Here is a 69,758-nt window from a genome sequence, read left to right on the forward strand (position 1 = left end):
GGGCCCTGTGAGGGGTGTGGGGTGGAGGGGGGCGCCTGTGAGGGGTGTGGGGTGGAGGGGGGCGCCTGTGAGGGGTGTGGGGGTGTGGGGGGGCCCTGTGAGGGGTGTGGGGTGGAGGGGGGCCCTGTGAGGGGTGTGGGGTGGAGGGGGGCGCCTGTGAGGGGTGTGGGGTGGAGGGGAGCCTGTGAGGGGTGTGGGGTGGAGGGGAGCCTGTGAGGGGTGTGGGGTGGAGGGGACCTGTGAGGGGTGTGGGGGGCTGTGAGGGGTGTGGGGGTGGAGGGGGGCGCCTGTGAGGGGTGTGGGGGTGGAGGGGAGCCTGTGAGGGGGTGTGGGGGTGGAGGGGGGCGCCTGTGAGGGGTGTGGGGTGGAGGGGAGCCTGTGAGGGGTGTGGGGGTGGAGGGGGGGCGCCTGTGAGGGGTGTGGGGTGGAGGGGCCCTGTGAGGGGTGTGGGATGGAGGGGCCCTGTGAGGGGTGTGGGGTGGAGGGACCCCTGTGAGGGGTGTGGGGTGGAGGGGACCTGTGAGGGGTGTGGGGGGGGGCCTGTGAGGGGTGTGGGGGTGGAGGGGCCCTGTGAGGGGTGTGGGGTGGAGGGGGCCCCTGTGAGGGGTGTGGGGTGGAGGGGGCCCCTGTGAGGGGTGTGGGGTGGAGGGGACCTGTGAGGGGTGTGGGGGGGGCCTGTGAGGGGTGTGGGGGTGGAGGGGCCCTGTGAGGGGTGTGGGGTGGAGGGGGCCCCTGTGAGGGGTGTGGGGTGGAGCCTCCCCACCCCACTGTCCTCCTTCCTGGTGTTATCCTTGGAGTTGGGTTCTGGGGTTCATCTCAGGGCCTGAGATGGGCAGGGTTGGGTACACAAACACCAGGCACACTGGAGGCTGGGAACAAGGCTTTCCCTTAGCAGTGTGCGAGGGCTTCCAAAAACAAGAGGGTGCATATTCCTGCCTCCTGCTGCAGCTGCTAATTTATGGTAATCAGATGCATGAAAACCCCAAGTCCCCAGTGGTACCTGGGCCTAGGGAGGACGGAGCTGGGTAAAGAGAGGATGAAGTGGCCCTGTGTTTCTGAGGTGGCTCTGCTGGCCTTTACCTGGGCCCTAGCTCAGTCCTGCTTCCCATAAACCTCTGCCATGTGAGGCCAGGGTAGGGGGCTCTTCCCTGGTGCCTGGATACTGAGGAAGACTGAGGGGCTGCTCTCTTGTCTGGTAGGAAAGGGCAAGGACTAGAGACCATGTCCTAGCCAGGTCATGGACCTGTGTGAATTCACAGACTCCTTCCACGGCGGGAGTCACTGTGGCCACCTCAGGGGCACAGAAAAGACAGAGAAGCAATGGGGGTGGGGGGGGCAGCTTCCATGTCGGGTAGCCGGGCCTGAGTTCCTGTGACGGTCACATAGCTGCTGTGGGACTAGACTAGTGGTTCAACCGCTGTACCTCAGTCTCCTCAAGTGAACTGGGGACTGCTTCCTGCCACAGGATTTGAGGCCCTGAAGGACAGGTCCCATGTGTCACATGCGGGGAAAGAGCGCTGTGGAGGAAGCTGGGGCCTGTTAGCAGCCCTGAGGCTCATCTGGAGTCTGGACTCATGTGTCAGGAAACCCTCCTTCTCTGGCTCCTTCCAACCTGACGGGATTCTCCAGGCCTTTCCCTCTGCGCCTTGGCCGGCTCTTCCCCTTCCAGCCAGGGGTCCTGGGATGGCTTTTCTGCTGTGAGTGTGTGTGTGCTGTGTGTGTATGGATGGTGTGGAGAGTGTGTGTGTTGTGTGTATGTGTGTGTGGCACACTCTGCATGGCGCTCTGGTTCCTGCTTCCTCAGTTTGTCTGGGTGGGCACGGCTACCAGAAGGGGCTTCTCTCTGCCCCTGCCTCTGGCCCACTCTGCATGTGTAAAGGCCTGGGGCCCAGGCCAGAGCAGTTCACTAATTGCCCAGGCCACTCCTTGACCTGTCTCAGCTGCTGGTGCTCATTCATTCAGGAACTGGTTTACTGGTCCCCCTACTCTTCACCTCCCTCTGGTCTTCCTCATCTCCTGGATCATGTTCCTCCCTCATCCCCTGGAGCACTCTCCCTCATTTCCTGGATCATTCTCTCTCCATCATCCATTGGAACATTCACTCTTTCCTAAATCCTGGAGCACTGTTCTCTCCCTCACTCCCTGGAGCACTTCTCCCTTCCTCATCCCCTGGAGCACTCCCCTCCCTCACCCCCTGGAGCACTCTCTCTCCCCCATCCCCTGGAGCACTCTCCTCCCTCACCCCCTGGAGCACTCTCCTCCCTCACCTCCTGGAGCACTCTCCCTCATCCCCTGGAGCACTCTCCCTCATCCCCTGGAGCACTCTCCCTCATCCCCTGGAGCACTCTCCCTTCCTCACTCCCTGGAGCATTCTTCCCCCCCTCATCCCTGGAGCACTTATCCCTCCCTCATCCCCTGGAGCACTTTCCCTCCCTCACCCCTGGAGCACTCTCCTTCACCCCTGGAGCACTCTCCCTTATCCCCTGGAGCACTCTTCCTCATGCCCTGGAGCACTCTCCCTCCCTCCCTCCCTCCCTGGAACGCTCTCCCTCCCTCATCCCCTGAGTACTCTCCCTCCCTCATCCCCTGGAGCACTCTCTCTCCCCATCTCCTGGAGCACTCTCCCTCATCCCCTGGAGCACTCTCCCTCATCCTCTGGAGCACTCTCTCTCCCTCCCTGAGCACCCCCCCCCAATCTTCTGCCCTCTTCATCACTAATTTGCAGCCTTGCCCAGTCAGAGGCCATTCAGGTGGCCACTGGGGTGGCAGCTGCGGTTCGTTTGTGTCGTTTCACAGGAAAAGACCACTAAGCCTCCTCCCTTGGCAGACATATCAGGAGAATGATAAAGATGTCCGGCTGTGAGGAGCTCAGGAAGGCTGAGGGAACAGTGTCATTCTTCAGAACTGGACCGGCCCTTACAGCATTGCTGAACCAAAGCCTGAGGCCTGAGGCTGGGTGTGTTTCCTCTTCTTGCTTATTATAACATCTGACTGCATGTGGGATCTCAGAGACAGGGGCATGGCTCCCTTGGGGTTCTGGTCACATCAGAGATGTCTTTGGGATTGGATCCCATACTCAGGAAGAATTAATTTAAATTTTCCACGGAGGACTGCTGTCAGCTCTGGTCTCTGAGTTATTTTAGGACACCCTGGCTAGGGCACTGTGCCCTCTACTAAATAAACCAACCTCACCAAGTAGTCTTAGAGCCCCCCTTCTCCTTATGGCCCCTGTGGCTGGCAGGGGTCCGGGTTCAGCATACTGCCTGTATTCCCTGGGCCCTCCGTGTGGAGCGAGCGACCCAGCTGGCTCTTGGCTTTGCGGTCTCTGGGCTGAGCAGGGCATTTGTAGTCAGCACAAAGAGCCCAGGTCACACTTGCGAGGCCTCCAGAGCAGTGCTGAACAGGACCTGTGACACCCCCTGAGACCAGGAAGAGAACCACTTTCCTGTCAGCTGATCACGCATACACATCCCTTGTGACCCAGCAAAACAGCTCTGAATTTTCCACTGAGCCACGCTTCAGACCCTGTAGGGCTGGGTTGTAGGGTTGGCGGCGGGGGGGGGGGAGGGGGGGGGACGGGGGGGGGGGACAGGGGGGGGCAGGGTCCAGGTTCCTGAGCACTCGCCCAAGTCTCTACTGCTTTGTGTACCCCACCCCGCCCCAGACTCAAGTCCATCTGCCCATGGCCTGGTGTTCTTGTCTTCATGTCCTCAGTGGACATGACCTGAGAGTGAAGCCCCATCCTGATAAGGTTTTTCTCAGAGTATAGGTGTGTCTGTGTGTGTGTGTGTGTGTGTGAGAGAGAGAGAGAGAGAGAGACAGAGACAGAGACAGAGACGGAGAGACAGAGTGGCTCTAATGACATACGGGGGCTAAAAGACACTCCCAACACACACACACACACACACACACACACACACACACACACACACACACACCCCAGCAGCAAGAGAGGCTGTGTCAGGAAGATGCAGGCATGCAAATTCTGCTCCTCGCACAGGTCGTGGGTACCGCCCAGGGGGCTGCTGCTTTTGGCTTTATCCCTTTCGAAGTGTAACCGGTGAGAACTCCAACTTGCAAACTTAGGCGGTGGGGGTGGGGTGGGGTGGGGGATGGCGCTCTGTGCTCAGCCCTGAACTCACCTTTCCAGGTTACCAGTGTGGCGTCAGTATGAAGCATCCAAGCCCAGAGGGGCCTGAACTTTTAGGATGACCATACCGCTGCTGTGCGTCTCCCGGAAGCAGGAAGGGCTGTGCCAGCTGATCTGGGAAGGAACCCACACTTGCTCTCTCTCTGCTTTGGGGTCCCCAGAGCCAGACATGAGGACTGTCAGCTCTAAGGGGCTTCCAACCTCCAACCCGGGGTCTCTCCTACCTCCTTGCAACCTTCTCTGGCATCCCTGGAAGCCGGGCTCTGCAGAGGACGGGGAACCTTGATGGCTGGTTATGTTAGCATCCAGATCTCTGCTGTGGCAGGGCAGGCTTGTTAGTTTCTGTTTCTTTTTGGGGGGGATTTAATTTGAACTCAGGGTCTCATGAATGCTAAGCAAATGCCTTGCCACTGAACTATATCCTAGACTTGTTTTTACATGCTTTTTTTTGAGACAGGGTTTCTCTGTGTAACAGCTCTGGCTGTCCTGGAACTCGCTTTGTAGACCAGGCTGGCCTCAAACTCACAGAGCTCCACCTGCCTTTGTCTCCCAAGGCTTGGGCTGATTTGATTTCCAAATGAGGCCTGCCATGCAGCCCATACATGCATGCTGGGTGTGAGTTACAAGAGCTGACTTATGAAATGCAGCATTTCATAAAGGAAAATGGAAAAAAAAAAAAAAGACAAAACCGGAAGTTCTATGAATGTGGTTGGTAGTTCTTTCTGTTTGAAAATAAACCAGACGCTTTCAGAGTGGCTGTGGCACAGGACTGTGCAGTCGCCCTCTGTGGGTCTCTCCCCTCCCCCAACCTATGAGGCACTGCCTGTCCCTGACCCTGTTGCCCACTTTGGTCACACAGCCCAGGAAGCACAGGCTGGGGACCCAGGGAGTAAACAGCAGAGTCACTGTTGCGTCCCAGGAGCTGGGGCTCACCCTAGGTCTCTGGAGGGAGGGGGTTCAGATGCTCCTCCTGAGTAGAGTGGACAGGGGACCTGACTTGATCACAGCTCAGAGGCTCTCTCTCTCTCTCTCTCTCTCTCTCTCTCTCTCTCTCTCTCTCTCTCTCTCCCCCTACACACACACACACACACACACACACACACACACACACACACACACACACACTTTCGTTTTCTTCACTCTTTCTTTGAGGCATTTCTTCTCCCACCCTGCCCCGCCCCCTGATCCTGGGGGCAGCATGGTGAGGCAGGGAACCCAGCATGGATCTTTTATCTCTCTGGTTCTGCTCTGGGGCTCTGAGAGGTTATGGATACCCCCTGGGGGGGCCCTTTTATTGCAAAGACCCCTGCAAGCTGCCCGCTTTGACTTTCTGTGAACCCGTTCTGGCTAAGTCAGGGCTACAGGCTCTAAGTTTTTGTAATAGTTCTTTGAGGCAGGGTCTCACTATGCAGCCCTAGCTGGCCTGGAACTTTCTATCCAGACTTAGGTTCACCTTGAACTTGTGGTGAGCCTGATTGTGCCTCCAAGTACTCAGATTACAGGTGTGCACTACCACAACTGGTACAAAATCAAAATTTTTTTGAGTTTGGGTATGGGCATGTGATGGGCCAGGTGTGAGACAATAATAGGGAGCGGCGGCAGTGGCGGCGGCGGCGGCGGCGGCGGCGGCGGCGGCGGCGTTCATAGTTAGACAGGGTTGAGATTAAAGTACTGTGTGGGTATGGGAAGCACAGTCCGAAGACCCTGTTGGCCTGCCTGCTGTCCCCCCTCCTGCCATACATGGCCCCCACACCTGTCGCTGGTGGACAGGCGGCCTGGCAGGGCCTGTGTGGCATGTGGTGCTGGGTCTGACTTCCTTGTTTCCCTTCTGAGACTGTGTCTACCTTCTGCATACCCCTTGCCACCAACTCCTGCCTCATTCCTGTCCCCACCCCCACCCTGTAACCCAACTCCTACTTCCCACTTTAAGGGAAAAAGGGGTTGGTTTCAGCTCACAGTTCCAGGGTACAGCTCATCAGGGCAGGGATGCTGAGGAGGAGGCAGGGGATTTGAAGCACCTGGCCACGTCACATTCCCAGTCAGGAAGCAGTGAGAGATGAACGCCTGTAGCTGCTCGGCTCCCTGTCTCCACACACAGTCCAGGATCCCAGCTAGGGAATGGTGCCGCCCAGAGTGGGTGGGTCTTCCCACCTGAACGAATGAGACAATCCTCACAGGCGTGCACAGAAGAGTGATTACGCACTCTGTCAAGTTCACGAACTAAATCAAACTTGACAGATACTCAAACTGGTAGGGGAGAAAATGCACATGCAGAGATGCTTTTTGCTTTAGTATTTTAAGTGCAAAAGATAGGAAGCAATCGCATTCCTACTATGGTTTGAATGTGTCCCCCAAACGTTGGAAAATTAACACCCAAAGTCTGTGCTAATGGTATTTAGAAGTGGGGGCTCTTGGAGGGTTGGAGCCCCATGGTACAGTTAGTGGCTTTGTAAAAAGACTCCAGCTAATGGCCTGTCTTCCTCACGAGATAGCCTGTTCTTCTTCTCATGCAGCCTGGAGGCATCCCAGATTCTGACTTTTGGACCGCCAAGTCAAGCCCGGAGCTAAATGATGGAGTGGTATTTGCTCCACCCATGACCTTGGGCTCTATGGCCCAGCGGAGGCGGTGCTTCTTGCCATTGTACATGACCTCTTATAAGGAGAGGGAGAGGGCTCACAGGCCCCTTCTCCCTGCTCCTGCCTGCGAGGCGGATTCGCTCCCGGTCAGATCAGAGGATGACTTCAGCTGTCTACTCCGTTCTGTAGTCATGAGGGTATTTCCTCAATTTACATCTTAAATTCTGTTACCCATTTATTAGACTCCCGTGGATTGGTCATAATAAAACAATCCTCTGTACCCATCTTTCTCCAGCCTCCCTTCTTCCCTTACAACAACAGAAGATGCACCAGCTCACTGGCTCAGGGGTGACACCCTGTGACACCGCGGCTTGAAAGAGCTTTGGCAGCCAGAACCAAGGGTGGCTCTGTCCCTTCTCATCACTGCTGACAAAATACATACGTGAGGGAGTCACCTTCTAGGACACAGTCTCAGCAGAGAGCAGCAGGGAGGAAGAGGATGGGACAAGGACTAGGATCCACAGTACCCGAGGGACCCCACAAAGCCCTGCTCCCTAGTGAGGCCTCTCCTGAATCCCACACTTCTCAGGAGCCCAGCAAATTTAGAATGCAGCTCTGGGTGAACCACTGATGAGGAAGAGCCCCCTCCCACAGCTGCCTCAGCACAGGGCCTTTGTGGGACATTTAAGTCCAAACCGTGAAAGATACTTAACATTTTCCCTCACATTTTAAGTACTTATTTATTTAATATGCATGTGTGTGCGTGTGTACGAGCACTCACGTGCGTGTGCACACACACATGCACATGCATGCCACAGTGTGTATGTGGAGATAAGAGGACAATTTGTAGGAGTCAGTTGTCTTCTATCATGATATGAAACTGGGGATTGAATTTAGGTAGTCAGGTTTTGTGACATGAATTTCTAAAGGTCTTTTAATAAAAAACCCAGAGCCAGAACATTGGGGTAGATGCTGAAAGATCAGAGAGACAAAGGAACAAGCCACTGCCATGTCTCACCTCTAGGACTCCTCAGCCTGAAAAGCCTCTAGCTGAAAGTCTTTAGTTCCTGTCTCCTCACGCCTTATATACCTTTCTCCACCCAGCCATCACTTCCTGGGATTAAAGGCGTGTGTGCTTCCCAGTGCTGGGATTAAAAGTGTGTGCCATCACTGCATGGCTCTGTTTTCTCTCCTAGACTGAGTCAATCTCATGAAGTCCAGAGTGGCTTTGAACTCACAGAGATCCAGATTAAAGGTGTGTGCCACCACTGCCTGGCCTCTATGTTTAACCTAGTGGCTTGTTCTGTTCTCTGATCTTCAGGCAAATTTTATTAGGGTACACAGTATATCACCACAAGGTTTGGCGACAAGGGCCTTTTCCTGCTGAGTTATCTCTCAGGCTCAAAGACACTGCCCCTCACCCCATGCTCTGGGCCAGGAATATGCTAGATAAATGCTTGCTTTCTTTTCTATTGCTGTGATAAAACACCATGACCAAAAGGAACCTGGGGAGGAAAAGGTTTATTTCAGCTCACACTTCCACATCACAGTCTATCACTGAGGGAAGTCAGGGCAGGAACCTGGAGGCAGAAACAAGCAGAATGTGAGGAGTGATGCTTACTGGCTTGCTCCTTGTGCCTTGCTCACCTGCTTCCTTATAGCACTCAGGACCACCAGCCCAGGGGTGACACTTCCCACAGGGATCAGGGCCTTCCATATTCCACAGGCCATTCTGGAGGGGCATTTTCCTAGTTGAGGTTCCCTCTTCCAAAACGACTCTGGCTTATGTCAAGTTCACGTAAAACTAGCCAGCCCAGAGCTCTACCACTGGATCTACAGCCCCAGACCTTTTATTCTTTTTTTAAAGATAGGGTTTAAGTTGCCCAGACTGAACTTGAACTCACTCTATAGCCCAGGCTAGCCTCCTGCCCCAGCTTCCTGAGGGCCTGGATCACCAGGTCTGGCTCAGCCCTACTCTTAATGTGGTTAAACGGAGCAATATGTTAATCTACTAAGCAAAGTCCTATGTATGAAGTACCCTGCCACTTGTGATCATGGTGTCAACAAGAACGTCCTTGTCTGTTCATAGAAATCTCCAGAAAGTAGCAGAGGAATCCACTTGAGAGTGTTGTCCCAGTGGTACCATCACCCGGTGGTACATTATCTTTGTGGTATCTGAGTTTGTGTTTCAGTCTGGTACCGTGCGCATCTGTAATTGATTCAGAAATCCATGTGGACCAACGCTGAGGTGTAACTGTGTGTGGGAGATGGGCGTCCAGATGTCACCTGGGGCCTGTGGGGAGGCAGGGAGGCCGAGAAAACCTGCACCCCACACAGGCCTCAGAATGCTTCCGTATTCAGCATCATGAGGCAGGCGAGTGGTGTAGTGGGGTGTCTGGGATTCCATGCCTGAACCCCCCATTCTCACATCTCTGCTGTGACGCTGTCTGCCACTGTGACACAGGGACAACCATCATCTCACAGGGCAATGGGAGATGATAAGTGTGAAAGGCCCACCGTCCCAGCGTCTCTTCGATGTGGTCCCTCCCCATCCCTGGACAGCATGTTTCCCTCTGTATGGAGACACTGTGTAGAGCAGGGCCGGTGCCCCCTTCCTGGGCAAAATGCCAGGCCGCAGATGCCATAGTCAGCTAGGGTGGGTGGAAAATGACAGCCTCAGATAGGCTGTCTGGGAAATGGCATGCCTCTCCAACCACAACCACCCCCGCGTTTCCCTCCAGTGCGAGGGAGGAGGCTTGGGGGCAGGGGTACTAATGTCATTTTTGGCCTGTACCCCAGGTCCTCTTGGGCATGATGCCCTGGAGGTGTGGACTGTGCCTAGGGAGAGGCCTGTGCCTGTGAGAGATTCACCAGGAGGCCGGACACCAGAAAACACTGGCTCTCGATGGTGCCAAATGGAGCCTGCAGACCATAGGGAGCCATTGAGAGCTCTTGAGGCAGAGAGGGCTTGTTCAGAACCGGCTTTCAGGAGCGCAACTGGCTGAGGGGATGACGGTGATGGGTGGGGGGAGGAGTAGGTCCTCACAGGCCACCTGCCCAGTCCAATTTCCCCAGCGTTTTTTCTTAGTCGTCACAGTAATTCCGTAAGCAGGACAGGGTCATTGTCACCCCCTTCTTACCACCGAGAAAACGGGGCCCCAGGGAGGTGCCGACAGACACCAGGCTTTGTCGTCCAGCTTGCCCGGGTAGAGATAGGGTAGGAAGCCAGGCTGTGCCCTCCCCAGGATCTGCACCTGATTCTTCTCCAGGGAGGTATTTTTAGCGGGCTGGCGTCATTTTGATTGTGCCTTTTACTAAGTGGAGGCCTTGGTACCTGTCTTGGGAACCATTACTAAAGCTGAGACTGTGGTCCCCACTTGTCCCTGAAGGGTTTCTGCTGGGTCCTGGGGCATGCCACCTGGGCCCTGCCAAAGCCCTGCTTGACCTCTGTCGGTGGGGCCGGGACCTTTGGGCAGCCTGCAGGTGGAACCTTGGGTGGGTCACTGCTGTGCATCTAGAGCCCAGCCCCGGGCACACAGTAGGTACTTAGTAAAGACTGAGTGAGCACCCCGTCACCTAGTGATGACAACACAGGCCAGAAGAGCACATTCACGATGCCATCCTGGGTGAGGGCAAGACCAAGGACCAAGTTCCCTTAACAACGAGGTGGCCCGTATCCAGCCAGGATCTTGATACATGCCTGTGGATGGGGCTGAGTTGATCTGGGGATGGTGTAGCCCCAGATGGGACACAGGCTCTTGTTGGTTTATTTGTCAAAAGTTCCTAATTGATCACGTGTATGGTTGTGGCATGGTGGCCTAGCTACTTGCTCTCTAGACACAGAAGTCCTTGGCCAGGGTCTAATAAGAGATCCCAACCCCTCAATTCCCTGAGCCTAGCTCCTTCCTTGTCTAGACAGTTGAATGTGGTGGCCAGGAGGCTGCCCAGGGTGAGGTCTCAGCCTCGCTGCACATTGAGGTACAGGGACAGTTGATGTGGCTGGACCCTGATGGTGGCATGTGAGAGGGACTTAGAAGCCACAGGGCTTGGGTGAATGGAGAGAGAAAGTTGGAGGTGAAGACAAAGGAGGCTGAGGGCCAGCAATGGAAGCAAAAGGCATCCATCCCTAGAAGGGTGAGTTTGAGGTGTATCAAGTGTGCCGTGGTTGCAGGGCTATGTATATGTGTGTATACGTGTGTGTGTGTGTGTGTGTGTGTGTATACGTGTGTGTGTGTGTGTGTGTGTGTGTGCGTGTGCGTGTGCGTGTGCGTGTGTGAGCATACACCCTGCAGGGAGGTGGAGGTCCAGCAATGGCCTAGCGGGGGCCAGCCATAACTGAGTACCCAGACTATAGAGCTGGCTTCCTCAAAGCCTAGACCTGCAACCTGCCCAGGGGCTGAGCAAGGCCCTGCCAGAGGGAGGCCTAGCCACAATGGGGCTCTTCAGTTCACGGCTTGCTGGCAGGAGCCGGGCTCTTCATCACCTGACGAGATTTATTGGCGTCTCCAGAGAGCTGCCGGCCAGAGGTCTGGCAGGCAGCAGGGCCTCCTGGCTGTTTACCCAGAGCCAAGAACTCAGAGGGCAGCATCAGCTCCATCCTGCTGGAGGGCAGCCAGCTGTTGGGCACAGATGTGCAGGAGGACCTCAGAGGATAAAGATTTGGGGGTGCTTGGCCCTCCCTGACGTTACAGATGGGGAAGCAGAGACGTGACGATCCCAAAGTCACACATCACTTCTGAGCTCTCGTCAAGATCAGAAGCCAGGCTTGGGGGCAGTGAATTCAGATTAAATAGCCACGTAGATGGACATCTTTGTGGACTGTCTCCCTGAGAGCAGTGACCTTGGGAATTACTTTTCTCATGGCTTAGACAAAGTCAAGCACCTGACAAAGGAACCCAAGGGAAGAAGAGTTTGTCTGGGCTCATGGCTTGGGAGTGTGGTCCATCGAGGTAGGGAAGATGTGGAGGCAGGACTGTGAGACGGCTGTCATCTGCCATCAGGAAGCAGAGAGAACCCAGTGCTCACTGCTCAGCTTGCTTCCTCCTTACTGTTTGGTCCAGGACTCCAGTACACACCCCGCCTCTATTAGCCTAATCTAGCTAATCTCTCACACAAATGCCAGAGCCTTCTCTCCTAGTCGGTCCTAGATTCTGTCACGCTAACTAGACTAACCACACACCCCGTGTGTCATGTGATGGCTCCGATGTGAGCAGCTAAAAGCAGGCCGTGGTGCACGCGCTGGAGTCAGTTCCCTTCTTCCATCATGTGGGTCCCTGAGATCGAACTCAGGACCATCCGGTTTGGCAGCAAGCACCTTTACCCACTGAGCCCTCTCACTGGCCCGAAAACAAGCTGTTTGTTGAACTCCTGCAGGAGGTCAGAATACGTGGACAGTTTCTTTTTTCACAGTGTAAAATGTCCAGGCCTGAGACAGGCTTTTTGCTGCCACCAGGGACCTGGGCTCTGTCTCTTCCTTCCAGGTATGATACAGTTTTTGTCCTCCGATTCCAAGGGGCTGCTGTTTCTCCAATCACAGCAGTGGCCTTTCTGGGGAGAAGGGAGTTCAGACAATGGTTAGGACCCCTGCTCATGGAAGCTGTGCTTTTTAAATCAGAAAAACTGTAGGTTTCCTAGAAGGGCCCAAACAGCAGGTTCTTTAAAACATAAATAGCCCTCTGCCTTGCATTTTTATTTTTAGCTTCTTTCAGGGGCAGGGCCTATTATTTTTGTTTAGTGGCCGTTGTTGTTTTATTGGATTAAATAAAAATCCCCTTTGTGGGGGAAATGCCCTATGAGGTAATTCTTACTATAGATAAGTTACAGGTGCTACCTTAGTTACTTCCTAGGGGGGTGGGGTAGCAGTGTGTGTGTGTGTGTGTGTGTGTGTGTGTGTGTGTGTGTGTGTGTGTTGGGATGCAGTGTGACAATCTCACTCCCTAGGTCAGAGCTGGGAGAGAACAGGGCCTGCCTTTACCTCCAGGTCCAGTGTTCTGCTCCCCTCCCATAGCACTGGTCACATCCACACCCCCCATGTTGGGTCCTGGTGGGTGCTCAGAGCCAATCTTCAACCAAGGGCACCAGCTGGGCTGTTTAGATGATTTGCAACAGAGTCCCTGACAACCATGGGGTGGCGACCCTAAGGTCTCCTGTCTGCAGGGCCCCATGGAGGTCTCAACATGTGGGTGTGTGTAATTCTGCCTCCCGGGTAGCTGTGGCCTCTGTACTGCCTGCTGAGGAGCCTGGGGGATGGGGGGTTCAACACATAGCCTCGGAGCAGCGTCCTCTGAAAGTCTGGAACTCCCTGGAGACTTGGGCCACGTCTGAGGCTGTGTTTGCCTGGGTGACTCTCAGAGGGCCATGTCTCTTCACATAGGGATGCAGGCAGGCCTGGGCCAGCACACTGGGTGGGCTGAGAGAGACAGGGTGCTCTCTGGCTTCTCATATTTCCTGTGACTCTACCCTGGGGCCTATAGTTCTCAGGGGATGAGGTCACAGAGCACCATCAACATCATACTTCTGAGCAGGCAGAAGGCCCCAGAGTGGCCAGCCACCCTTGGGTTAGAAGAGGCTCCCAAAGCCGCCCACGTTGTCCCGGAGGACCCCTAGAAGGTTCTGCCGCTGGGCTGTTGTGTATCCTGCCTCAGGCCCAGGTCAGCTACGAGTACAGCAGCACCCCTCTGGCCTTCCTTTCCCAGCTGGAGCTGGGGGTGACTTTCAAGGGAGGGCTCCATCAAGGACCGAACAGGTGGCGGTCAGAAGGTCCCACGTGGAGATGCGATAGCAGCCCAGCCGCACGGGGTTGGCTGAAAGGACCCAGACTCCCACACTCATTGTTGAAATGTGAAACCTGGTGGATCTGTGAGGGTTATTTTTACCTCCCAGCATGTGGGTGGAGAGGGGTGTTCTGAGCCGGCGGTGCTGGCCCCACAGAGAAAGTGGCGGGCACTCCTCCTCCACGGAGGCGAAGGTCTGTTTAGACTGGAGTAGACTGTGGCAAGTGACAGAGAAGGACCCCCAGCAGGAACTCGGTCTCCTCAGGAGAGATGATGAGCGAGGCTCTCAGACGTCTCACCAGATAGCACGTCTGCAAAGACAGGTTTTTTTTTTTTCCCGAGACAGGGTTTCTCTTGTGTAGCTTTGCGCCTTTCCTGGAACTCACTTGGTAGCCCAGGCTGGCCTCGAACTCACAGAAATTCGCCTGCTTCTGCCTCCTGAGTGCTGGGATTAAAGGCGTGCGCCACCACCGCCCGGCCTGCAGACAGTTTTACATTACTGATTTATCATATTTTTCAGCACTAGGGTTGGAACCCGGGGCCTCACATGCTACCCAAGCACCCTGTCACTGAGCTGAGCCCCCAGGCCTCTCCTTTTGAGAAAATGTCTCCCTAAGTTGCCCAGGCTAGCCCTGAACTCACTGTAGAACCCAGACAGATCTTGAACCTTTGATCCTCCTGCCTCAGCCTCCTGGGCAGCTGAGATCATAGATCTGCTCTGCCAGATCTGGTGCAAGGACAGTTTGGGGAGCAGATTGGAGTCTTCCCTCCATTCCTTCTAATCTAGGTGACTGCGGGGGGTCTGAGCCACCCAGGGCTCCATTGGCCAGCAGGGAGCAAAGTTTCCACCAACTATAGTGGTGGCCTGGGGGGTGCCTAGCAGAAGTCTGTGCTGCTGGCCTCTGAATGTCCTAAATTGTCCCCTGGGAAGTGGGGTTGTCCTGGTCACTGCTCTGTACATGAAGAAACCTCCTCATTAGACCATCGAGGCCCAACCACAGCCACAGCCAGGAGTTGAGGGTTCCATGCATATGAATAGGGAGGGTGGCCTCCAAGGAGGATGCACAGGGTGTTAACATCTATTACTAAAGAGCAAGTCACCATGAATAACAGGAGTTGGTTGTCTTACAGTCTGGAGGCTGGGAGCCCAGAGTGGGTTCCCCACAGCTAAGCTCCAAGAACAGGAGCCCCCAGGTGCTGATCCCCTCTTCTGTCTCTTCCAGCTCCTAAAAGCAGCCTGCACTCTGTGGCTTACGGATCCATCATCCTCTTAGCCCTGGGGTGTCTTCCTGTATCACTGGCTGCTGTTGCCTTCCTTCACTCACAGGGCCTGTGTGAGCCACCTAAGACCATCTCCTGATTTCTGGATCTGTAACCCGTCCCTCTCTGGAAGTCTCTTTGCCATGAAAAATAATTGCAAGTGCAGGTTTTGGGGTAACCAGGTGGGTGCTGTGAGGTGCTCTGTCCCGACAACAACGGTGGCCTCGGGTAGAGTCTGATTCTGAAGATAATGGTCACCCACTCTTCAGGACAGCTGTTGGGAGGTCAGGCTCATTCAAGAGGGCACTGTGGGCTCCACTAGAGAGTCACTAGCCTCTGGAGACCGGTGACCCAGGCAGGAGCAAGGGACACCCTGGGACTCCAGGGCCCAGCAGGTAGACAGTGTATAGAGTATGTGTATTTCTGGCAGTACTTGCAACCCAGTCCAAGATTTGGGATCCAGCAGACCAGGGTTCAAATCCCATCTGTGCCTCCTCCCAGCCCTCTGGCAGGGTGTAGATGGAGGTGGTGGGTGGGGCTGCCATGGAGGAAGCCAGCAGATGCTTCCGGTGACCTCATTTATTTCATCTGCCACCTCTTCGGGGTGGAGACAGCAGCTCAGAGAGGCCAAGTTCTGTTCTTGAGATAGCACAGCAACTGAGAGGTGCCAGGCTTTCCCAGGCCTTGGGGTTTCAAGCCAGGCCATAGCTGCCATGTCATCCTTCCTGTGTCCTTTAAATTCACTGACCGCCTTTTAGTTTAACGTGTCTGTTTTAAAATGGAGCTTTATAAGCTCTCATAAGTGGGGAATCAAAGAATTCATGGGCTGGTTATATATATTTTTATAAGGCACATTAAAATAAATTTATCACTATAAAAGCAAAACTGTCTGCCCACAGCTTATATCAAGTGATGTCACACAAAGTAGGCACGCCTTATCCCTCTCCTGGGAATCCGCTCTGCACCTGTTTCTCCAGAGCATAGCAGTATTACCAGCTGTCCCTTGTCATGATCTGTGCCCCTCCCCCACCTTTCCAGCCATCACATGTGGGTCCCCAGAGGCCTCTGGGGTCTCCCAGCATTGCACGGTTCTACTCCAGGCCCTCCACCCTGGTTCCTCTGTGGCTCTGACCACTTATCCAGAAGTTGTCGGGATTCGAACCCTGGCCATGAGTCCTCAATTTCTGTATCATTTTGATGTCAGGGCTCAGCCAGGCTTTTGAAGGAGAAGAAACATTTTCAAATGAGGTAGCAAAGGAATTGATTGGCCAGGTCTCCCAGGAGCTCGTGTGTGTGTGTGTGTGTGTGTGTGTGTGTGTGTGTGTGTGTGTGTGTGTGTGTGTATAGGACAGACATTGACACTGGGTGTCTTTCTCAGTGGCACTCCACCTTATTTTTGGAGGCAGGTTCTCTCACTGAACTCAGAGCTCACCTACTGAAGTACCGGTTGGGGCCTCCTTGCCAAACTTTTTACCTGTGGATGGGGATCTGAACTCAGGGACTCAGTGAAACAGTTTATCAATTAAGCAGTCTTTCCAGTCCTCACCTTTCCAGTCCTCACCCTGCCGGATTTTGTTGCCTTAATGGGGCAACCCTTTTCAAGATGTGGCGTGGGGTGAATGCTGAAGAGTCTTTTATAATCTTTTCTGGGGCAAAAAAAAAAAAAAAAAAAAAAAAAATGATGAGCTGCTGTGGTATCCAATCCAAACTCTACGATGTCACGGGAGGCGGGCCTTCCCAGTGGCTCCTACCCTGCTCTCTGTTTGGGACTTCATGTCCCTTCCTTTATTGCAGTGAGGGTCCTTTATGCTCTGAGAAATCAGGGAAGAACCCCGAGTTTATTAATTCCAGCGTTTCCCAGGGAGTGAGGAAGAACATGCAATCCCAGTTTTTTGTTTTAGGGGACCCCACAAAGCACATTCAGCCTGGGGTCTCCTAAATCACCTCCAGAGGTTACAGATTGCAAGAGGAAGAGCCTACTGTAGGGCCTGGCCCATGCTCATGCCGCGGCTTTGCTTGGTGACAATTCTCTCCTTCAGAGCCCAGGATGAGGGGGAGGTGGAGATGAGCGAGGACCTCAGCTCTGGGGATGGCTTCTAGAATCATCTGGCCTCCATTCCAATCCCCATTCCTTTTTAGACTAGTTGGGCCACAGCAAGCAAGTAACGGTCCCATCCTGTGCTTCAGTTTTTCCATCCGTAGAATGGGGATAAGACTAGCACCTCCCTGGAACGGCCCAGGTGAGGAGCAAAGGGGCTAAGCCACATGGGACCAGGAAGGGGCTGTGGACTGACAGTTGCCGTTTTTTTTTGCAACCAGGCAGGTCTGGGTTTGAATCCTGCTATTAGAACTACTGTTTGATTTGGGACAAAGTCTTGACCTTTCTGAACGTCAGACTCTTTTTCTAGAAATGGGCTTCTAAGGGTGGCGTTTGCACCCAGGAAGTGGTGCGTGCAAGTGCTTGGCCCAGCCCTGGCAGAGCACTGGTGCCCCTGGGGGTGGTAGATGCCCCAGCCAGGCTCTCTGAGGTCGGATGTGACCCTCCCCGCTCCCCACTGCAGCTGTCTCACCCCAGACACACAGACCTGGCCCCCTGCCGTCTGAGGGCAAGGCGGAAGTGAGGCAGGAGCCGGCAGCTTCCTCTTTTTTTTTTTTTTTTTGCTCTGCTGTGAGCCCAGGACTCCTTGTCACTCAGAGCCTTGGAACAGGGGACCCTGCACCATGGCCTCCCGTGCAGCGCCCGTCCGGCAGACATGCTGCTGCTTCCATGTCCGAGTGGCCACCACCGCCCTGGCCATCTACCACATCGTGAGTACCGGGGTGGCTGGGGAGTTCGTTGTATGTATGTGCGTGTGTGAGTGCGGGCTGACCCACCGAGACCTCCCAACAGGTGGATTTCCACCCCTCACTTGTCCATGGGACTCTGGACAAGCCCTGCGCTGCCCTGGGCCTCAGGCCTCCTGTCGAATGGGAGCAGAATAGTGTCCCTAAGGTTGTAGGAATGCAAAGAGAAGGGCGGGCTGGAATTGCTCCCGGACGCCAGGTCCCACGAAGGCCGGGGTGCAGTGCTTTCTGGGACCTGCGGTCACTCACACCTTTGGGCTTCCAGTGGGATCCAGGGGACCCTCTTCCTCTCAGCTCACAGCTCAGTCAAGCCGCTGCCTTCCCCTTCAAGGACAGCTCAAGTGCTATGCTTTGGGGAACTGCCCAGTGCAGCCAGCATGACGCAGTGGCTCCTGTCACGCCATAGCGTGACCCTGGGCAAGTCACAGCCCCCAGGGATGAGTCTCTCCCTTTGGAGTGGCCCAAGGTCGGGGGTCTCTGTTCTAGTCTGCTCGGATTGCCATCCCCGCCCCCACCCCCTGGCCACACTCAGCTCCCAGAGACCCAGGCACCTTCCTGCTTCGCTGACTCAGAGCCTGTGGCTAACTAACAGCTCTCCTGGCCCTGGAAGGGCTTCCTCAAAATCAACCTAAATCCGTAGGCTGCTGAGCCTGGTGACATCTGCTTCCGGCCACAGGCAGGGTGGCTGGGCAGTGGTAAGAACCTGCTCTGTCCCTAGGCTCTTGTGTATGCCTCCCTGCCCCCGGTTCCCAGCCTTTGCTGTGCAGCCTTGGGTGACTTGTTTAACCTCTCTGAGCCTGTTCCCTTAGATGAAAAATGAAGATAAAGGTGATAAGCGCCATGTGATAGGGTGCTGTGCGGGTGAAGCTGGTATCTATAAGGCATGAGCAATGCTGCGTAACACAGCCCACTGCCTTTTTATGAGTGTGCTCTGACCTGTCCATCTAGAGCAGCGGTTCTCAACCTTCCTAATGTTGTGACCCTTTAACACATATAGTCCTCATGTCATGGTGACCCTCAAACTATAAAATTATTTTGTTGCTACATCATAACTGTAGTTTTGCTACTAGCATGCATTGTAATGTTAATATTTTTTTTTGGAGATAGGTGTTTGCCAAAGGGGTCATGACCCAGGGGTTGAGAACAACTGGTCTGGAGACTGGCATCAGGGGGCACTCAGAGGGTGTCCCACACAGCCAGCACAGGAGCTGGCGGCACTCTGTCTCGGCATGAAGTCTTTCAGTTTCTGAGAGGGCACAGCGTTCTGAGAAGGATGTGGGAAGGGTCTTATGCCAGCTCTGCTCTGGCCAGCTGTTCGACCTTCTGGGAAAACCCAATTTGGGGCCTGCTTCCCTTTCTAAAGTGGGGACGGGGGGCTGTGGGCTGGGGGTTTCTAACTCAGATGTTGGCAGCGCGCTGAGGGGTCACTAAGCGGCTTCAGGGGAGTGGAGGAGTTCCAGGTAGCTGGGACCCCTGCTCCATCTGCTCCGGTGCCTGTGCTCCTGCCTTTCAGAGAAGCATGTTCTGTCTGATCGTCTGGATATCTCAGACTATATTAAATGTATTTTAAAAAGAAACAAAAAACAGCCGGGCGGTGGTGGCGTACGCCTTTAATCCCAGCACTCGGGAGGCAGAGCCAGGCGGATCTCTGCGAGTTCGAGTCCAGCCTGGGCTACCAAGTGAGTCCCAGGAACAGAAACAAAAAACCAAAAATACCCCAGTAGGCTGTACTGTGTGACCATTGAGGTTTATCTTTATCTTCTTGTTCATGCCCATCCAAGCTCCTCGGCTACGGATGGGTGAATGATGACGTCCTGTTTCCATAGAGACCCGGAGACTGTGGCCCAGTGATCCGGGAAGGCTTCCTGGAAGGAGGTGGGAGGGCAGAGTTTGGCTGTAGTATGGGTGGGGAAGTGTGGATGAGAAGCTGGGGTGCAAAGCTGAGGTGTGTCTGCTGCAGGGACCCCACTGAGACTGCCAGGGAGGTTGGGGCAGAGGAAGCGACCGGGCTTTATGTGAGGTTGGGCCTTTGAGCTTTTCCTCCTGTTCTCCGTTGGGGCTCGGCAGGTCTTTGCATTGTATGCCGGTAGTCACCCCCAAACCGCCATCCAAGTCCCTAAATGTGGGCCATGATTGTGCAGGCTGCAGAACCTCTTCTTGGTATGTGAATCGTGCAGAGCTGTGGAATGTTCTAGAGCCACAAGGGGCAGAAGAGCAGAGGAGGAGCCTGGAAGACAGATACCCATCCCAGGGACTGGGTTAGGGTACACAGCTTATCTTACTCCCCGCCCCCCCCCCCCCCCCCCGCCAGAGATCCCTGTTTCTTCCCAGAATAAAAGGGCTGGGGGACTTTCCTTTGGTGTAGCAGATAGGTGGCAGGTGTGCCTACAGGACCTCAAACATCTGGATAGAAAAGGAGAAGCCACTGCCAGATGTAGCAGTCACTCATACTGGCGTCATCTGGAGCCAGCCATGGGTGACATCTCTGTACGTTGCTAGCTATTTGCGGACTTGGCCCCTGTGGGGAGGGTTAAATTGGGCCACTGATGCTTGAGATAGGCCACGCTTCGTGGAACTGTAGGGGTGCAATTACGGGAAGATCCTACCTGGCCAACATGGTTTGGGGCCCAGATGCTCCAGGCTCCCAGGCTTGCACACAAGGAAGTGAGAGTGCCCCTCCCCCTCCTGCTGGCCTCTTGAGTCCTGCCTGGGGGGGAAGCTAAGTTGGTGGCAGGAAGCAAGGAGAGAGGGAGGAGGGGCTCTCAGCAGACCTTTTGGTGGAGAAATCCCTGGGCTCTCCTCTGCTGTATTCCTGGGGTCTATTCCTGATACTGGTGTCGGGGAGCTGGGGGTGGGGGGTGGGGAGGTTGGTGGCCGAGAAAGGGACGAGCTAAAACATGGAGCAAGTGGGCTGATGCAATGACTGGGCGGCCATTGGCGTGTGGACTGCATTTGCTTTGTTTTATTTTACTTCTTTGAGACAAGGTCTTGCTATGAAGCCAAGCTGGTCCAGAACTCCCTCTCCTGCTTCAGGCTCCCCAGAGCTGTGTTGACAGACGGGTTCCTCCACACCCTGTTCACGAGTTATTTCTCCCCCTTTCTCTCCTGTTTCTTTTCTTGTGACACCAGGAAGGGATGGGAACCAGCGCCTCACCCACCGGCAGGCAGGGATCCATCCCCGGCCCCTCTTTTTATTTTGACTCGGTGTCTTGCACGTTGCTCAGGCTGTCCGGGAACTTGCGATCTTCCTCTCTCAGCCCTCAGAACATCTGGACTGCAGGCAGGCTTGTGCCCCTGGGCCCAGCACATAGAGTCCTTTTTAAAGCAAGCATTTTGTTTGTAAGACAGCTTCTGACTTGGAGGAAACGGCAGATTCAGCGCTGAGAGCTCCCGAGCGTCCCTCTCCTGTCCCCAGGCCGCCTGTGTCTCGTGTTAGCGGGACCCTCCTGTGACAACTGCCCGTCAGTACCCACTCACTGTGCTTTCTCTTTCTGGCCTCATCCTTTTTCTGTTTCACAGTCCCTCTGGGACATAGCCCTGTGGGTGCCGTCCTTCGTGGGTTCCTCTGGGCAGCAGCAGGCTCTCAGGGTTCCTCGGGTCTCCTGGATTTGATGACTGGGGTGGTTCTGAGGAGTTCTGTCGGGTATTTAGTGGCCGATGCCTCACCGGTGGCCTTTCACAACGAGCCCAGGCTCCTGTGTGCCGGGGAGGACCATCGGTATGCCTACGGCACTGGGCAGAGGGGTTGCACTGCCCACCTCTCTCATCACCACAGACGGTGGCATCAACCCCTTGGCGGGCATCTTCTCTCCAGAGTTTTCTTTTTAGACACACAAGGGACGGGCCTTCCTCGGGGGACAGCCGTCTATTCCCACGTGCCATGCCAAATAAGTGGCCTCCTGGTGTACTGGACAGGGACTCACAGATACATATGTGTCTGGTTAACAAGCCGGGCACAGCTTTAACATGTCGCCAGAGCACTGCTTTGTGCACAGAAAACCACGTGGTACGTCCGCCGCAGCGTGCATCACGTAGACAAGCAGGAAAGGGACACCGGGACTCCTTCCTCGGCCCTGGCTGAGGTAGCTGGCCCGTCTGGGAGGTCCCTCTCCTCCCTCAGTCTTCTGGGATTCACTTTGCTCTCTTGTGATCTTCCAGGTGGCTTCCTCTTCCAGGAAGCCCAGTGGCTTGCCTGCCTCAGAACTCTAGGCTTCCTCCTTGAACGTCATGTTGTGGGTGGTGAGTCGATAGGTATCACTCACTGCAGACCTGACCGAGCAGGCAGGGGCCCATCTTTGCCATCTGGGCCCCAGTTTTTCCAGCTGTTAACAGGCTGATGGCCTCTATGCCAAGGGCGATTCTTTCGAGGTCTTCAGCTTGGTGGTCCTGGGTGACACGGGATTGGCATGTGAGTGACTGTCCGTGGCTGGCAATGGAAACCAAGCACAGAGGTCGTTCTCTTTTTGAAAGCATAGGTGCTCAACAGGGATCTAAAAATCAGCCCCGTTGTCTCAGTGGGGCAAAGCCTCAACCAAGGTCTGAAGGCCTGGCATCCTCTTACCTGATGCCCTGTGCTAGACAGAGGCAAGATCCAGCCACCTCTGTGTGCCCTTCCTGAAGTGGAGAGGCCAGCAGGGTTAGGCCAGGGTCCTGGGTCCTCCTTGGCATCATTTTGGGCATCTTTCTTGAGGGTCCTCCTGTCATGAGAGGGGCATGGCTAGGGAGGCACCGGAGACCCTCTCTGCTGGGGGGAGGGTCAGCTGCGCTGAGTTAGGGTTGGTTGCTGGCAGGACATGGCTCCTCTGCCCTCACCTGGCATCAGTGACCCAAGAAGCCAGGCTTTTATTCTCAGCCTAGAGCAGTGGCGCAGAATAAGGGATAGTTCTGAGCTCGAGTCTCCCAGGACACCCACCTGCCTTAGAAGGGTCTCAAGAAAGCAGCCAGTGATACATGGCTCCGATCCTATCCTGGGGAACCTCAGGACAGAGCCTCGGGTTCCCCCAGTTGCCTGGGGGAGTCAGTGCCCTCAGTGTGAGCAGCAGCTGTCTCCACATCTACCCTCAGTTCTTGAGAAGAGGAAATTGAGGCACAGGGAAGCCAAAAAGGGCTGCGGAGGGGACAGGCCAACTGGCTCATTAGATAAAGAACAAAAGACCTGGGTTCCTGATCCAGATGGAGGGAGAGGACACAGTGTAGCCACAGGCTGTTGCACCCAGCAGCCATATTCTTTGTTTGTTTGTTTTGAGACAGGGTTACTCTGTGTAGTCCTGGCTGTCTTGGAATCCACTTTGTAGACCAGGCTGGCCTCGAACTCACAGAGATCCGCCTGCGTCTGCCTCCCAAGTGCTGGGATTAAAGGCGTGCGCCACCACCGCCCGGCTAGCCGTCCGTGTTCTTAGACATGGAGCCCACATGTCAAGACCCCATTTCATCATTTCCTGCACCGTGGGGAAAGTGGGGATCCTGACAGAGCCTGCCTCGGAGGGCCTAGGGGAGGATGTAAGAGAGGGCATGTCAGCATTCAGGGCGAGGACCTGGCCATGCAGTAGGTGCCTAATAATTGCAGCTGTCAGAACAGTCACTGCTCATATTGGGGGTCTTGGTCCTGAAAAATGGGCACACACGTTCGGGTTACTCATTAAGACACGTTCGTGTCTTAATGCGGTAACAGGTTGGTGACGTTTTTTATTTATAGAACAAGAACAAAGAAAGTCATAAATCAACAACAGACTTTCAAATGCATTTGGTGGAAACACTTCTTAACAGCCAAGCAGGGAAGTCTCTGCCATGGGCCTCAGATGCTTATCTGGGACATTTTTAGCCTTTGTGTTGGTAGAGGCCTGGGGCCTGTTAGCACATTTTGAAAGGATTTACCCAACAGTTGCAAAGACTTAGGTTAAACACTGAGATGGGAAATAAATGGCCTTTTAGGGCTAAAGAGGGCCTCTATAAGCTGACTCCAGATCTGTAACATTCCAACTCTCCACGATCGTCGAATCTAATCGACCAGCCTTGTGCCTTCATGTGTTGTTTAGTGTTTTGAGGAGGTGGTTTTTTTTTTTTTTTTTTTTTTTTTTCTGGTAAGTTCAGTTAACAAGATAAATAGGAAGTGGTGATATGAGGAATTGCTTGGGGTGGATATACAGGAAGTTGAAGATGAGCGATCAGGCCATGGGCTGAGCCTGGAGAGCAGCTTCACATGGCCGCCCAAGAAGGGAGATTAGTCAGGTGGACCCTCTCCCCATCCCCTTCCAGGACATCTCTGTCATCCTGTCCACTCCTTGACCTGGCCTTCCATTCCTGGCTCCTGTGTCTTTGGGCGGACCCCCTCCTGTCTTCTCTTCCGGTGGGCAGCCTTGCTGGGGAAGGGATCTCCAGATAGCTTGAACCAGCTGCCAATGCTAGGGGACAGCATGTTCTGAGCCACGGTGGTAAACCGTGTCAAACGTCACCAACACCTCTCAGCTCTGCTGCTCTCTGGCCTCCTCTGTGTGTGCTCTGACTTCTCCTGGAGGGCAGTCGTCAGCCATGCCCATCACTGTGTTCTCAGCCTGTCCCACACCTTCCCCAGCCACCTACCTGATGTCATTAACAGGGTGGGGGAACTCAGTGTGTGATTGGATGACTTCCAACCCTGTTAACTAAGAGAGATGCCTCAGTTTCCTGGGTGGGGGCTCCCTTACTATCTGCTATGACTGAGCCCCTTCCCAGGGACATTCTCTTCCTCTAAGAATTCTTCTCTGAGCCCCCCATCATCCTGCACATTATGTCTCTGTGCTCTGCCTCTTGGGCTGGTGCAAAGGTTGACTCGGCCTGAAACATCTTCGATAAGTGCTGAGGGCCGGCATACAGCAGGTGGCAACCGATCCCTAGTGGCTTCGATTATTATAAACCATTAACTCGGAACTTAGCCCTAGAAACCTACAGACATCTCAATCCCAAATTGTGACCAACTCTCCCCTGAGATGTCCCTCTGGTCACTGCCCGGCCCTGTGACTGCCTTGACTGTGCCTCATTGCTTGGAGTTCTCCAAGGGCAGAATCTTCACGGCCTCAGACTCCTGCGCATCACCCTTAGCCTCATCCTCCTTTGCTGCGTAGGGTCTCATAGTGGGATCCTCCCGGGTGTATTTATCTGTCTGCTTCCCTGCAAGGGAAGACCGTGCTTGTCACTTCAGGCCTGAGGCTTCTAGCTGCAGCTACGGGTAGCTTGTGTCTCTTGCTCTGTGAGGATCAGCCCATCTTTTGGGGTCACCGACTTTTGTAGTAGATAGGTGTCTCCTCATTTTCTCCTCACAATGACTCTTTGAGGTGGGAGGATTCTGCTCTTTCCTCTATATTGGGGAAACTGAGGTACAGCGATGTTGAAATGGACTGGTGAGGGCCACACAGGACACTTGTGACTATACTAGAGTTCTCTTATGTTTTCCCCTTCTTTTCCTTCCCTTCCTTTCCTTCCCTTCCTTTCCTCCCCTTCCCTTCCCTTCCCTTCCCTTCCCTTCCCTTCCCTTCCCTTTCCTTTCCCTTCCTTTCTTCCTCCCTCCCTCCTCCCCTTCTTCCCTTCCCTTCCTTCTTTCTTAGAGACAAGGTCTCATGTAGACCAGGCTGTCCTTGAATTCTCTATGTTCCCAAGGATAACCTAGAACTCCTGATCCTCCTGCTTGCACCTCCCAGGTGCTGGGAGCGCTCCACCACATCCGGGGCCTCTGAGCCCCTAGAGAGAGTCCAGGCAGTGGGGAGGGAGAGTTAATCATACTGGGGCAGCGGTGGGGAGGACCATCAGGCCTTGGGGGAGGGGAGCCAGCTCTGGTGACTCTGGACGGCGGCGAGGGAGCCAGCTGGGCTCAGTGGAGTGTGCAAGCAGGGTGAGGGTGTTGCAATGGCATCTGGAGGCTGAGGATGTGCAGAGGAGATAGTGGTTTTTTTTGGGGGGGGGAGTGACCCTACCCGGCCACCTTGATAAGCTGTGACAGGAAGGAGGGGCAGGGAGCTTCTTCTGGCTGCTGACCCTTCTGTCTCATCTCCTCACAGATGACTTGACCTGGGTTCCTCAGGGTGGGATAAGTACCTATCATAAAGCCCTAGTGTTCTGCAGCTTCTCAAGGTCCCAGGCCAACCAGCAGGACACAGGGCAGAGCTGATCTGTCTGTGGGTCAATGACGGAAGGGTGTGGCTGGCGCCAGGGACCCACTGTTGGTGAAGGGTGAGGACAGGCCTGGGCATGACTCTCCAGTTCATCATGAAGGAAGGGTTGCTAGGAAACTTTCCCCACTTCCCTTTTCTCCTTTTGATGAGTCGTTGACAGGGTGGCTCTTGAGGTACATCGGGTGGGATTACCATCCACTAAGGCAGAACCAAGAGGCACCAGGCTTCACCAGGGGCTTAGGACACAGCTTTGTCTGTAAATTACGATCCTGGGAGAGGCCCAGAAAACTGCAGGTTTACAGCTGGAAAGGGAGAGTGGCCTTAAGCAGCTGTTTTTAATTGTTTTGGAAGTATTTTTAATTAATCCTCCCCCTTCCCTGTGTACAGACATTTTGTTTACATGTCTTCAGAGGTCAGAAGAGGTCATCAGACCCCCAGAACTGGAGTTACACACGGTTGTGAGTGGCTATGTGGATGCCAGGAACTGTCTTCTGGGGAGATGAAGCCATCTTTCCAGTCCCACTATTTGGGACTCTGATATGAGGGACTTCTGTTCTTACTATGTCCTTAGACCTCCCCCTTCTGTCCTGTCTTGCTTGAACCCAGGGTGAGATGTCTGGTGTCAGCAGCCCCGCCCATTATGATCGTGCTCATCACCATTGCATCTGAACATTGCCCGGTCATTTCCCATCCAGATCATCAATGTCAGCGGTGGTATTTTCATCACAGCCACCACGGCCGTCACTTACATGCCTCCCAGCATGCCCATTGGTGTTTCCTCCATCACCATCACCTATGCCAGGCTGACTCTGGGGAAAATAGTGCCGCCCCTCCTCATCAGCATGGCTGACACCTCCTCCTCACATCACCATGCCAGTCCCCCAGCCACTGGCCTGCCCCTCACACCCCTCCCATGTGGGTGTTCAGCCCTGCTCAAGCTGTATACCAGCTCTGTGCCCACGTGCCCTGTGACCCTGCAGCAACCTTGGAGGGTGTTTGTCCTCCTTTCAAAGCCCAGCGAGGTCAGTGGTTAACTCTGGGTGCAGAGCTCATAGCCGCAAAAGGTCACGGGTGTGGTGAGAGGAGGCTGGGGTGGGGACAGCAGGCTCAGTGACTTCCATCTCTTTCGGAAATTATTGGGGTTCAGCCTCTTTGATTTCCTTCCCAGGGGCCCAGAAGAGACGCTCCTAATGGCGGGAAGGGGGTAATCTGTGGAAGAATAACCTAAGTACACTGGGTTCTTTTGTCCATTTACCTTATTCCTCTGAGATTCAATTCTGTCTCCACAGCTTCCACTCTGTACTCAGACTTAGCTCCTCTCTGTCCCTTCTCCTGTCCTCTCCTAGTTCCAACTAAGCTCCTTTTGCCTCGTCCTCATCTTCGTCTTCATTTCTCTCCGTCTTGGTCCTTCCTGTTCCTCTCCTGGAACTGGTCTCTGTCTTCTCTTCACCCTGACTCCTACAATACTATGCAAAAACTTCCAAGGACCCTACAAGAGCTGTGAAAGCCAGCTTCATTTGCAACCCCAAAGGGGAGTGACTAGAGGAGGCGGGGTCAGATAAGGCCCGGAATAAGTCAGAAAGGGAATTTATGTGCTGACAATATATTCTTATAAGTGGTTAGGTGAGTCTATCATAAATGTGCACAAACTACAATCTTACAGGTGGCTAAATAAGTCTATCTATAGGTCATTAAAATACAATGGTATGTCTCCATTTTCCTGGGCAGGGCAGGGTAACTTGACTAGGAGTTAGGAAACTTGTCTCAAAGCTACTTTGCACCTGGTGTGCAAAAAACCCATTTGTTCTGAGTCAGTTTCTCTGGAATGCCATTTGGAGAGAGTGAGAAAGGAGGACCTGAGCTTCATTTGCACATGAAATAAAGCTGTGCATCTACACATTGCCTGTCTCCTAAGCCTAGGGGACAGGTTGTCTCTGTAAGGGTGTTACCTTAGTTCAGCTCAGTAGTAGGTCTGAGAAGCTTATATTGTCTGCTGTTATGACCTAGGAGTTATGGGCGCACAAGAAATTAATAGTAGGAAACAGCTAATATGTTACAAGCCGGATAACATCAAATATTCCTTGATATTTGACTTCTCCTCCAGGATTCCTTGATCCTTCTAGGTATAGCTTTATCACATACAGCTGAGTTCTTACTACATTCCTGAGCTCATGACACATCTCCACTGTGGAGAGAGGACAGCATAGTTTCCCGGGACACTGCCAGCCAGCCTCCTGCAGCCAGGTGGAGTTCAGGGTCAGCGAGAGGGGAGGCTAGGCCTGGAAATCCCCCTTTCTGTCCTCTGTCCTCTCATGGCTGCCCTGAAAATGCTGATTGCTTCCCCAGAGCTTGATGCTCACTGAGGCGTGTGGTGGCTGAACAGTGTGGTGCAGCTGGAGACTTTGTGAGTGGAAGGCCACTGACAGGGGACCTTGCTCTGTGTGTTAGTTATTTGGCGGCGCTCTTACCCTGCGAGGGAATGTCACGAGACACGACAGAATCCACTAACAAAAGTTTTATTAAGATAAGAGAGACAGACAGGTGGGCTCAGGCCTGTGGAAAAGACACGTGCATAAAGAAGGAAGCCAGGAATATGCCGCCGGCTTATAAAGGCTGAGTTGCACATGTGTACACAGGTTCATGTGGCTACTCCACGCATGCGTGTAGATCACATGGTTGCGTTGAATGCTTTTACGCAGCCATGCAAAGCCACGGGGTCCTGGTCACGCCAGACGTTTTGACCTAGAAATGGCTATTTTGACCCGGAACTGGCTAGGCAGAAGTGTCTAGGTCCGCCGGACATGCCCAACCGTGGGGGTGCGTTGTGAATCTATCACAGGGGCCCTCCCATATTCCTCAGGTGGCCACGGAAGAGAGCCTTCCCACGGTGAAAACTAGGCATGGGTGGGGCCAGGGAGAGGCCAGCGTCACAGGTGACACAGATGGTAAGGGAGTCTGTGGGACACCAGATTCCGTAGCCAGGGGCCCTGGAGGGTTCCTGGGGAGGAGGGAGGAGGCAGTGAACAGGTCCACCAGCCCTGAGAAGAGTCCTGGGGTTGGGAGCAGAGGCACAAGACTCCATCCAATGGGGGCTGCAGAACAGGACACCCCTCTCCTCCCAGACCTCATTGCCTGGGCTGTAAAACAGGCTCATTATGTTTCCCCGGCGATGGGCAACTGTAGGCCAAACTTGTGTTCAGGTCTGAGCACACAGTGGGGCCAGTAATGTAAGGCGTCACCATTCCCTCTCTTGGGGAGCACAGGATGGTGGCTCTGAGGGTGCCTCCTTCCTGCTGAACCGACTCCTCGCTTGCCTCGCTGTGTGACCTTGGACTGGTATCTGCCCTCTCTGAGTCCCAGACTCTCAAATGGCAAGTGAGGACAACCCACCCCTCCCCCTCAGCAACATATCGAATGGAGCTCCAAGGTGACAGAGAGCTCAGCAGAAAGTTTTTATTTTTATTTATTTATTTATTTATTTATTTATTTATTTATTTATTTGGCAGTGGGGAAACACTCTGGGCCTAATAAACACCCCTGCTGCTGATGTCAGGGAGGGCCCCTGGCCAACCTCTTTGAGGATTCCATAAGGCAGGGAGCAGGGCAAGCCTCAGCAGGGTCAGGAGGCCAAAGACACAGGGAGCCAAGGGGTGAAGACCAGCTGGCTGGTATACGTTTCTGGAGAACAGGTTGCGGGGAGGCCTTGGGCACGCCCCACAGCCTCTGAGACTCATCTGTGGAAGGGGCAGCGTATGAAAACTGACCCTGTCATGGCCCTTTCTGGCCACTTCCCGGGTCCCTGGCTACTCCCAAGGGTTGTTGCTGGGACATGAGTGACAGTGTCCCTCAGAGTACAGGCCCAGACGGAGGAGTCTGTGGGGGTAAGGATTATGAGAATCCATGTTCTCTGAAGTGGGGTAACATTTAAGGTGGTCCACAGGGCTCCTAGATGCAGCGTTAGGGTACTTCTTTATTCATTGTGAGTCAGGGGCTCACTGGAATGACTATATAACTTAGTGTGGATGACCCTGACCCTCCTGCCTCCACCTCTCAGGAGGTGGGATCACAAAGCGCTGTACCACGCAGGATTTGTGGGGTGTCGGAGATCAATCCAGAGTGTCCTGCATGCTGGACAAGCACTATCCGCTGTGCCCCAGCCCCAGCGAGAGGGTTTCTGAGGTTTGTACTGCCTCCTGTATTAATCTCTGGAAGGTCTTGGCGTACATTTACAACTTACAAGTACCCTGCACAGAGCGTAGGAACGCAGACATATTCCAAAGGTTTCCCGGATGTTGGTATGTGGCCATGGTGACTACTCCCTCTGGGGTCTGGGCCAGCAGACCTGGCTCAGGGTGTTTGGAGGTGGCCGGATGTTGGGATAGCATTGAAGACTTGGATGTTTATCTCCACCCTGCTCTTGCCTTGCTGTGTGACCTCAGGCAAGCCTCCGAGTCTCTCTGGACTTAGGAAATGAACGGAGAGACCTTATAATACGAGTGGACCCAGGGCTCGTCTGGAAACGGGAAGTTGGGATCGTCTCATTTTGAGTTACCTGGCAAAGTCCGTGGGCTCAGGTCTGGGGGGAAGCTGCAGCCCTTTCTCAGCACCCCCCACCCCTGTTGACCCTGCAGCCTCTCAGGGCAGCTGACAGCCTTTTGGATGAACAGAGCCTTTGGATCCCTCCACGTCAGGCAGAGGAGCAGGAAGAAGGAGGCTGTCAGTGAAGTTGCCCAGTCCAAGGCAGGCTCTGGCCTCTGCCCCTGCCAGGTCCTCCCTAGGGCTTTTCTAATGCCATACAGTCTGTGCCTCCTGCATCCTGTGACTGCTTTTTTACAGATGGGCAAGTTCAGAGAGGTAAAGTGACTTTCTCAAGGACACACAGCAATCTGGGCCCAAATCCTGGAGTCATCTCTCCATCCATTTTCTGTGCTGTCCTTTCTGAGTTCCAGAACTGGAGGTTCAGAATGACAGACTGAGACTCGTATCTGTGCTAAAGTCCAACCCTATTGGGGACTATGAGGGTCCAGCCCCTCGATAGTCCCCTCCCAGGGTCCAGGAAGAATCTACAACCAGCTGATAATTAATCTTTGATGAAAAGAAATGAGTCTATGTACACAAAACTCCTTAGTCCATACACTTTATTATTCTGTTTTGGTTCTCTCTCTACAAGCTTATACTCTGCTCTCATTTTTAGCTCCTTTATTGCTCAATTTCTCTCTACATTTATCTGTTGTCCCCTCCAGGTTCTATCTTAATTCCTTCATTTAGTTCTGCCCCTTCTAGGTTCTCATCCATCTAGTTCTTTCACATATCAGCGCCTCTCCCATCTCCTTCTCTCTCCTCATCTTGTTCTTCCCCATCTGGCTCTTCCTTATCTTCCATCTCGTTCCTCTAGTCCTCTTGTCTAGCCCTTCAATCTAGTTCTTCCCCATCTCAGTTTGTTCCTCTCAAGTTCTTGCCCATCTAGTTCTTCCATTCTCTTTTCTTTTCTCTGTCCCTCATGCACTGGGAGTCCGGGTATATATACACTTACAGGGAGTAATCCCTCCACAGTGCAAAGCCAGGTTTCCAGGGTCAAATGGAGGGGGGATAAGAATCACATAGAGGGGCACTAACAGTTAATTATCGTTTGCAACCCAAAAGGGAAGTGACTAGTGGGGAAATGAATTAACTAAAGGCTAAATTCGGGTAATATCTAAGAAGAGGGATCTTATGTGCTCCACTATAACCTTAAATGTGATTGGTAGAAAATGTTAAAAATCTGTAAGTTGCTAGGTCAATGGGAGAAAATAAAACTGCCTTCTTTTTTCCTGTAGCTCCTATCTGTCCAAGCTATCTGCCGCTTTTCTGCAGGGTGGGGGAAGGTGTGCTCGGTCGCTAGGCAACCTGTGTACAGCTAGATGCCTCTGGTGATAGTGAAAGGGAGATCTGGAACTAGAGGTAAGATTTGGAGGAAGTTAAGCTGAATTGGCACATCTGCCAGGTCTTCTCAAACAGGTAGTCTGGACACTTAAGTTTGTTCTTAGAGAGTACAGAGGTATCTCTGATAAGGTACTTTCCTCCGTCTGGGGATGGACCTGGCCGGATGCTGCCAATGATGATAATTACAGGGAGGCTTGAACTGGGGTTCTGGCTGTGAATAGCTGTCAGCGCAGGTTATCTAAATATTCCTTTAGTAGAGGGGAAATGATGCCCAATAAATGATGGAAAAGCTACAACAGCACACAAGAAACTCACAGCAGAAAACGGCTGAAAATCAAAAGCCAAATATCACCAAGGCTCCTTGGGCCTCAGCTTGACCTCTGGAAGGCCCTTGGCTTCTTCCAGGTATTAGCTTTGTCATAATCAGCTGAAATCCTACTTTGTGTATTTTTGTGGTTTGTAGAATAACCCCCGCCCCCAAACCAAACAACCCACCCCCTGGAGTTAGCAAGGGAAAACAGATGGAGGGTGTCTGTCTGCCTGTCTGCTCAGTGTGACCTGCCACTTAGGAAGCCAACGGGAACCTATCTGTATTGATAGAGATAGGGCACCACACAAGGGAAGGAGGAGTGCTGATCTCAGTGTGGGGGGATTGTTCCTGGAGAACAACTAACCGAGTGTGTTGTAGTAGGGGACGGGCACAGAACTCCTGGAGAGACACAGACATGCGGAAGGGTGTGAGGTCCCTACTGTTGCTTGGCGTAGGGCTCTCTTCTGCTAGATGGCTGCTGTGTAGACAAAATGTGACCGACCCCTGGCAATCCTTTCACAGTGCAGCTTTGGCAACTGGGACACCCACTACTTAGGCCTGTCAGAATCACCCCTTCTCTCGGTCCCACATGGTCAGGATCCCCAAGGGACAGGCTCCATCCATCCATCCATCCATCCATCCATCCATCCATCCATCCATCCTCTAAAGGCAACAGCCACATCAGCAAACAAACAGGAGTCCCGGGTCTCACCGCTGGAGCCGGCAGCCCGGGCCGGCTTGCTGTGCAGACTGAGCTTTCTCACCTGCAGTCAGTGGTCCTGTCTGGCTCCCCACAGCTCTAAGAGGCAGGTGGTATCAGCTCCTTTGTAGCTGGGAAAGCGGGGACCCTGGAGTTGTGGTGATTGGCAACCGCTCACCCAGGGCCTGGCGCTCCACAGTGCGTCTTAGGCCTCTGCTGTTGGCCCATGGACTTGAATGAAGCTCCATGATGCTTGGGTGTGATGGCCAAGGTCCCATGTCAGTCAGAGCCCGTTCTGGAAAGGGGGTGCAGGGAAGGGGTGCAGTTGAGGTACCTGATCTTCAGCCCATGAGAGGAAGCAGGGTGTCCCCTCTGAGTCTGCCCTGTACCTCCTCACAGCGGGTACCTAAGGTATGAACCCTACTTACAGATGAGGAAATGGAGAAGTTAGGTCACCTGTCCACGGTCACACAGCAAGGAAGAGGAAGGGCCGGGATGAGGCACTGGAACTCCATATATTTACCCAGGATGCTCACAGACTAGGCAAGCTGTCACCCCAGCCCCTCGACAGCACCTGCCTGGAGGGCGGCCCTGGCTGACTGGGGCTCTGCTCTCTCCCAGGTCATGAGTGTCTTGCTGTTCATTGAACATGTGGTGGAGGTGGCCCGCGGGAAGGTCTCCTGCAGGTTTTCCAAGATGCCATACCTCAGGATCGGTATGTCTGGGGACTGCGGTGGCTGGGAGGGGACCTGTGGACAGCGCTCATGGACTGGGCTCTGTAGTCCTGCCATCTTCGCTGGACTCCTGTTCACCCCTGGACTCTTGAGGAGCCTGGAGTATTTCATCTGCGAATGAGGCTCTCCCCTGTTTATGCTAAGGGCTCTCTCAGGCTCTGAGGCTCAGACCATATTGGCCACTGCACATGTGTCCTGCCCATCAGTCTCTCTCTCTGCCATTCATAGCCCTCATCTGGGTAGGGAGAACCAGCCTCCTACCCTGGTCTGGTCCTGGGCTTCACTGCTCACACTCATGGCCCCACACTAGCAGTTCCCGGGTTCTGGTCCCCAGAACCCATCCAGACTTTGCCTCAGCCTCTGCCCTCGCCTTGCAGCCGACCTGCTCTCCAGCTTCCTGCTCATTGGGGTGCTCTTCGCCATCAGCATCAGCCTGCTGTTCGGAGTGGTCAAGGTAAGGCCTGCTGTCCTGAGTACCCCAAGATCTTCCCATGTTCTTGTGGGGGAGATGCTGCTCCCTGTGGGACTCCATAATCTGTCAGCTCCAGTCCCTTTCAGGATGTGACCTGACTGGGCTATCGGGGGGGGGGGGGAAGGTGCTTCGGGGTGGTGGGGTACTCACAGGGGACCTGCATTCTGGAGAGTATGAGATGAGTAGGGTTGGGAGCTTTGAGATGAAAGAGGAAAGGGATAACAGTGTGGGTTATAAGGAGACTGAAACTGAGCTTGTCTTTAGGGACAAGAGTCCACCCTCCCCTGCCCCCGCCCTGCTCCCACGCAGAGGGACACTTGCTCATGAATTCCTGGGAATGTGTGGTTGCACTAGGGAAGGCAGACAGACCCAGAGAGAGAGTTGGGGTGACATGTAGGAACCTGACAGCGATTGAGTCAGGGTGTGGCTTCACTTTCTGCAAAAGAGGAGACATCTGGGGCTGGAGAGATGGCTCAGCAGTTAAGAGCACTGGCTGCTCTTCCAGAGGTCCTGGGTTCAATTCTCAGCACCCACATGGCCGCTCACAACTGTCTGTAACTCCAGTGCCAGGGGACCTGACACCTTCACACCAATGCACATAAAATAAATGTAAATAAATAATTTTTTTTAAAAAAAGAGGGGCCACCTGGAGAGAGTCCCACTTGTAGATGGTGGGGATGCTGGTTAGGCAGAGGTGGTGGCCTAATGCTGGGCTGGAGTGTCTCACTCCCTGGCCACTCCTGCTGTGTCTGAGAACCTCATCTCCCAGGAGTGTCCTCACGGTGTGGTGTGCCTACAGAGGATGGTGCAGAAACTCACACTGTCCAGCTAAAAACGCAGAGCAGGGGTCCCTGAAGACTCAAACAGGGTTCCTCTGTCACCTCTGTGTGGGTTAGACAACCACGAGACTCCCAGGATACCACCTTTTCTGTTACTTTGCCCCCCAATGGGGCATATATGCATGGGTGCTGGGTTCCCACCAGTGGAGAGAGATACTAACCTCTTGGAGACTCTTTCCATGGCCTGTCACATGTGGCTTTGACCACCCGGAGGAAGATGGCTACTACAAAGGACAGGCTCCTCCCCCTGCATGCCCCTCCCCCACAGGCTCCTCCCCGCAGGCTCCTCCCCCTGAAGGCTCCTCCCCTGCAGGCTCCTCCCCCTGGGCCTTTGCCTGCTGATGCCTCTGCATCTGGCCTCGTTCTGCGTTCGTTCATCTAATAAATTCTGCATCTAGTCGCTCTCTCCTTCCAGGATGTCCTGTCTGGTTCCCTTCTCTGTGGACCGGACCCCTTGTGGGTCCTTGAGGAAGAAATGATGAGTCAGGTTCCGCTCTCGGAGTCTGTCATCAGCTTCCATTGCTGGGGTGAAAACCCCCCGAGAGAAGCATGTAGAAGGAGGGTTCATTTTGGCTCGTGTTCCCAGCCCACGGTGTGCTGGCTCTCTTTCTCTGGGTGTGAGATGAGGCAGAACATCACAGTGAGGAGGAAGGGCCCGTATGGCTGGCAAAGCTGCTCACTTCGTGGTGGCCAGGAAGGAGGGAGGAGAGAAGAGGGGTCATGGGTGAGTCCAGAGCACACCCCAGTGACCTTCAACCTCTAATCAGGCCACACCCTCTAGTTCCCACCATTTCCCCGTGCCATCATCTCATGACCCCTTTGCTGGGCTCAGTTGGTAGAGGGCTTGCCCAGCATGCACAAGGTCCTGGGTTCAGTGCTCAGCACTGCATAGACAGGGCACGATGGTGCATACCTGCACTCTACGCACTCTGGAGGTGGAGGCAGGAGACTTAGGAGTTCAAGGTCATCTCTGAATACAAAGGGAGTTTGAGGCCAGCCTAGAATGTATGAGATCATGTCTTAAAAAAAAAAACCATAGACAGACAAACAAAAACCTGTAATAGAGCCCCTGTACATGGAGCTGGTTCCCTGGTGTTCTCTGAGAGTGTGACTCACAGGAAGGTGTGTGGACAAGGCCTCGTCACAGATCTGGTAGCATCAGTGATAGCCAGGGACCGAACAGGAGGCATGGGGACAGGGGCGGCACAGCGGAGTGTTGGCATGTCAGGGGCACCTGACGGGATGGACCTGCCTTCTAGAACCGGGAGAAGTACCTGATCCCCTTCCTGTCCCTTCAAATCATGGACTTCCTGCTGTGCCTGCTCACACTGCTGGGTTCCTACATCGAGTTGCCAGCCTACCTGAAGCTCGCCACCCGGCCCCGGCCCGTGAGTACCTGTGCGCATGACCTCCCCTGGGCAGGCTGGCCAAGGCAGGGCCTTTTTCCTGCCTGATATCCTTTAACAAGGCCCCTAATCCAGCACAGCACTCCCAGGCTCCTTCCTTTGCGGGCTGTACCTCATGCCTTAGGACCAAACGAGGGTGCCGTGGGGTTGGAACCTGGTGTGTAGTGCTACCACAGGGCAACAGCCCCAGCCTCAGACGAGAGTAATACGTCTCCAGGCCTTAGAGCCTGGTGACATGGCTGTTTACACTGGTCATGTGTGGGGTTACCCCGGAGAAAAGGGGGTGGCGCCCTTTCAGGATTCAGCCTCAGTCTAATTCCTCTTTTGGAATCAAACGAGATGGGTGGATGGTTAAGACCAAGGAATGAAGGAATGGAGGAAAACTGTGATGGCCCTAGCCGGCCACAACACACACAGCTCTGTCGTTCTTGCCTTTCACAACCCCCCAGCTCCGGTCCCTGAAGGGCTGGGCTGCTGGGAGGTGGGAGGGTGGAGGAGTCAGAAAACCCCGTTGTGATCCCAGCTCTGCCCACACCCTGATGTGAGCATCGCACATCTCTTTCTTCAAGCACAGTTGATGAGGGGATGGCTGGTGGGTAGTCTCCCAAGGGAGGGCCACTCTGTGCCCTGCTCCTGGGGCCTCATGCTTCCTCTTGGTCCTCCTAAGGGTCCCTCGAAGGTCCCCTTGATGACCCTGCAGCTGCTCGACTTCTGCCTGAGCATTCTGACCCTGTGCAGCACCTACATGGAAGTACCCACCTACCTTAACTTCAAGTCCATGAACCACATGGTGAGTCTCGGTGGAAGACCAGGCCACGTCCTGGCTGTGCAGCCTGGGGCAAGGTGCCCTCCTCCCTCCCCCTCCCTGACTCCCGGGAGGGGTCATGGTCAGAGAGTGAGTTTCCTGGGGGGACGACTCAGGTGTGAATGACATATTGGGGAAGCAACTGTCAGACAGAAACTTCCAGAGTGAAAAGAGGCCTGGCCACAGTGAGTCATATAGCCTCCTGCCTTGGCAGCTGCATTATAGGAATGACAACAAGTGCCCACTGCTGTCTAACTCACTGTCCCTAAGCACGGTGGCCTAAAATAACACATGTCATGTCACGGGTCTGAGGACCAGGAACTTTGCAGTGGCTGGCTAGGTGGTTCAGTTGGTGGCAGCTAGCATGGTCCTGGGCTGGAGTCAAGGGATCTGCTCCCCAGGGGTTCTTTCATCAGCACTGATGCCTTACAGGTTCCTCACAGTGCAGACCTTAAGTAGGGCAGCCTGAGTGTCCTCAGGGCATGGCTTCTGGCTTTCCTCAGTGGAGGGACTGAGAAGGAGAAAGCAAGGCATCAATAGGGATCTCTTCGTTCTGGCATCAGGCTGGCTACCCCTGAAAGCTCACGTCTGCTCCCAACTGAGTCTAGCCCCCCTCCAAGGAAGAGGCCAGTGTTCCTTAATTCAGAAGAAGGAATATCAAAGAACATGTGGGGGTGCCAGGTGTAGTGGTGTTTGCCTGTAATCCCAGCACTTGGGAGGCTGAGGCAGGAGGATTGCTGTGAGTCTGAGGCCAGCCTGGGCTACACAGCAAGACTGTTTCAACAAACAAGACAGGGAGACAGGATGTGTGGGCATATCTGCTCTTTCCCCTGAGGTGGTGCCTCTCATACCTGGTGTCAAGCAAGTTGGTCCCAGCTGGAGCTACCCTGGTGGTGGTGGGTGTGACACCTGCCAGGTGTCAGAGGACTAGGTGGCTCCTAGCAGCTAAAGCCATCTGATGAGGCTATGGGGTGGTTCCCAGCCTGGGAAGCGCCAGCTACACTCATTTCCCCTGGGGCTCGCTCCTGAGTTGGGAGCTGCCAAGGTGGAGTGTGTGTGTGTGTGTGTGTGTGTGTGTGTGTGTGTGTGTGTACACACCTGTGATCCTGACTAGTTGGGGGGACTACAGTCCTGAGGGCTGAGGTCTTGATGAGGCTCTATATCGTTGCAGAATTATCTCCCGAGCCAGGAGGGCATGCCACACAGCCAGTTTGTCAACATGATGATCATCTTCTCAGTGGCCTTTGTCACTGTGCTCATCCTGAAGGTGAGTGCCCCCCCTCCCCCTGATTCTGTGGTTAAGGCTGTGCAGTGCCTCAGGTTTCCCCATAATGGACTGTGAGGAAGCAGGATGAGGTGCATATGGTCCCCTCTTCCTTCTCCCTAGCCCTCCTGCCTTAGCTCTTCTGTCTTGGCTTGGAATCCTTGGGGACATTCTGCTTAGAGGCCGTGGGTCTGTGAAGCCACGTGTACCTGGGCCTAACATGTAGCTCTTCATGACACTGGCCCAATGTGCTGTCCTAGGTTAGACCTCAGCCCTATGGGCTGAGGCTACACACATTGTCCTGTGCTCTTAAAAAAACAACAGCGTGCCGGGCGGTGGTGGCGCACGCCTTTAATCCCAGCACTCGGGAGGCAGAGCCAGGCGGATCTCTGTGAGTTTGAGGCCAGCCTGGACTACCAAGTGAGTCCCAGGAAAGGCGCAAAGCTACACAGAGAAACCCTGTCTCGAAAAACCAAAAAAAAAAAAAAAAAAAAAAAAACAAAAAAAAACAAAACAAACAAAAAAAAAAAACAGCGTATCAGAGACTTTTGTTTTGTTTTTGAGACAGGGTCCAGGCTGGCCTCAAACTTACTTACCATGTAGCCCAGGCTGACTTTGAACTCCTAATCCTCCTGCCTCCACCTTCCAAGTGCTGGGATCACTGGCAAGTGCCCTCATTCTTAGCTCAGAGTCAGTTTTGAAGAGGATTTCCCCATCACTGAGCTGTTTCAAGATGGATGGAGCACTTGGGATAGTGAGTTCTCCATCACTGAAATGGCTGAGTAGGGTGTGCCTGGCTGTGTCCAGGCAGGCTGCAGGGCAGTTCAGAAGCCTGGAAATCCTTGCTGCAGAGTGGTGGTGGACATCAGGATGGGCAGTCTCTGGGGCATGCCAAGCTGGCATGTGTGAAAGTCCAAAGCCAGAATAGGAGGGGAGTCTTAGCAGCTGTTTGGGTGCTGTCTTCTGGGGTGAGCGAGTGGTAGCTCCCTGGGGCCATTGAACATCTCAGAGCCTCCCAGGCAAGAGCAGGAGGGTGGGCAAAGCACAGTCTAAACAGGCTCTTTTCCAGGTCTACATGTTCAAGTGTGTGTTGAGATGCTACAGATTCATAAAGTACATGAATTCGGCCGCAGAGAACAGCAGCTCCAAGATGTTCCTCAAGGTGAGCCTGGTGGAGGGTCGGATATCAGGGTTACCACTCTCTTGCTGTGCCACTTGGGGCCAGTTCCTTTCCCTCTCCGGGCCTCAGTACTTGTAAGAAGATTGTTGGACCAGAACAGATGAAAACAGCATCAGTCTGATGGTCTAAGATCCCATCCATCCACCCACCTACCTACCAGTCCATCATCCAGCCATCTACCCACCTACCAGTCCATCATCCAGCCATCTACCCAACTATCCACCCACTCATCCATCTATTAATTTATCCATCCATAATCCACCCATCCAACCATTATACATCATATTTACCCATACATTCATACAACCATTGTCTATTCATCTATCCATCATCTATCCATTCGTCTACCCACCTACCAATCCATCATCCAGTCATCCAACCATTATACATCGTATGTTTATCCATCCATCCATCCATCCATCCATCCATCCAACCATTGTCTAGCCATCTATCCATCATCCATTCATCCATCTACCTGCCTAACCATTCATCATTCATCTACCCACTTACCCATCCATTCATCATCCATCCATCTACCTACCTACTCATCCATCATCCAGCCATCAATCTACTTATCTACTCACCCATCCATTCATCATCCAGACATCTACCCACCTATCCACCCACCCATCCATCTATTCATTCATCCATCTATCCATCTTCTCATCCATCTACCCACCTACTCATCCATCACCCATCATCCAACCATTATACATCCATACATTTACTCATTTTACAATTTATCCATCCATCCATCCATCCATCCATCCATCCATCCATCCATCCATCCACCTATCCATCCATCCATTCTTCTACCTACATACACACTTATCCATCTACCCACCTATCAAACTATCATCCATTCCATATATCTACTCATCCATTCAACCACCCATATAACCATCAATCATTCATCCACCCACCATGCACTCATCCATCTACCCATCCACCCATTCACTCACCACTCACCATCCACCCAACCAACCAGTCTCCATTTTTTATCCATCATCTATCCACGTACTATCCTTCCATCCTTCCTCCTTCCTTTACTGCCTCTTGTTCCTTTGGTCTTGTACCCAATCCTAGAGGGTAGAGGACATTGAGATGCCACCTCTGTCTTAGGGCTGTGCACAGCCTAGAGTGATCCCAGTTGCCGAGTTGTGTTTACACCTTGGTATGAAACACAAGGACCTTGAACATTGAGCTGGCACACCAGTGCATTAGAGAATGCTTCCTGGAGGAGGTGACCTCTGATAGGGGGAGAGGAAAGAGAATGCCTGGAGGCAGCTGACTGTGAAGTGAGGGAAAATTGCAGGTGCGCTGTGTTGGGAGCTCATTTTCTGTGAACAGTGGAAACTGCTTTAGTTAATACATTTTTGGTTGCAGAGACGTAACTCCTGTTGATTTAAGTCCCCAAAGGGATTTAGTAGCCTGTAGCACTTAAAAGTCCAGTAGAGGTGTAGCTGAGTCCTGATCTTGGGGTTTGATCCCTATCTTTTGACTCTCTTCTCCTCCATCTTGGCTCTGATTTCAGGCAGACCTTCCCAATAGTAGGAAAATAGCTGCCAGACCCCATACACTGACATCCTACCTCTTTAGTCACCCCAGCAGCAAGAGCAGTATATCTGACTGGACCAGCTTGGGTCACTTGACTTTCCCGAGTCAGAGGACTAGAGCCAGGGGCATAGTATCCAACTTGGAGTGACTCACCCCAGGTGACATGTCTACCTCCTGGATGGGAGCTCTTTTGAGAGCATTTGGATGGAGAATGTTCATCAAACCCCTGGGGTATGGAGGCCAAACGGGCCGAGGCAGGTGCATCCCCTGTGGGAATAGGAAGCATACCCAGGTCTCACAGGCATGCAAGCCTCTGTCATCATCATTTTGATGGATGTGTGTGTCAGCGGGGGAGGGTCCCTGCACCCCTGGTTAGACTTGATGGTGCTCAGCTATCTCCTCTGTCTCTCCCAGGTGGCTCTGCCGTCCTATGAGGAAGCCTTGTCTCTACCCACTAAGAGTCCAGAGGGGGACCCGGCACCACCGCCATACTCAGAAGTGTGACCCCACCAGGCCTCAGCCCTTGGCCTGGGAGAGGTGGAGCTTCCTTCTCCTGCTTCTTCACTTTGGTGGCTGCTGTGACCTACTACAGGACAATCTGCTTGTGCACCCCTCTTACTGACCTCTCCTCCTGGGGACCCCTCACTCATGACAGAGTCACCCCTGGGCTAAATGATCCTTTGAGTCTCAGTACACTCAGCCTAGCAGCTCATCTCGTCCCCATCAACAATGACTCTTGTTCAGAGCATAGTCATGGCAAATTTGGTAGGGTGAGTTTGGTTAACAGCTACCAGCTTGATCTTTTTAAGCCAGGCAGTCAACACTGCAGCGGCAGCAGGAAAAGAATTTGAGCAGGCAACAGTTCCAGGTATCCATTTACATGCAGCTCTCAGGTTACAGGGAACTTCATGATCGTGGTGCCCATTTGCCAACCCCATACCCCCAAAGTATGCATATAAAACAATTCCTTCAAACAGGTTGTTTGAACAGATAGCAATTCAGCCAACTGTTGTCACTGGGATTTATGATAAAATCCAATAAAAAACTGGATTCAAACAGAAGGAAAAGAAAAAGAAATGGAGTTCCTCCCACATTCCCTTCAGTGCACCCCGTGGGCGGGCACCCAGCCTCTGCTTGAGTTCCCCTAGCAGCTGGAGCCTGGGGAATCCAACAAACAATCCAGCAGCTGCCCTGTCCGTTCTGCTGGGCGTGGGAAATAACGGTTGCTTCTGTTCTAAACAGTCCCTTCCCATGAGCCACCGCTCTGATGGCAAGCTGTCCTCACCGTCAGTCAACTGCTGGCTCTGTCCCCCATGGCCACACAGTGGTGAGGTCCCTGCAAGGGTCACCTTAGCCACAGGCAGGGTTAGAATCCGGTTTTCATACCATCCCAGCAGCTAGATTGATCCAGCCTGTTTTGACCGAGGCTCTGCTCAGGCGATGGCAGGCTTGGAGTCAGCTGCTCTGTGGGTAGCAGTCTATCAAGCCTGCCCAGTTGGGGCAGGCTAGCCCACGGCGGGTGAAAAGCCAGCTCAGAGGCTTGTGTTCCATGATGGTAGCCGGGAGGGTAGGTCCATGCCCCTCTGCTGGCTTTCCTGTTGTCGCTAGGGGTTGTGCTGAAGATTAATCCTATTGTTAGGGATCTACACCCTGTCTGTGGTGCTGCGGGCTCAGAGAGGGCTGAGAGGTTCCCACTGCACCTGTGTTACTGCTTGTGTGTGACTTGGAATAGGGGCCAATAAAGCAGCTGCAAGCTTTGCCCTGGCTCCTGTGGTTCTTGACAGATGGTGTAGGAACAGAGGACCTCTGGCCTCCAGCCTCCATTATTACCCCAGCACATGCGTACCCAGCACTTCTGCCCATCCCCTGGGCCCTGCCCAGCTTGTCAGTATCGCTCCCTGCCCGAAGCTGTTTCTGACCGCAGGTCACTGTGTGAACATCCTCACATCTCCCTGGTCCAGGGGAAACTCTGTTCACAAGGAGAGAGATGGCCTCCAGCCAGGGCCCGCTCTGGAGGCTGGGAACTCACAGGCTAGGACTGGGAGATGGATCCATAAACTGTGCTCATCGCCCAGTGCCATGGGGGAAAGTCCATGACCTCAGAGTCCTGAGGATGAAGCTTCTTAGGGGACGTTTCACCAAAGGGAGTGAAGAACAGGTTGTGCTAAGTAAAGGCTGGTCCAGGCCAAAGTTGCAGAATGTGCAGGGTCACCAGGGTGTGGGGAGGGCTGGGCTCAGTGATCTACCAGCTGAGAGGGGAGGAGGCAAGCAGGGCCCCTCGCATGGCAGAACCCTTTGCTCACCTCGGCCAGTCTCCTCCTGAAGAGCAACCATGGACGAAGATGGATGTGAAGCTCCAGTGAACCCATTTTACACACTGTCCCCAAATGTGGCCCTGATGGTTCTTAGGTCTCACCACAGAGGGACAAGTCCAGGGAATTTGGGTTTCAGGTATGGCTGGATCCAAGACTGATTCTTTCTCTTTCAGTATCTCCTGCTTTCCCTGCTGGGGTGCTGAGCAGTGGAGGGACTTCAGGAGATGCCAGGGTTGTTTGAGTTGGGGTCTGTCACCAAGACAGACCAAATGCCTGGCCTGGTGGCATACTTGAGGACCGAGGCAAGAGGATCTCAAGTTATTTATGCTAGCCTGAGCTGCATAGTAATACCCTGTCTCAAAAAACCAAATGCTGGGGGCATAACTCAGTAAGAAAGTGCTTCCCAAGCATGCACAAGGTTCTGGGTTCAATCCCCAGCACCGCATAAAAACAAAATCAAAGACCGTAAGGGCTCCCTGGAGATGGAAGATTTCACTGTGTATTCTATTTGCTTTTTATCAGAATCCCCATGCAACAGATAACGTGTGACTCTAACACCGATGTAAAAGGAGCTTCAGAGAGGTCCAGAGACACTAAGTGACTTTCCTAAGGCCCCACAGCACTCGGGTTAGATGGAGACCTTTTATTTCCAGTCCCAAGTGAGGGTTGTTGGGATGGGCCGGGGCCTCAGCCTGTGTGAGCTTGTGTCTTGTAAAGATCCATGTGAAGACCCCCTTACCATGACCCCAAGTTTCCCCAGCAAATAGAGGATGGGGCAAGATCAGAGGTCACTTTGAATCCTATCACCACGGGTCCAGTGGGCCAAACGAGATCCCAAGGACCAGGAGGTGTCTGGACGTACTTCTGCCTCCCCGCTCCTTGCCCCCAGTGCTGGTCAGGAGTCCTGGTGCTGAGCTGTGTGGTGGGATTGTGCCCTGTGGTCAGGCAGTGGGGAGGGGGCAGCCTAGGGACAGGAAATAGCTGGGTTTGGGGAAGTCCATGTGGCCAGCCAAGTCAAGCGAGCTGTGGTCGCCTGGGCAGCCTGTGTAGGGGCCTCTCAATGCTCTACTTGAGGCTCAGACAGGGGCTCTTTGATGGGGAATGGGGACCCCCAGGGGCTGCCTGAGTGGGAGGCCAGGAGGCAGCCAGTTGGGAGAGGGGTTTTTGCAGGGCGGGCCAGATGGTAGCTGCTGGAGTGCTCGGAATCCTGCCGGGCCATGGAGCAGGAGAGCAGAGATTGCTTGGAGGCTCTGACAGTGGCAGACTGGTCCCCCGATTGCCTGGGTCCTTCCGTGTTCCATCTCCATACGGAGGACAAGACACAGGCAGGCCTTGCCCATGATCCACAGGTGATTTCAGGCTGGTGCCCACTCTACCCTGGACCTCCAGGGTGACTATTGCCCAGCATCTACTGTGTAAATCCAGGGGGTGGAGAAGTGTGTGTCCTCTGTGGACATGTGGATGGAGTGTTAGATGAGAGTGTCACCCAGGTAGGTGGAGATACTACATATTAGTGGGACATAGTGCTGGCTGCTGGCCTCCCTGCACACCTCCCGCCTCATCTAGCACTTGGCTTCCAGCTGGTGTGACCTCTTAGGGCCCAAGACCATGTGACATCACATTTGGCTCTTCATCCCACAGAGGCAGTGTTCTAACTGCTGGCATGTCAGGGTATCTATTACATTTTTTTTTGTAGGTCCTGGATGTCAAACAGCTCTGCAAGTGACTGGGACTATGCCCTGTGACAGCAGACTAGCTGCCCCCTTTTCCTGGCCTCTGCTTGACTTTGGGGTGACTATGGATTCCACTCAATAGGACTGCTTTTTGACAGCAATTCCAATTTGTAATAGAACTGAGGCTGGCGAGCATAGGGAATAGCTTGCCACCCAGGACTCCACTTGGCTTGGACTATGCGCCCGACCCTCTTCTAAAACATGTCCTTGGTAATCTAGGACCATACCTGTTGCACGAGTCCTCTGTGTAGTTTTGGTGCCTGTCTTGGATCTTGCTCTGTAGACCAGGCTGGCCTCGAACTCAGAGAGATCTGCCTGGCTCTGCCTCCCAAGTGCTGGGATTAAAGGCGTGTGCCACCACCACCTGGCCTAAATGGTCTTATAATAAAAATCCGGAGCCAGATATCAGAGTGAAAGCTGAAAGATCAGAGAAACAGAGCAAGTCATAGCCACTACCTCTTACCTCACCAACTCCTCAGCCTGACAGAGCATCTGCAGGAGAGTGAATTCCTGTCTCTTCCTGCCTTATATTCCTTCCTCTGCCCTGCCATATCACTTCCTGTCTCAACCTTCCTAGTGCTGATTAAAGGTGTGTGTCTCAAGTGCTGGAATTAAAGGTGTGTGCCACCACTACCTAACCTCTATGGCTAACTCTGTGGCTGGCTCTGTCCTCTGATCTTCAGGCAAGCTTTATTTCCTAGATTATAAACTATATCACCACACATACCTGCATTGCACTGCACATTCACCCAACTCCAAAAGACAGAATATATTTCCTTCTAAACAGTCATCAATGACTCCCCATTTTATGTCCCAGCGAGATGGCTTGGCAGGTAGAGATGTTTGCCACCGAAGCTGACAACCTGAGTTTGATCCCAGGACCTACATGGTAGAAAGAGAAAACTGATCTCTGAAAGTTGCTCTCTGACACACACACACACACACACACACACACACACACACACACACACACACATCGCTGCCGCCGCCGCCGCCGCCGCCACCACCACCACCACCACCACCACCACCGAAAAACACCCACAGAAAAATACTTCCTTTTGTGGACAGTTTCTATCCAAATATATTCCCAGATATATCTGACACTGGACTGATGTGGACACGACTGGTTTTGGGTGCATGCTCAGTAAGACAAACTGCATCCTCTGGTAAAAGCCCTTATTTGCCATCTTATGCTGAGTGTAATTGGGCATGCATGTGATTACAATCAAATGCACCACAGGGGAGAGACAAGCATGGTGGGAAGATGTTCCAGAACCCAAACCCGTCAATCAACATGGAGACTCACTCTTGCTGAGCCCCCTAGTAACCAGCTCATCTTTCCCGTGAAACCCGGAAAGAGCAGCCCTAACCAATAACCAGGGCCCTTCAGTGTTCTCTCTCTGGGGCAGCCTGCAGCTCACTTGCGGCAAACCTACCCGTCCTGCCTCTTTGCTCTTGGACGAAGTTTCCTTGCTGCTTTGCAGTCGTGGTGAGCCTTTATTTCTGTTCCTTGAAAGATGCCAAGAACCTGGAAACACCCAGTCCAGACACCGACCACAGGTGACAGAACCATTTTAAACATCAGAGGAGCAGGCTGAGAGCTTGGCCTGGGGCTCGCCATTCGCCCTTGGTGACGGCAGAACCTCTGTGGAGGGGGAACCAGCCGCTGGGGAGGTCTCTGTGGCCACAGGCACATGTGCATCCCGGGCTGCCTGGGCTCCCGGGACCGGCGCCCATAGCTGGGCCCTTCCGCAGGATCCTGGAGGATGTCTGCCTAGGGCGCTGTCAAGTATTTCCCAGCAGGCAAGAGTGGCCAGCACGAGGAAGCCACCGCTGGACACGAACGAACACCCAGCCTGTCTGTGGGATAGGGCAGTGGCCACCCCAGGGGCCCAGATGGTCCAGCAGAGCAGTCACTCCGGCATCCTCTGGCCCGCATGCTACCTCTCCAGCAGGGTGGGTTGTGCAGCCACTCTTGGATGTCCTGGTCTAGATGACCTTTGGCTTTCTTCAGAGCCCAAGGTGTGAGGTATTACATCACTTAGCTGACCAGGAAGCCTGATTTTTTTTTTCTTTTCATTTTTTTAAGACACAGTCTCACTTGCTTGCCCAGGCTTGTATCAAACTCTGTTCAAGCAAGCCTCTTTTTCCAAGGCCACAACTACACGTGACTGCTAGTGCTTCTGGCTATCTGAGCGTGACCTGGGCCCCACAGGTACCTTTTCACCCAGAAGAATGGATTGGTTATTTTTCCAATTGCTGTGACAAAATACCCTGAAAAAAGCCACTTAAGGAGGAGATGGGGTGTTTTGGCTCATAGCTGGAGGCACGAAGCCGTGGTGGCAGGAGTTCCAGGTGGCTGGTTATATTGTGTCGGCAGTCAGGAAACAGTGACAAAATGCTAGTTCTCAGCCCCATTTCTCTGTTTTACTCAGTCCTGGACCCCAGCCCATGCGGCTGCCCACGTTTGGGGTGAGTCTCCCCACCTCAATTAACCTAATCAAGATAAACCCTCAAGGCCGCTCCGAGCTGAGCTAACCTAGACGATCCCTCACAGGTGTGCCCCGAGGCCTGTCTCCTAGGTGACCCTAGATTCCCCTCAAGCTGACAATCAATGTTAGTCGTGACAGAGAGTGGCTGAGCCTGTTGCCACCCCCCCCTGTGTCCATGCTATACTCTGGGGCACCAGGAAGTCAGGTGACATGTGCTCCCTGTCTGAGACATATGCCCGGTGTCTGGGGACAGAACTTGGACTTAGCAGGCCACCGCAATGAGCAGCGGTGGGGTAGGATGTTGCCAGGGCCATGGTGACCCCGGAGGAGCTCGTCACTGCCTCCTCATCTCCGCTGGCCGACACAAGAAGGTATCGAATAAGACGCATCCACGCAGACCTCACTGCTCTTCCTTCTCAGTCTGTGACAGGAACTTGAAGACCTCAGCTTCACAGAGGGCCAGGGGACATGGAGTCTCTGGAAGTCACCACAGCAGGCATGCAACGGGACAGGGCATCCAGCCCAGCCAGCTCTTTGTAATTCTCACATGTTTCCTTCTAGTCAGGATGCCTGCAAGCCTGGCCTGCCACAGGCCACGGCACACGGCAAGATGGTTCTGGGTGATAGATCTGGAAGCTAGATTTAATTAGTCTGAATTTATATGAATGGAGTAAACATACAAACCGCGCCCCAAACCGGCTATTTCTCGGCTCTTATTTTATTAGGAGGAGGGAGTTCTAAACTACGAGTTGGTTTAGAGTTAAAGAGGTTATATATGCTGGGAGCGGCTGGGTGGGTAAAGTGCTTGATATGAGAGCATGAGGACCCGAGTTCGGATCCCCAGCACCCATATAGAAGTGGGGGCACAGTGGTGTGTGCGCGTAACCCGCAACCCCAGGACTGGGAGTGAGTTGCGGAGACAGGTGGGTTCCCTGGGGCTTGCTGTCCAAGCCAGTCTAGATGGATGGGTGAGCTCCAGGCTCACTGAGAGAGATCCTTGTGTCTTAGTCATTGTTCTATTGCTGAGAAGAGACACCATGACCGAGGCAACTCGTATAAAAGAAAACATTTAATTGGGGCCTTGCTTACGGTTTCAGTTTTGGTCCATTATCATGGTGGGGAGCATGACGTCACACAGGCACACAAGATGTGGAAGAAGCAGTTGAGAGTTACAGAGTGGGGGAGAGAGAGAGAGAGGGAGAGAGAGAGAGAGAGAGAGAGAGAGAGAAACTGGGGCTTGTTGTAGGCTTTTGAAACTTCAAAGCCCTCCCACAGGACACATCTCCTCCAACAAGACCACACCTCCTAATCCTTCTAATCCTTTCAAACAGTTCCACTCCCTGGTGACTAAGCATTCAAATAGATGAACCTAAGGCAGCCATTCTTATTCAAACCACCACTCCCAGTCTCAAAATCCAAGGTGGACCTAGTGATAGAGGAAGGACACCTGATGCTGAATTCGATCTTCTATAACACACACACACACACACACACACACACACACACACACACACACACGCACACACACGCACGCGCGGGAAGATTAGGTAACTCTGAAGGTGGTGGCTCACACCTGTGAGCACAGCACTTGGAAAGCTGAGGCAGGGGGATTGCTGTGAGTTGGAGGCCATCCTGCACTATAGGGTGAGACTCTGTCTCAGAAAAAATTAGAAAAAAGTACTGAAGGTTTGTTTGGGGCTTGAGCAACACAGTCAATGATGGGCAGTGGGTGCTGCAGAAGGGGCCAGGCTTCCTGGTCTGAGGCAGGAGGCAGCCGACTGTTGGAGGGAAGTCCTTCGAGCACCAGAGAGGGAGTCCTGAGGCCTGACTTGGGCAGCGGCAAGCACTCTCTCCCCCGAGCCACATTAGGCATCTTAGATTTCTGGGAGGCCGTGGGGGGTGTGGAAATGGAGCTCACAGAGTTCCTGATTTTGAGGCCAGGGAAAATGTTTCACATTTTTTAAACACAAATATTTCTTTTTCTGCCCTCAATGTATACGCTGAACTTCCAGGTGCCCCCAGCTGTCGGCCCCATGGTGGAATGTGAAAGCCTCCCTTCTCTGGGCAGCCCGCGTCGTTCCTGAAAGCCTACCTGTGGCGTAGTATTTTGGGACCCTTGTTCACTAGAGGAGCGGCACAGAGAAGGCGCCTGTGCTGCTCCCGGGGGCACAGACCGGCCATTCAGAAGGGAGCTGAAAGGACGGCTTCATGCGCCCAGCTGGGCCCAGCAACAGGCTCTGTCCCCTGAGCCACAGGACGGTGCTGGCTCAGACTCTCCCCGTCCACCCTGCCAGGAGCCGGAGCATGCACCTCTCAATGAGGCCACCATCACGGCCGCCATTGCTGCCCCTCGTGTGACCTAGATGGGACCCCATTCCTATCTAGGAAGAAGTTAACCAACTTCTTCATTTTCTTGTCACGGTCCCTGGGCCTTGGGGATGGGAAGGGGACTGAGACAGAAAGGACCCCCATGCCGGGGTGGCAAAGACAACCACGCAGCACAGTTTGGGAGAAAGGGTATTTGCTGCAGTTTCTGGGGACGGTGCAGCCACTCTGGAGAAGAGAGACCCCCACCCCCACTAAGCAGTGGAAGGGAGGTGTCAGCCACCCAGGGACTCTGGGTTTGCAGAGGACTGAGAACTAGGGACAGATGAAACCAAATGGGAGAAGGTAAAGGGAGCGATTTTAACATAGACACACGGGGAAGATGTCTTGACTCTGCCCTTGAACCTGCTGGGTGGCTTCAGGCTAGTCATTGAACCTCTCTGGGCCTCAGCTTTGGCATATGGAAAGTGGGCTGATAGACTGCCTGACAGGTGTGTGGGCACACCCAGGAGAGTGACAGGTGTGACCATCACCACCAGTGTGAGGGGTGACGCCATGGTTGCTGAAGCTGTAACTGTGGACTAGGTCAGCTGTGCCTGGGGATCTTCTAAACCAGTGTGTACCCTTTCCCTTTCAGAGTAAGGGGCACCGTGCACAGTGAAGTGTAACAGTGGCAATCCCCTGCCTCATCTTCCTCCGCTGTCTTCTCATTGCCTCCTCATGTGATCCCACACGGCTGGCTTTGTTGTGAGGGTTACCAAAGATAGTTCAGCTCACCCCTCAGCTAGCTCTGGTAGACAGCACTGGCACTGTCCCTACTCCTAGAAGAGGGGCGAGGCACAGACCGGTGGGTGCAGCAAGCTGCCCGAGGTCAGGCCCGCGGATGATCTGGCTCCCATATCTGCCATTAGCTACTCTCTCCCCCGCCCCGCCCCACCCCACTGCCTTGCACACCCTAAGCATGGCCATGGTAGTTGCAATTAATTTGGGAGAAGTGTGCTGGGATGGAGTTAGTGAGAAGACATTGCTGGGCAGTGGCACTACTCAGCCCAGCGGCCTTTGGAGAGAATTGGCACAGCAGGAGAAGAAGGTGTGTGTACGGAGAGGTGACTAGGAAGCACGTCCAGTGAGGAAACCGGGCTTAGGATTTGTGGGTGGGGAGGGCTTAGGTGTGGAATGAGGGGGCAGTGCTGGGCGAGGGCCTGAGTCCAACACACTCAAGTGTCCCTGGGTGGTAGGTCCAAGTCAGCACGGGCTCTGGCCAAAGCAGCCTCCCCGACCCACCTGAGATTTCCTGAATTCCAGCTGTGGCTTGAGCCGCTTCGGTAGGCAAAGGGGCTCTTGTGGCCAACTGCTCCCACCCTCCCTCTCCAGGCACACACACCTCCATTCAGCCTGGCCCCGCCCCCGGGGGTTGGGGCAGGGGTGCTGTCCCCTGCCCAGTGGGTTGATAAGCCGGCTCCCTCTGGCCCCTCTGGTGCGCCACTGCCGTCCCTGTTGCCGCAACCATGAAAGTCACCCCTGGTCCAGTCTTTGCACTCTGTAGCCTGCTGCTGCTGCTGCTGCTGCTGCTGCAGGTTCCTGATAGCCTTGGCCTCGTCCCTCAGTCCAGAGGTAAGGGGACCATGGATGACGGGGACACTGGATCCGTGACCCTTGACAAATGGCACGAGACAGAGACAGATGGAGGCCAAATGGGAATCAGGGTTTGGGGGTGTCGGTGCAGGAAGGTTAGTGGAGATAATGGTGTTAGTGAGCAAGTGGGTTGGTTATACATGCTGCAGGGACCAGGAACCTCCAAAGAGCCAGCCAGAGCCTGGAGCGGTAGGTACCAGGCCCAGGGCTCTGTGAGTGCAGATCTGGAGACCAGGTGCCTCTTTAGCTTCTACAGCCTTTCTGGGGCTGGGCTCTCAGGGGCTGTGCTCTGGCAGCCCTCAGATGCTCAGTCACTCCAGTACAGATGGGGAACCGAGGCCGGAGGATGAGGACCTGCCTCAGCTTGTGCCGTGAGATAGCCCCAGAACCACTAAGGGTCAGGTCCTGGGATATGGCCAACTTTGTCTCTGGACCCCAGGCCACCCATTTAGAGGCTGAGCTGGCAGAGAGCAAGATGTCAGGTGCAGAGAACCCATGGCACATCTTTCATTTTCTGTTTTTTTTTTTTTTTTTTTTTTTTTGGTGTCCACAGGGAATGGGTTTGTTTCCGTTGGGACAGGGCAGGTAGAGTGTCACAGCCCATCTCAGCTGCAGGACCAGGACATCTGGTCCTCAGCTTCGTCTCCCTCTGCACAGATGGGAAATGGGACTTAAAAGGTGCTGCCCCCCCCCCCCCGCCCTGGGGTCACAGAGCAGCTGAGCTGGCGGCTGAACCCAGGCCCACCTCCCTCCACCGCTGGCACCTCCCAGTCACTGGTGCTGCCTTGGGGTCTAAGAGACATTGTTCCAGGGGGTGCCTTGGGGCCCGCCTGGCCAGGGCGACAAGGTGGCGCCAGGAATCCCCCGTCCCGGGAGGAAAGGGACTCCGAATTTGCTGATGACAGGAGGCTGTGCAGATGGGTACCATGTTGGCTCTTAAGTCGTGCCCACCCAGGAGGCCCCTCCGTGTCCTCCTTCCTAACCTTCTGCCAGCAAGTCCTGCTGGCCTCCACACGCCTTTGCTTGTTCTTGGAGGGTCCTGTCAGGAGGTGCCATCAGCATGTTGCTCAGATGAGGAAGGCTCAAGAGGGATGTGTGGCCGAGGACCGGAGGGGTCTCCCATCTTCCCCCAAACAGGCTGAGCTGCGTGCCTGAGACATACACTGAGCTGAGAATCTAGCTGGACCGCCGAGGCCCACCCTGGACTTCCTGGAGCCTGAGGCCACTCCTCTGACATCTCCCTCTCTCTTCTTTCTTCTCCCTGCCCCTCCCAGGGCACCTCTGCAGGACGCGACCCACCGACCTGGTGTTTGTCGTTGATAGTTCTCGCAGCGTGAGACCCGTGGAGTTTGAGAAGGTGAAGGTGTTCCTGTCTCAGGTCATCGAGTCACTGGACGTGGGACCCAATGCCACGCGGGTGGGCTTGGTCAACTACGCCAGCACTGTGAAGCCCGAGTTCCCACTTCGGGCCCACGGCTCCAAGGCCTCGCTGTTGCAAGCTGTACGCCGCATCCAGCCGCTGTCCACGGGTACCATGACTGGCCTGGCCCTGCAATTCGCCATCACCAAGGCCTTGAGTGATGCTGAGGGTGGACGCACCAGCTCTCCCGACATCAGCAAGGTATGGAGCCCTAGAGGATTGGAGTAGGAATCGGGGCTGATGCCATAGAGTTCTCCAGGCCTTTCTGTTCGGAGTATTGCCTGGTGTCTCCCCGCTGGTCAGCTGTTTTAGAGATGGAAGGTTATTACCAGCATCGTCCTGTGGAAACGGCAGAGCTAGGGTTGAGATATTCCTTGAAGGAGAGAAAAGCAGGCCAGGTACTTATGCTCTGGGGAAGGTAAGGGCTCTGCAGTCTCACGGTCCCATACTAACACTGCCACTCTGAATATGCTGTTTTTAAGTACAGTGCCTCAGTTTCCCCACCTATGAAACTGAGTAATGATAGCCTCTCTTGCAGCTTGGCTCAGCAAGGTGCCTGGTACCCAGTGTACCCCACACGGCACCAGTGTACTTTGCCAGCCTATGCTTGGAAAGGTGAGACAGTCCTCTGGGCCCCCATCACGGAGGGTTCCAGGAGCGTGCTGAGCAGTACACAGGTTTTCCACCCACATTGCCCTTTCTCTGAGTCTGTCCCCTTGCCAGCTCTTGTTGGCCTGAGAAGTCACCATTTCCCTGCCCCGGGCCCTGGCCCAGGAGTAGCCCCTTCCTCACTTCTTTCTGTACCCCACTTACTAGCTCACTGTAGACCAATGCCTGAAGCTGATGATTCCATTTACACACAGGGAAAACAGAATGCTCCAGCAACGAGTCCAAATTCTCAGTGTCAGAAGTGTTCAGTGGCTGACACACAACCCTTACCATCCCCAGCGCCCAGAGAAGTGTCAGCTGGTCTAATCTGTGGTGCTGCTCAAATAATTTAGCATGAAGTACCGGGGCGGGGCCCGATGGCCATACTTAGAGGACGGGGTAGCTCCAGGCAACGCTGATGGAGAGAGACGGTGACCTGTGCTACTTGCCGCCTGCACATCTCTAGAGTACACTGGTCCCCCCAGATCAGACCAGAGGCCTGAGTGGGCAGGTGCGGATAACACTCTCCCAGCAGGCCCCAGGGAGGCTGCTGGGGCCAGACACCTGCTGGGACCTTTACAAGTCTCAAGGTTGGGCAGAGGCTCAGCCACTAAAAACCACAGGGGCCTGGGTGGGGTGTGACAACTCAGAGTCACAGCTAGGTTTCCGCTCCAGGTCCCTGAGGGGAGGAATGTGCAGCATCACTTCCCAGGGGACAATGTGCTGGTTCTAAAATAGTGGTTGACTCTTCGGGGCTCCTGCTGGTGAGTCATCTCACTCTCCCCCGCCCCATGCCTTTCTACAGAGGCAGAGACCCCGGGTAAGCAAAGAGGGCTGCAGAGAAGGAGCCCCACTTCTGGGCCAAGCTTGCCCTAGCTGCTTTACAGCCAGGCACCAGGACACTGCCAGGCTGGGGCCCCTCTTCCTTGCGTACCGAGCAAGGGCCTGTGGGAGAGGAGCAGTCTTTGCTTCTCTGTGAAGGGTAGGTGCCATCCTGGGTAGTGGAGGAGGACAAAAGGACATTTCCTTCAGTGGGTTCATTCTCTAGATTTGGTGGTGGTGGTGGGGGTCAAAGCAGCCCAGCTACATCCTGGAGGCGCCCCATCTTCATTCATAAACCTCGGCTTCCCTCTGGTGGTCATTATGCGGAACTGCACGGGGCTAGTTCCTTAACTAGGTAATTTCACCCACGCTGATCACGGGGACCTCAGGGAGATCAGAGGCCACAGTCACCAGGGTGTGGTTCCAAGCAGCTGGAGGCCCCAGAAAGCTTGAGTGTGAGGAAGACACCTGGCCCTGTTTGTAGAGTTCCTGTTTACAGAGTCTCAGGAGGTGGGACCCCCGGACCCCAGAGGTTCCTACCTGATGGAGAAGGCTCCAGAGGCTGGAGTCAGAAGGGAGAAGACCTCAGCCCTCATCTCCCACAGTCAGAAGAAGCCTGCAGCCTCCGTGGCTAGTGGGATCTCTTTCCTGGTGTGTGTGTGTGTGTGTGTGTGTGTGTGTGTGTGTGTGTGTGCTGGCTACCGCCAGCCCTGTGCCCCTGAGCAAATTGCGGTGCTTCTCAGACCCCCGGCTTCTCTGTCTTGAGGGTTTGCTGGAGCCGGTCCTCACATGTGTCCCCCCCCCCCCCCCCCCCGGGCGTGCAGGTTGTCATCGTGGTGACTGATGGGAGACCCCAGGACAGCGTGCGGGACGTGTCTGCGCGCGCTCGGGCCAGCGGCATCGAGCTGTTCGCTATCGGTGTGGGTCGCGTGGACAAGGCCACGCTGCGACAGATCGCCAGCGAGCCGCAGGACGAGCACGTGGATTACGTGGAGAGCTACAATGTCATCGAGAAGCTGGCCAAGAAGTTCCAGGAGGCCTTCTGCGGTGAGCGGCCGGGAGGGGCGGGGCCGACCAGGCCTGGGGGCGGGGCCTGGACCGAGGGGTTGGATAGAAGAAGGGTTAAGAGTCAACACAGGGTTGACTAACTCTGGGGACCACAGGACCGGATCGAGCCAGTCTCAGAGCCCTGTCTGGGATGGCGGAGTTGGGGTGAAAGAAGGGTGGAGATAGAGAATAAGTGTGGGAGGGCGGGTCTGGGGGCAGAGCATAGTAGGCGTGCCGAGTGGGCACTGGGGGGTGGGGTGGGGCTAGTCCTAGAGGTGGGACTGGGACAGGGTGACTGGCTAGGGACAGGTGAGACCAGAGAGCCGGCCTGGGTATTGTCAAAGACTCAGCGTCAGTATCAGGGGTGAGGCCTCCATGACTTAGGAGTGGAACCCAGAATAGGCTGAGGGTGGGTAATGAACCCAGGCTGGACTAATAATAGAGGGTTCCAGATTCTACAAGGTCCCCAGCCTGCAGTTCAGGAGCCTTTTTATAGGCTGATTTTGCAGGGACCAAGGGTGGGCTTGAACCCATTAGGGGAGGATTTTAAAAACAAAACAAAACAAAAAACAAAAACAAAAACAAAAACAAAAACAAAAACCCAACCTACCTGGTAGATCTTGGCACCAAAGGTTTCCATGATGCAGGAGGGTGCAGGGGCCTGGGAAGGTTTGGAGTCCTTTGTGGAGGGGAGGTGGGCTTTTGTGACTGGTCAGAAGGCGCAGAGTTGGACCAGGGATGAGGCTGGGCCCCCCTCTTTCCCCGTGTGTGTAATGGGGCTCAGAGCACATTCCCTACCTGACCTACGTGGGTCATGCAGGGCACAGCACTAGCTCCCAGCATGCAACAGGCTTTTCATTGTGGGAGTTGTGTGTTGTGCTTACTGCTGTGTGAGTCGTAGACACACAGCCACAGCAGTGGGCAGATCACCCGAGGGGGCCTGCTCCCGTGGCCTCTGCCGTCGCAGGGGCCTTGACTTCTTCTTAGCAGTGTTACCCCCTTCTTGGGGGAATCTTACTCTGGCCGCAGCAATACCGCCCTGGGTTGAGAGTGTGGGATCTGGACTCTATCCAGTTTGGGGTGCGTGCGTCTCAGTTCCCTTGAATGTGCCAGGGGCCAGTCTTCATGGTCGGGGAGGAGCATTTTGGCTGAGAAGTGCAAGCATTTGTGAGTGTGATGGCTGAGCCTCCCCTTGTCTCCCCAGTGGTGTCAGACCTGTGTGCCACAGGGGACCACGATTGTGAGCAGGTGTGCATCAGCTCTCCAGGCTCCTACACCTGTGCCTGCCATGAAGGCTTCACCCTGAACAGCGACGGCAAGACATGCAATGGTCAGTGGTTGGACCTGGGCAAGCCCTGGGAGGGGAGGTGGGAGAGGTCTTTGGCCGCACCCCAGGAGACCCCCATCTGAGTCATCGTGCCCTCTGCTTCTGGACCAGTCTACCAAGTAGACAGACGCCTTCTCGAGTCTGTTAACTGTGAGAGGTTCTCTCCTGACTTCCGACTCTCGCATCGCACCAGGCAGGGTGTGTTGAGGTAGGGCGAGGCACAGATCCTGAGGTGACATCTTGGTGCCACCAGTTTTGAGCTGTCGGATCTACCAGCTGTTTCTGGCACTGTGAAATGGGGCCGGGAACTCTGGCTTTGTAGAGGGAATCTTGGGATACAAAGAGGGTGACCCTTGAGTCCAGAGCTTGCACACGGTGCAGTGCCTGGCTGCTGACGGGGATGGATGAACATGTCCCCAAGCTTCAACTCCTTGTCACTGTGCTCTCCTCAGTCTGCAGTGGTGGCGGCGGTGGCTCAGCCACCGACCTGGTCTTCCTCATTGATGGATCCAAGAGTGTGCGTCCTGAGAACTTTGAGCTGGTGAAGAAGTTCATCAATCAGATTGTGGACACCCTGGACGTGTCAGACAGGCTGGCCCAGGTGGGGCTGGTACAGTACTCAAGCTCCATACGCCAGGAGTTCCCGCTTGGCCGCTTCCACACCAAGAAGGACATCAAGGCGGCTGTGAGGAACATGTCCTACATGGAGAAGGGCACCATGACTGGCGCTGCCCTGAAGTACCTCATAGATAATTCCTTCACTGTGTCCAGCGGGGCAAGGCCTGGAGCCCAGAAGGTGGGCATTGTCTTCACCGACGGCCGGAGCCAGGACTACATTAACGACGCTGCCAGGAAGGCCAAGGACCTTGGTATGTGCTGTCTGCCTGGCTTCTGGACCCCAATGATGGCCAGGGACACCCATAGGCACAGCTCTACTGTAGTTTACCTCAATGACTTCTGATTAATGTTTTAAACCCAGATCACTTCAAATAGGGAGGTGTTTGTTAGGCCAAGTCTCATACCGATGATAGAACTGAGGCCCTGGAGGACCGAGTGGCTTGTCTTATGGTCCTTTTGTTGCTGAGACTTAACAACTTTCCCAACAGAATGTTGGTTCCCAAGAATGCACCAACTGTTAGAAAACAACCCCACTTTGAGACAGGCTATACCATTTTAATTAAATGAGGAAAATAAGAACCACTAGACAGATATTTTGAGGGCCAGATAGCGCTCGCAGCACAGACACGAACAGGCACACACAGCAGAAGCTCAGACAACATAGCAGATTTATTTGTTCTTGGTACAGGCATTGCACCTGCAATTCCAGCAGCTGCCACAAGGAGGTGTCATTGCGCAGGCAGTCTAGGCATTCCTGGGGAGGCCCAGTCATCTGCCCTGGAGGCCAGCCTTCTGTGTTTGGTTCCTCTGACAGGCTTTAAGATGTTTGCGGTGGGCGTGGGCAATGCCGTGGAGGATGAGCTGAGGGAGATCGCCTCTGAGCCGGTGGCAGACCACTACTTCTACACAGCTGACTTCAAGACCATCAACCAGATTGGCAAGAAGTTGCAGAAGAAAATCTGTGTGGGTAAGTGAGGCCAGGGGCCATCCAAGGGAGGGGCTCTGTGGGGGAAACGAGCCACCCTGGATCTGAGTGTGGGGTGGGTAAAGCAGAGTGACGCACTGGTGGTAGCTTCAGCAGTGGGCTGGCTAGCTCGCTGCTGGCTGAGACATACCCCGTCTTTGGCCAGCGCTGTTCTCAGCGCTCTGCACATCTGTCATTTGCCGCATTTGGTGGGAAGATCACGATCCTGTTTTGTAGCCAGGAAAGCTAAGGCTGGAGGGGTGGGACCACTGTTGATTGCTGGAGTTAGGGTTAAACCTTCCTGCCTCTCTCGATGTCTTGGCCCATGGTCTGATCCTTGCGGTGAGAAGTCTGGGCTCCTGGGCAATGGAGAAAACCTAGCTGGTGATGTTTGCAAGCATGAGGACCTGATTTCTATCCCCAAACCCACCTAAAAATCAAACAAAACCAAAACCAAACAGCCAGAAGGCTGGAGTGGTTAAGAGCACTGGCTGCTCTTTCCAGAGGACCCGGCTTGGACTCCCAGCACCCACATGGTGGCTCACAACTGTCTGTAACTACAGTTCCAGGGGATCTGATGCCTTCTTCTGGCCCCGGAGGACATCACATGGATGTAGTACATATACATACATGCAGGCAAAACACCCACATACATAAAGAATACATTGAAAAAAGCTGGGCATGGCATGCTTGTAATCCACATCTAAGGAGACAGAGCCAGGCAGGTCCCTGGGACTTGCTGGCTAGCCAGCCTAACCTACGTGGTGAGCTTCAAACCAGAGTGAGACTTGGTCTCAAAAAATTAGATAGATGGCAATACCTGACATATGTACATGCATGCACATAGGAACACACCACACACACACACACACACACACACACACACACACACACACACACACACTCCAGATGTCAGACCCAGATGTGCCTTCAGCTCAGATGACTTGAGTATCCCCACATAGCAGGTACTCAACCCAGTCCCCTATCAGGGCTCTGGGGACAACCACAGCTCACTCTTCGTCACTCCTGGGGGTGCCATCTAGGGACCCTGATGTCTTCCTGCTATTCTGGTCCCCCTCACACCCTCAGGTCTCCCATGTGTCAGTCCCAGCAGTGACTGGCCACCCTCCCTACCACCGCTCAGCATTGTCCACCCTCTCTCTTCTCTCCGCTGCAGAGGAAGACCCGTGTGCTTGTGAGTCCATAGTGAGATTTGAGGCCAAGGTGGAGGATCTGCTGCAGGCGCTGACCAGGAAGTATATCCTTACTCAGGCTGTAGACGGCAGGGGTCGGGAGGACCGGAGAAGCATAGGGGGCCAGGATGCTGGGGGCATGACCACAGACAGTCTGGTTCTAGATAGAGGCTTGGGGTAGCCTTCTCCTGCTAGGGCCTGGATTCTGGCTAGAAAGGCTGGCACCGGCCTGGTAATGGGCCTTGTCAAGCTCAGAGGCTCCCGTATGGCAGGGAAACTGAGGCAGAAGCCAAGTTCTAGGGATGGGACACAGAATTCTGGACCTACTCCCCAAATATGGAGCTCATGGGCTCACTTCTCAGGCACCCGGTGACATGGTAAACCCCAGCCTTTACTCAGAGGCAGAGCCAGCCCCGACAGCTGGCCAGTCTCAACCAGTGCATGGTAGGAATTCCCCAGGACTAAGTCTGAAAATGATCACAGCTGAGTACTCCTGGGCTTTGGTGGAGAGGGAGGGAGAGAGGGAGGGAGGGAGAGAAAGTCCTGGATATAGCTCCTGGGGGAAACCAGAAGAGGGGTTAGATCATTACTCCCAGCTCCGACCTGCCCTTAACTCCAACTCCACTGGAAGCAGTGAGCAAGCGGCTGTCTGTCCTGGAGAACAGAATCATCTAACAGCTCCTGTGGTCTTGCCACCTCCCACCCAACGCATGGCTCACAGAATCCTGGGAATGTCCTCTGTAGCTGGAGTTAGTCTGGCTTTGATGCCTTAGTGAGGTAGCCTGGGGAGAATGGCTGTAGGGTCTCCCCAGCCTCTGGTGTCCAGGGCTGGGAGCAGGAGGGGACACATGCTTGTGCCTGCTGGGAGTGCGTGATGATGTCTGTGAGTGTGTGTGTGCCTGGGCACACTCATGTGTGTCTGGGAGTAGGGACGTGTGTGCGCAGGTGGAAATGCAGAGAATGGGTGTGTGCGAGACTGTGTGTGCATTTTTTTCCAACCAGAAGCTTAATATATTTTTGTTTTTTCCTCTAGTTAATTTTTTAGCCTTTCTTGACTCTGAGCGATTTTTCTGTTCCTTGAGGAAAAACCAAATTCAGTGTGGCTCACCGTATACCCTGGATGGGATTAGAGGTGGCGACTGGGGACCAGGAGGGAGGATGATGCAGGTGCATGTGCTGGGGTTGCTGTGATGAGGTGGCTGTGGGGACAGCGGCATGGTGCTGGCGAAGTTGACAGTGGCCACACCAAGACCAAATCAACTCACGTCCTGCCTGCTCATCTTCACAATCCCCCCCCCCCCCCCCCCCCCCCCCCGCGTGGTCTCAGTCTCTACCCCCAGTAACCAGCCAGAGAAGGCTGGTTCCCCCACTTAATGGAGGGGAAGGCTAAGTGATGATGAGATTTCTGTCTGTGGGCCAGTTCTTGCATCAGGACCCCAAGACAGCTAAAGAACACGGTGCCACGGGGGTGGGAAGTGGTGCCAGTTAGGAATCACCTGTTCAGGCATTCATTTTTCAGGTATCAAGTGTGTACACAGCCTCCACATCAGGCGGGAGGGAGAGGGTGGCCTTGGGAGGGACTCAGTGAGGCAGAGTCTGCCCATCCCCTTGGCCCTACCTGGAGAAGAGTGTGGCTTTCGGTGGTGCCAGGGTTTGTGTCTGTCCAGGGTATCTGGGAACCCTGGGTTGGGTCCATTTGAGTGGGGAGATGGGGAGGTCCACTGAGCCTGGGTTGACCTGGGCCTCTTTATGTTTTCTGCTGCTTTGGAAGCTCCATCTTCTTGTGTGTCCTCACTGCTCTGCAGTGACAGCAGCAGCCCCTGAACAGAAAACCACTCCCGATCCTTTGTGCTCCATGTCCCCCCCCCCCCCCAGCTCTGCCAGCTGCACTCAGAGCTCCAGTCCTCTCCTCTCTGACCTGAAGGGTTCCTAGCTCCCGTACCACTCAGCTCCCTGGTGACTTGATAAGACTCATCACTGCTTTGAGCCTCCAGCCGTAGAAAGGAAATCTGAGCCTTGTAGCCTGGCCTACCAACAACGTGGGGGGACATTCTTCAGTCTCAGCAACACTGCTGAGCTTGCTTCCATGGCTCACTGGTCTGCACAGGCTGGGCTACCTGGGCCTCTGGTATGGGCCAGGAACCTCCCCCAGCCTGGACATTTGGCTTGCCCCATGTCTGTTCCTCATTAGGAACTCAGTCCACTGGGGTTGTTCCGACAGAGCCATGTGCCCTCTCACGTGATGCCTGTGCCCAGGGCTTCCAGAGACCAACGGCTGGGTACTGACCCAGCAGTTTCTCTGGGACAGCCTTGTCTGTGTTTTGCGAAGCACCACTCCGAAGATCCCAGCGCTGAGATGGCAGAGAGAAGGGCTGTGGAGGTTTTCAGGACAGTGGCCGTCTCTGTCACTTAGTCATGCGACAGTGCAGTGGCCTTAGGCCAGGCCTTCATCTAGGTGCTGGGGAAAGAACCAGCAGGTTGGCCACAGTGCAGCCTTGCTTTGCTGATTGTGTGATCCTGGACCAGTTGTGGGTCTTGGGTCCTCCTCAGGGAAATGGAGAGATGGCCCAGGCCCTTTTCAAGGACCCCCAACTGAAGCAAACTGAGTAGAGAAGCACCCATGAGCACTGTGCCTGGCACGGAGCTGTCTCCCAGGGAGGTGAGGGTGGAGGGTTTAGGGTCCCAGGGTGTGAACCACTGCCCTCCCTCCCAGGTCCCTGGCTCAAAGAGACTCTAGCATACTTGACTGTCCACTGAGGTCCCATGCCATCTCACAAGAGGCCAATGTCCAGGGCTTCCAGAGAGTCAAGGGCTGGGTAAACATGGGGGCAGGACCTGCTGGGCACATGTGGGTTTGTAGGGATTGGGTGAGAAAGCCTTGGAGGCCAGGCAGAGCCCTTTGAGGACACAGGATATGAGGCACACGAGGGGAAGGGTGGAGGTCAGCAGGGGTACAGGGCTTTGGGGGAAGGAGAGCTGAGTAGCCAGGTTCAATAGTCTATTCTTTAGCGCTCGGCGCATTCATGCATGCCTGAGTTCATTTCGCATTAAAGAAGGCAGAGTGCCCACCAGGTACTGGGGATAAAATGGAAAATGCCCCGTGGCCTCTGCTAGTCTGCACTTACTGTGCAGGGAATGACCACAGGCAGTAGAAAGGACCACGTGGAGATTCCAGCCAGCACTGTAGAGTGGGGGAGCTGGCTGTGGCAGGGGTCAGTGGCTCCAGCGGCTGGTGAAGCCTGGGGCTGGGGAAGGCATCCCGGCAAAGGCCAGGCTCAGCATGGATATAGAGGGGCAGGGGAGGTGGGAAGAATATTTGGAGGGGCAGAGAGAGGCATGTGGGAGTCCTGGGGTGGGAAGGCAGACCTGCAGTAAACGCTACAATGCCAGGGAGTAGCCAGGGGCTGGGAAGAAGCCCTGAGTAAATGCCACAGTACCAGGGAATAGCCAGGGCCAGGGAAGAAGCCCTGAGTAAATGCCACAGTACCAGGGAGTAGCCAGGGGCAGGGAAGAAGCCCTGAGTAAACGCCACAGTACCAGGGAGTAGCTAGGTCCAGGAAAGAAGCATGAGAGATTGTGCAGGGTCCATGAACTGGTCTTGAACTTTGGGCTTAATCTAGAGGGCGGTGGGAAGCCTTGAAGACTTTTAGGTGAAGGGGAGACACTTCCAGGTCCCCCTTGTACAAGTATGAGTTGGTATGTCTCCCCCAAACACTAGATGGGGTAGGAGGTGGAAGGGACCAGCATCCACGTCACATCTCCAGGGAAGGACAGTGACTTTGAAGCTGGCCCTGCTGGATCCCAGGCAGGTTGTTGGCAGAAGGCATTGAGATTTTTGGGCTGGGTTTGGACCTTTGCCTGCTGGGAAGCTGCTGGCAGGTCTTCCCTCGACCCCAGGAGCCAGTGTCCTCTTTCTGGGATACCTGGGACTCATCCAGGTGAGTGCAGCGTTGGAAGTCCTGCCTGGTTTACCCTATGCCAACATAGGAACTGACCCCCCCCACACCCCGACAATGAACATCACTCCTCAGCACACAGGATGAGCTCGCAGAACAGGGGCCACTGTTAACCCATCATCGTTCTAGAGGCCAACAGGCTCACAGCCGGGCTAGGCAGTCCTTCGAGGAGCAGGGCCCCATGCCTGAGGGCCAGGGTGCTGGCAGTGGGTGAGGACCCCACCAAGCAGGCTGTGGGGTTGAGAAGAAGACACACTCAGGGAAACTGACAAGGCCCAGTGCCAGGGAGTGACCACAGAGCAGGGCCAGTAAGGGCATGAGGCAGGGGCTTCCCCTGGTGTGAGGAGGCTTCAGCTGTCCCCTCCCAGTCAGCCCTTGTTACAGACACAGCAAACAGAGTGTGTGTGAGCGCATGCATACCTGTGTGCACGCGCGCGCGCGTGTGCGTGCGTGCGTGTGTGTGTGTGTGTGTGTGTGTGTGTGTGTGTGTGTGTGTGTGTGTGTACTGCTCCAGGAGGAACAGTTCTGCATCAGGGGAGTATGGGATGCAGATGGGGGAAGCAGCTGGCCAGTTTCTCAGGAGACAGCCTCAGGCACTAGAGGATTGAACAGATGATCAAGGCCCTGGATTGCTGGTGACAAGGACTTCATCTGAGAAAGTACCTGGGGAGGGCAGGGGGGGTCCATGCCCAAAGGCCCTATGTTCAGTGATGTTATTGGGCCCCACTTCTCTTTGTCCTTGGCTCTGGTCTCCACCCTGACTGGCCACCTCCTGCACGGGCAGGCCTCTCCCCAAGATGCCGACGGCTCTGCAGCTCACATCCTTCAAGCTCCAGGTTCACAGGCTTTGGCTTCATTGGCTCTGCCTGGGCACTCGGCCTGTCCTTGACCTATCGCTATGGCCAGGAACTCCATGCTCTGACAAGCCCACCAGGCCCGGGACTCTGTTCATCCACAGAGTGAGGAGAAGAAGTTGGGGGTCAGAGGTACAAGGTCACCTCAGGACTGAGGAGCTAGGCAGTGGTCCCACCAGAAAGAGGGCTGTTACCACTCGCCAAGGCTGGGGACTTGGAGGGCAGATGCCACAGATGTCCCTGCTGGGTGGGGATGGGGACCCTGTGTGGCTTTTCTAACACCCGTCTTCCCACCTCAGGTTCTGAGGAGTAGAGGGGCAGCTTCTTGGGGTTTTCCTTCTCTAAAGCCCGGCACTGCCTCATCTCCCCTCTCCCCAAGTCTGCCATATGTCCATAACACCCACCATTTCCTTGTCTCTCTTCAATCTAGATTTGATTAACCTAAGGCTATACACAAACCTCAGAAATACAGATCCCAAGCGACTTGCAGGGTTTATCTAAGGGGAGCACATTCCCTCTAATTCTGTTTTCCTGAATTTCACATAGACACACAGGACTAAACTAATCAGTATTTCTTTTTAAAAACTCTTTCTTTCCTTGGGTTCTAGCTACAGTGGGATCTTCTGGCCCTGGAGCACATGGCTCATCGGGGTTCAGCGAGGAGTCTTGTTTTCACAAATGTAGCTGGTCACAGAATTTGGCAGGGAGGAGGACTCTTTCGTGTGTCTCCTCTTTTTAATTACATGGTTTTCTCCTGGACCAACAACTTTTGAAATGAAAGGAATGGGTGCAGGGTCCCAGTCCCACATCTGTTTCAGATGCCCGGTGAGATTAGCACACATACAAAATAGGAGCTTTGGGTCAGACAGAGTGCAGTTGGTGGATGGCTTTCCTAGCTGCACACAAAGCCCTGGGTTCATCTCTAGCACCAAATACAATCCGAGTGTGATGACAAGTGTGTGCAATTCTAGTAGCTGGGAGGCGGAGGCAGGAGGATGTGGAGTTCAAGGCATCCTTGGCTGCATAGCAACTTTGAGGTTGGGGGTGGAACTCGACCCACGAAGCAGTGAAGGGAGTAAATCAGCCTGCAGGGTGTGGTAGGCACTGCTGCGCTCTCTCACTGAGGTTCCTCCCACCCCGGGCTCAGAGAGGTCAAGTAATAGCCTCCAAAAGGCACAGCAAGAAGCCACCGAGATGTGATCTTAAAATTGCCGGCCCCGGAGCTGCTATGGAGGATCTGGCCACCAGGTGGCACCATCAGCTCAGGAATGAGGCTGTCACCCAGCATCGGGAGGAACCTGAGTTGAGCTCTGTCCTGACACAGAGAGGCAGGCATGCACCTGTAACAGCTCATCTAGCCCTTTACTCCTGCAAGGACTCCCGGGGACATTGCCATTTCTCAAGGTACCGTGGCTGTGGGTCTCCATCCAGCCTCTACTTCCCATCTCTCTCCTGATCTCAGAGGTCCCTGGGGCATGGATATCTGGTACCCCATCTGGTATCTCTATGATCCTGGGTCTCCCCCACACCAATGCAAGGTTAACAGCTTATCCCCAAATGCTGTGGTGACGTGAGGTCCAAGAAACAGCACCCCAAAGGTGTACCTCACGTCTCCTGTCTTCCCTTGTTCCTCGGGCCAATGGCTGTGTCTCCAGGGTACCTTCATCCTGAGGCGAACAGAGACGTCTGAGGGACCCCACATTAGGTGGCACGGAGGATCACTGACCTCAGTCCTAAGTCCTGGTGTGACCGACAGACAGAGGAGCCGGCCCACTCTGTTTCCTGGCCCTTCAGTAGTGGTAACAGGAAGTGATTTGTGAATGGCAATTGGTAGTAGATGATAAAACCCACTATATAGTAAAAGATATACTGTATTTATATAGCCAGATGCAGTCATACACAGTATAAATGTAGGAGAAACACACAGACAAATATAAAACAGAAATAAATATAATGTTCAGTGTTACAGAACAGCCAGCTCAGGCTGCATTTCCATAAATAGTAATTAGTGAGTGTAAACTGACGAAGAGCTGTTCATACTTCCTGCTCGCTGAATGTTTCTCTAGGAAACACTGATCTCATTGGATCCTGAGACCCTCTGAGTGGGGTGTCCCTGTCTCCCAGGAGGGTGAGTGGGGTTCTGGGGGGGGGTCGAAGGAACAAAGTAGAGGTGCTGGGATTTGAACCCGTGCCTGTCAGCTTTCCTGTTTTGCTGCCCTACCTGTGTTGGCTCTGCTCCGGGCCTGCTCCAGCTTGGCCATGACCAGAACAGGCTCCTCGCTGTTCACAGCCTCACCCCTTCCTCTGGCCTCCTTCTCCCGATATGCTGGCATCCCTGGAAGAGAGGCAGGTGGCCACCCGCGGAGGATTTTCTTTCCTTTTTTATTTTGAGACAGGGTTTCTCTGTGTAGCTTTGGATCCTGTCCTGGAGCTCACTCTGTAGACCAGGCTGGCCTCGAACTCACGGAGATCTGCCTGGCTCTGCCTCCCGAGTGCTGGGACCACAGCCTGGCCCCCTGGAGGATTTTCTTGTTCTTTAGGATTAGATTACTCCACGTGGTTTCCTGTGTTCATTCCAGGCAGGATTCTAGGGAGAGCAGCGCTCCCCACATCTCTGTCCTGTGGGTGATGCCAACAGGGGCTCTGGCTTTCAGGAACCGGAAGTACTGAGGTCCTTGTACCCCATTATCACGTGCCACCATGGTCGTTCTTACTCCCTACCCATCAGGCCTTAATTCATGGGGCCTGTGTTCAGCCGGCACAGACCAGGAGCAGCAGCCCAGATGGAGCCTTCCCAGGAGAAAGAGGCACCTGGCTGCCCTGGGGTGTGCTGGGCAGGAGAGGCTAGGGCCTGCCTTCCTGCCATTGGCTCCCGCCTTCCTCCTCCCCTTCCTCTCCCTCCCCATCTCCACTCCTCCTTCTCAGTTCCCCTCCCTCCCCTACTCTTCCCAATTTCTTCTCCTCCCTCCACTTTCTCCCTCCTCCAGAGCCTCCTAGGCTGCTCACTGGGGACAGGAGAGGGACTCTGGGTCAGGCACAGGCAAACATTTCCTACTTCCTATTTTACTAGTCACGTATTTATTTTAATGGGCACCAGAGAAAAACCCCATAAGCGATTAGCACATCAAGGCTTTATTTCACGGACATTATTGCTCAGGGTGAGGCCAATTGGAAAATGAGCCCATTTCTGGTCTGCTTAAAGGGAACAGGAAGTGATGTATGCAGTGGGGGTGAGGGTGGGGGGGGCGGATCGGGAGAGCTTGGGGGAATCTTGTTGGAGATGTCTGTGTGTCCTCAAGACAAATGCCCCTAATTCAGCCTGGTTCTGTCCATGACTGGGGGCCACGGCCAGGTCCCTGTGAGCCTCAGTTTCCCCCCTCTGTCACATGGGGATAGCAGTAGCAGCTTGTGGATGTGGCAGGGGTTTCATGTGGAGGTGGAGTGCTCATGGAGCTTGACCTGAGGTGGCAGCAGTAGCTTATTGGCCTGCTCTGGTGAGGTGATTCATGGCTTCCTTTGAGAAAGGGATGTGGAGCTCCACACTCATCTTCTGCAGAGCATTAAAGAGCCGTCCCCACCAGGGGCCTCTTTGTACCTCAAACGCTGGGTGCAGGATCCACTTGTCATCTACTGGGTGGTGACCCAGGAGGCTGAGGCCACGAGGCTCACTGCACAGGGACAGGACCGTGAGGAGCAATCAGAAAGGTTAGGTCAGCTCCGCAGAACGCAGGCGGCCTTTGGCCGGTGGGAGGAGCTTGTCCTCTTGTGAAGATCTGTTGGTTTGTGGGTGTGGCTGTGATGGATATCGCTGGGTCTGTGAACCAGCTCTGAGTCCCCACCATCCACCTACCATCCATCCATCCATCCATCCATCCATCCATCCATCCATCCATCCACCTTCTATCCACCCACCCACTCATTCACCATCTACCATCCATTCATCTACAATCTACCTGTCATCCAACCATCCATAATTCACTCACGCTTACATCCACCCATAATTTATCCACCCATCCACCCACTATTCACCACCTACCCACTATCTACCCACTCATCTACCATCTACCCACGGTCCATCCATCATCTATCTGTCCCTTCACCCACTTACCATCTATCTACCATTCATCTGTCCATCCTTCATCCCCATATCCACCCACCATCTATCTATCTATCTATCTATCTATCTATCTATCTATCTATCTATCTATCTATCTATCTATCATTCTATCTATCCATTCATCCATCCATTCATCCTATATCCAACTACCACTCACCTACCATTCATCCACTATCCATTCAACACCAACTAGCTCTCTCCCCAATCACCTCTTTATACAGTTATTCCATCATATCTATCCATCTGTCCTTCATCTTCTATCCTTCACTAAGCTTCTTGCTGTGTTCCAGGCTTGAGCTGAGCAATATAACCTACAGTTGGTGGCTTTGTGGTGCTTTGGTGGTGCAGAGAAGCTAGTATTGTGCATATGTCCTGTAAAGTGTGCTGAGGCTGTGGGTGGGGAGCACAAAAGTCTGCCTGGGAGAAGAGACACCTGGACCAGGGCCTGCAGGACCAGGAGTAGTCCAGAAATGAAGAAGTGGAAGAGAGTGGGAACGGTTCAGCCTCACTGTGGCTTCGTGGCTGGAAGATCAAAACTGTGGTCCCTGGATCGCGTTGTGACGGAGGTGCTGGAGAATTGATTGTGCGTGGATTGAGCTAAGGAGGGACATGAACTAGGTTTGTGCTAAAGGTCTCTTGGCTACCATGTGAGTGTTGACTTAGAGTGACGGGCGGGTTTGGAGGTCCCCGTGAACCTGGATCTCAGTCTTAGTGCAGCGAAGAGTGAGTGAACTGCAGAATGGGCAGGAGGCTCCTTGGAGGTGGGCAGCCAGGCATTCTGACTCACGTGACAACTGGGGCCTCCGTCAGTGTCCCTGTGTAGAGAAGCATGTTTAAGGGATGTGGTGTGCAGCTGTGGCTATGATATGGAGAAATCTGGGAGTGTCTGGAGTTTCTGGTAGTGGCTTGTTTTGAAGATTCTGTCTGCATACTAGGAAATGAAGTCACCTCCTAGGAAGGATAGTGAGGGGACCTCAGGACAAGGAGAGATCCTGAAACTGTCTAAACACACTGGGCAGTTTGCTCATCCTCAGACAAGCCCAAAGTCTGCATCCCCATTCAGCATACTGGCCTCCATTCTGATGGCCGCCCCTCAGTCTGTGGACTTAGCCACAACCACGGCTGTTCTCTCAGTCTACCCAGGGCCTGCTCTCTCCTGGCGCCTTCTCAGAACTCCACAAGAAGGGGGAAGAGAGAAAGTGACAGCTGTGAAGGTCTCCACCTTCAGTCATCCCCCTGCCTGCGGCAGCTCTGGCTGTGCTGGAAAGGCCTTTGGTCAGCGGCAGAGTCATCTTCCTGGCTGTGGTCTGCTCCATGCTGGGCACAGAGCGATTCTGGGTTTACAAGGACTATGT

At 54.1% G+C, this 69,758-nt stretch overlaps 2 protein-coding genes across 2 annotated transcripts; both read left to right on the forward strand.

Annotated features, from left to right (window-relative positions):
• The first annotated feature begins 17,409 nt into the window (after nt 1–17,409).
• On the forward strand, nt 17,410–42,695 carry Laptm5 (lysosomal protein transmembrane 5). The gene is made up of 8 exons (XM_076565250.1): nt 17,410–17,568; nt 33,302–33,395; nt 33,792–33,868; nt 35,985–36,113; nt 36,799–36,921; nt 38,108–38,203; nt 39,270–39,362; nt 41,352–42,695. Exons 1-8 carry the CDS (start codon nt 17,482–17,484, stop codon nt 41,439–41,441), a joined length of 789 nt encoding a protein of 262 aa, XP_076421365.1. The 5' UTR covers nt 17,410–17,481; the 3' UTR covers nt 41,442–42,695.
• Nucleotides 42,696–51,310: 8,615 nt separating this feature from the next.
• On the forward strand, nt 51,311–59,657 carry Matn1 (matrilin 1). The gene is made up of 7 exons (XM_076563619.1): nt 51,311–51,416; nt 52,712–53,058; nt 55,152–55,374; nt 56,579–56,704; nt 57,154–57,570; nt 58,134–58,286; nt 59,461–59,657. The coding sequence occupies exons 1-7, from the start codon at nt 51,311–51,313 to the stop codon at nt 59,655–59,657; spliced, it is 1,569 nt and encodes a 522-aa protein (XP_076419734.1).
• The last annotated feature ends 10,101 nt before the right edge of the window (nt 59,658–69,758 follow it).

This window comes from Peromyscus maniculatus, chromosome 2, assembly GCF_049852395.1.
Source record: "Peromyscus maniculatus bairdii isolate BWxNUB_F1_BW_parent chromosome 2, HU_Pman_BW_mat_3.1, whole genome shotgun sequence".
NCBI lineage: Eukaryota > Metazoa > Chordata > Mammalia > Rodentia > Cricetidae > Peromyscus > Peromyscus maniculatus.

What these genes read in the sequence shown, in the direction of transcription:
- Laptm5 (XM_076565250.1), top strand. Translation starts at nt 17,482, where the DNA reads ATGGCCTCCCGTGCAGCGCCCGTCCGGCAGACATGCTGCTGCTTCCAT. An exon ending in TCAAGTCCATGAACCACATG is followed by an intron (nt 36,922 to 38,107) that starts GTGAGTCTCGGT and finishes ATATCGTTGCAG; the next exon opens with AATTATCTCCCGAGCCAGGA. An exon ending in GCTCCAAGATGTTCCTCAAG is followed by an intron (nt 39,363 to 41,351) that starts GTGAGCCTGGTG and finishes TGTCTCTCCCAG; the next exon opens with GTGGCTCTGCCGTCCTATGA.
- Matn1 (XM_076563619.1), top strand. Translation starts at nt 51,311, where the DNA reads ATGAAAGTCACCCCTGGTCCAGTCTTTGCACTCTGTAGCCTGCTGCTG. An exon ending in GTTCCAGGAGGCCTTCTGCG is followed by an intron (nt 55,375 to 56,578) that starts GTGAGCGGCCGG and finishes TTGTCTCCCCAG; the next exon opens with TGGTGTCAGACCTGTGTGCC. An exon ending in GCAGAAGAAAATCTGTGTGG is followed by an intron (nt 58,287 to 59,460) that starts GTAAGTGAGGCC and finishes TCTCCGCTGCAG; the next exon opens with AGGAAGACCCGTGTGCTTGT.